Source organism: Cryptomeria japonica, chromosome 5 (genome assembly GCF_030272615.1).
Source record: "Cryptomeria japonica chromosome 5, Sugi_1.0, whole genome shotgun sequence".
In the NCBI taxonomy this organism is placed as follows: domain Eukaryota; kingdom Viridiplantae; phylum Streptophyta; class Pinopsida; order Cupressales; family Cupressaceae; genus Cryptomeria; species Cryptomeria japonica.
Window position 1 is genome coordinate 156,704,946 of NC_081409.1, and position 72,089 is coordinate 156,777,034.

At 34.1% G+C, this 72,089-nt stretch overlaps 2 protein-coding genes across 2 annotated transcripts; both read left to right on the forward strand.

The window, feature by feature from the left end:
* The first annotated feature begins 36,695 nt into the window (after positions 1-36,695).
* LOC131067596 (protein BPS1, chloroplastic) lies at positions 36,696-38,120 on the forward strand. Its single transcript, XM_058002668.2, has one exon. The coding sequence runs from the start codon at positions 36,964-36,966 to the stop codon at positions 37,954-37,956; it is 993 nt and encodes a 330-aa protein (XP_057858651.2). The 5' UTR covers positions 36,696-36,963; the 3' UTR covers positions 37,957-38,120.
* A 9,058-nt stretch (positions 38,121-47,178) lies between these two features.
* On the forward strand, positions 47,179-48,321 carry LOC131067597 (uncharacterized). Its single transcript, XM_058002669.2, has one exon. The coding sequence runs from the start codon at positions 47,220-47,222 to the stop codon at positions 48,213-48,215; it is 996 nt and encodes a 331-aa protein (XP_057858652.2). The 5' UTR covers positions 47,179-47,219; the 3' UTR covers positions 48,216-48,321.
* The last annotated feature ends 23,768 nt before the right edge of the window (positions 48,322-72,089 follow it).

The window sequence follows — 72,089 nt, forward strand, 5'->3', positions numbered from 1 at the left end:
CATAGGCTCATTAATATTAGAAATAAAAAAAAAAAAACACACAAGTTGAATCAAACAAAAGATAACCAAACCATTTAGTGAATAACCAAATATTTTTAGTTGTCACCTATCATGTATAGTTCTTGTCCATTATCAAGCTTAAGATTTATCATCTTCTTTGGAATGCTTAAAGCTTCTAGAGACATCCTCATCATCAGGGCCAATAGGAGTGTGTAGTTCATATTTTATCAAAATAGGTGGAACTTGAACTACCTCATCATTTTTCTCCTCTTTCTTTGGATGCAATAATACATTGGAAAGTTTCACGGTTTTTTAAAAGTATGCTTCTATTATAGGGAACCTTTTGGGCCACTAGATCCCAATGCCTGCACCCTTTCACACTGACACCATAGCCAATGAAGACACACCCAACAACCTTTTTTTCCAACTTAGACCTCTTCTCACTTAGTACATGTGTATATGCCTTATGACCAAATACTATGAGATGCCTCATTGAAGCATTTTTACCAAACCTTACCTTCATGGATGTCTTATCAACAAGAAATGATGTAGGAGATCTTTTGATAACATAAAATGAGATGGCTATAGCTTTAGTACATAAATTATGTTCAAGGATAGGACCACTCAACATACTCCTAGGCCTCTCCATCAACATCTTATTCATTCTCTCCAAAACTCCATTTTGCAGAGGGGGTGTATAAAGCTATCTTGTGTCTTTAAATCTCATCCTCTTTATACAACTTTATATATTCTTGTTTAGCAACATTTTAATGTAATAAGTGATAAGTGTCAAATTACTACTTATGGAATATGAGTCAGTCATTTTGATTCAAAAACTAAGTAGTTGAATCCTAATAAAATATCATTGATCAAAACACTACAATAAATACACCCTTTTGTTGATTGATGAGCCAAATTATATCTATAGTGAATATTTAGAAGGTACAAAACTTACTAAATATTTTTTAAATTTAGAAGCTATTGAGGAAGGGTACCTAAAATATTACTAGTTCAAATATCGTAATATGATTAAGTCATGTAATTGGGCATTTGGTTTCGTTGTAGTTTTGATATGTTCAGTGTTGGAAGAAAGTGTTATCGATAGAACTTAAGTTTTTAGTAGCCGAAGTCACTTTTCTATCCAGTGAAATGTTTCCGATAAGACTGTTCGGTATTGAAAAAAGTGTTTTCAGTAAAACTTGAGTTTTCAAAAAAGTTAATTTAATGCTGAATTCCGATTCTATGCCAATAAGCGATAGTCTTGGTGGTGACCACAACTGACTCATGTTGTCATGCTAAGTTGGAAGCCGATGATTCGCTTGAATGGGAACAGTTCCTCAAGGCCTTTGAGATTCAGTAGGGACCACGTGTGACTCAGTTTGACCTAATGGGTTGGATGCTAATAATTGATCTAAGCTGGAGTCTATGGAGTGTGGTTGGAATTCAGTGTAGATTACACACCATGTTTCCAACAATTGAAGAGTTCAACGGTTGGAGTCATAAGGAAACTGAACCGAACCATTTTCTTAGTAGGGATACAAAACGTCTGAAGAAATGGTTGCAGAGAGGTTGGAAGTGGATCAATGAGTTGCAAAAGTTGTCTGTTGGTTGTTTGATGGTTCTGTTGATTTTCGAATTGCAGAATGTTGTGCCTATATTCTGTGTGGATCTATTTCGATCTGGAATGTGTATGCTGCTAGAACAAAGATTGATTCAGAATGATTAATCTATAACTTGTATGTAAATTTGATTTACTGTAATACAAGTGATTATTGCTTTGGTGTGTCAATATCTTGGTCTTTCAGCCTGAAGTATTAATATGATTCATTCTAAAAATTGCTCATACATATTTCAAATGGAGACATATTTTCAATGAAATAACATTGAAAATCTGTTATTTGATGTGCAAATTTAAAGAGATTCTATTTAAAAAAATTGTATTGAATTTAATCTCTCTGAATAAGAAAAAGAAACATATTAGTTCCTGTCTATATAACTAATTAAATAAACAGCTCAGACATATTTGAAGAGGAGACAAATTAGAAAATATAGCACATGGAAAGCATAGAGAACCATGGCAGACAAGCAGAAAGAAGGAAACATGAGATATTTATATGATGCACATTTTGAAAAATTTAATACTTCTGCTCGAGATTCTCTGTATCTGCCTGCCATGCCCAGTCATGACAAGTTGTACAGATCATTTTTAATAGACATACAGACAGACAAAGTAATAAAAAAATGCATGGCACTACACGAGTTGGAGACACAAATTAACCAACTATTTTAAGTTTCTCATCTTTGCCAGAGTTGCGCTCTTGAACACCCTGACTAGACAGTTTAGTCCTAAAGAATTCTTCATCGGGCTGAGCACGATTGTAAAAATATGTCAATGAGTTTTACCCCTAAACTACATAATTTGTCAAGCACTTCCCGTGCATCTTATAAAGCACTTCCCATGCATTATTTGTCAATGAGTTTTACCCCTAAACTACGTAATTAAATCCTTATAAAATATGACATGATTTATGTGTTGAAGAAACCACATGGTCTACCTAAAAATGAATGACCTTAGGAGATCTATAATGAATGACTCGTAAACCACAAAACATGCTATTTTTTTTTGTAATTAGAGAAACAAAAAGGAAACTATGTGACTAACTACAATTTCCTACACTGATATGCAAAGAAAATTGAATCCCTTTATGATTCACAAATTCAGATGCACATCTAATTAAAACATACATAGATATTCAAAATAGAGTAAATTGATAACACAACATATATGCTAGAAAATTCTACTGGGTAAAAATCCACACTCCAAACACTCAACTCAATTGTATTAACTAGCAACTATGAAAGTTATTATATAATCCAAGAGCTATGCCCTTCTAGAGTCTTCACATTGTTAAAGGATTTTGGAATAATTCAAGCTACATAATGGTGTAAATGAAAATATTCAACCTATCATACCAAATGAGCTAATATAAAACATATTTATAGAGCTCAATGTGAAGAGGTAGGCATCCATGGTTTCCAAAACCAACTTCAATGCCTAAGAGGTAACTTGTGTCCAAAAAAAAAGAAATTGTCATTCCCATGACATGTTGCACATTGAAACTTTCAAAAGAACAACACCTAACTCATCTATAATGATCATCTTCTCAAATACAATGTAACTTCAACATAAAAGTTTCTATAATAAATAATACACACTTTCCTTATGCAACACCACTTGTCAAGAGTGTGCTCCACCATGGATGCCAATTGTTAAACTACAACCCTAATGCATAATAGAAATTGCAAACCAAGATTCTTTAGATATTATAGGAAATTTTAAAATCAATTTCCACTCCATAATAGAAATATGTGATAAAATATTCCCAAAATATAGCATCTTCCAAGTGGGCACCAACTTCCTAAAAAATGGATAATGCCATCTTGATCACTTCCCATGTAGGATACCACCTCACCAAGAGGTCCCACAAAGATGAATGACAACTTGGGGAGTTGATATCTTAGGATAATTCAATTATGCAACAACATTTAATTAATTAAAATTAAAAAAAAAATTAGAACTCCAGGGTTGAGACATCTTAATCCCAACATTCTCCCACTTGTAAAAGACCTATCAAGAGTCTACAACATCAATTATTGAAGGCCCCAAGGCCCATGGAACTAGCACACCATTTGAACTTCCCAATATTCATTTATTTTGTCAATGCTTTTAAAATATTTGCTAAATTATCAACCTTTTCCAACTTTACCTTTCCATCTTCTACCATTTCATGAGAAAGATGAAAGTGAAAACCAATATGTTTTGTTTTAGCATGGAAAGGTTGATTTTTAGCTAAAGTAATGACACTATGACTATCACAATAGATCATAATTTTTCCTAAATCAAGACCAACATCATACACAATCTCTTAATCCAAATAACTTCAGGTTACAAGTGGGTGATCCCATAATATTGGGTTACACTTTTTGGAAAAACTTGACACTAAAATCAATATTTTTCATCGGATTTTTACTTTCTGATAATTATAGCAGCTAAACCATTAAGAATTTTAAGATGAAGTAAACTATTGACTTGTAAGATTTTTCATATAGATTATAAATATAATTTTCTTAATAATTAGAAATGAATTATCCATATTGTTATATAACTTTTAATAACTTAACATTTACAACAATCAGTATTTTCAAAAGTGACATTTATTTTGTAATGTATAACATTTTTTATAACAAGAAGGAAATTATAATTTTTGAAATATAAATTTGTCACACTAATATCTAGTGGATGGATATTTTTTCATATTTTTTTGCTATAAAGTCAATGTAATTTTAATTTGGACAAAGGTGTATTCCATGATGCATAAATCCTTTGTATGCATTTGAATTAACTTCTTCCTTTTGTGTTGAAATGGGAATATCAATACCCAATGAAAATATATTTTTTTCACAATTTTTTTCTCTATTTTTCAATTTTTCCACATATGTGAAACACAATCCTTATTGTTCAATGAAAAACTTACATTCATGAGAAATAAAACATAAATATATTAATGAAATTAAAAACTATACTATTTGGAAAGCTTATAATAAGGACTACATAATTTAAAAACAAAAAATTTAAATGAATTCATTTGACCCCCAAAAAGATAATGTAAAAGTGGATTTTTCATCAATATTTTGATAGGTGAAAAGGAGACTCCATTGCAAGTATGATTTAAGAGTAGAGAGGTTCTATCCAAGAGATTTTGATCTAATCTTGTTCAATTAATTAGTTCAAATAGGATATTTGAAGGCTTAAATCATCATATTTACTAGGATATGTATTATTTCAACAAAAATCAAGATGTACCAAAAAGTGTAACCCAGTATTCTGGGATCACCCAAGAATGAGTAGTTACTATATGCTCTACTTTTATGGCAGAAAAAATGACTAAAGCCCAACATTTATTCATCTAATTGATAACACCACAAAACACCATGAAAAAATATCCATTGGTGGATCTTCTAGTGTTAAAGTCACCTACCTTATCTCAATCCACAAACCTGTGAATACAATTTGAATGTTGAGGTCCACTAAGATGACCATGAAAACATAGGGAGTAGTCAGAAGTACCATACAAATATCTAAGTACTATCTTAACAGCTTCACAATGTACCCATCTAAGATTAGCCATAAATCAACTATAGAATCCCACTTCGTGGGCAATGTTTGGTCTAGTATAGACCATGGCTGCATACATCAAACTTCCTACAATACTCATGTACAATACTCTAGTCATGTCTCGTATCTCAATAGGATATTTTGGAAATTCCTCAACTAGTAACTTCATTCCTTGCAAAATAGGAACTACCAAGGATTTGGTAGCCAACATGTTAAATCTCTCCAACATCAAGTTTTTATACATGCTAGCTTGCCCAAATATTTTTGATAGCTCTTATCTCTTTTGATCTCCATCCCAAGCATATACCATGCTGCTCCTAAATATTCCATATCAAACTGTGTTGATAATTGGAACTTCAAATTTGAAATCACATTACATTTCCCAAAAAATATCATATCATCTACATACAATACAATTATGAGAATGTAACCATTTTTAGTTTTGAAATACATGCAATGGATAGAATTATATCTCTTAAATCCCATACTAAACACAAAGGTGTCAAATTTTTATTAGCACATCCTAGGACATTTCTTGAAACCAAATGAGCATTTCCTCGACCTACATACTAAATTTTCTATATAGTTTCAACCACAAAATACTCTTGTTGTGACATGTAAACATATTCATCCAAGTCACCATGAAGGAAAATTATCTGCACATCCACTTGTTCAATTTCTAAATCATATGTTCTTGCAAGTGGTAACATAAAATGACTGATTGTTAGCTTCACCACAAGAGACAACCTCACCAAACTCAATTCCATCATTATATGACTGCCCTCTCATAACCAATTGTGACTTATTCTTTTAAAAATTGCCATCATGACCAAATTGCCTCTTGAACACTCATATACAACCAATGAGTTTGTATCCATTGAGAAAAGGTACTAGATCCCAAGTATTATTTTTATTTAATGCATTCATCTCTCATCCATGAATTTCTTCCAAGAATTTGCACCATGCATACCCATGGCCTCTCTAAAAATCATAGGCTCATTAATATTAGCAATAAAAAAAAACACAAGTTCAATCAAACAACAAATAACCAAACCATTCTAGTGAATAACCAAATATTTTTAGTTGTCACCTATCATGTATATTTATCGTCAATTATCAAGGTTAAGATTCATCATCTTCTTTAGAATGCTTAAAGCTTCTAGAGTTCTCCTCATCATCAGGTCCAACAGGAGTGTGCAGTTCATCTTTTGTCAAAATAGGTGGAAATTGAACTACCTCTTCATTTTTCTCCTCTTTCTTTGGGTGCAATAAGACATTGGAAAGCAGAGATTACTTTAGTGGTGAATATTCGCCAATGGCAAATTTTTCACGTCGGCCATGTCAGAAATGGCGAATATTTTGTACCAACTGGGGGTGGCCATGTCACCAAAACATTATCAATTTACGTCAAAGTCACGGCCCGATCGCCATATGTTTTATGCAATTAAATGTTTCTATGATGATTTCGCCAACACAATATATGGTGGACACACTGTAAATTTAATTTTTTTCGCCTACACTCTCCAAGGTTGCCTTAATAGATGACCTTAATTCGCCTATAGGCATGTGAAGATTTGTTAGCAAGGGGGACCCAATTCACCCGACATCTTGCTGACACCTGTTTCCATTCACCCCAAATTTCGCCAACTATATTGTATTCGCCAATTATTTGGATGACCTATAATCGCCTCAAAATTTACATAATTCATATTTGGACGACCTATTATCGCCTCAAAAATTACATAAGTCGTGTTATAGTTACATGGGATTCGCTAAATATTTGTATACCATATAAAATTCCCATGGAATTTGCCATATAAGGATTGGTATAAATACATGCAAAGATTAGATCTATCTCAACACAATCTGGTGGGTTCTAGGCTCTGAATTCTAATCAATAGCGAAGTTTCAGACCAAGGAAAATCATTGTTGTTGATTGCATTGGCGACTGCTAGTGACCTAAAGGTGAGTGATAATATTTTTGAAGTGGTATATTATACATTATAGTCTATTATTGCTAATTTGCTTCTTCAAAAAATTGAAATTTTTTTGGAAGCCTTTCTTTCATTGGAGATGTTGAACAGGAAGAGGGGTAGGAAACCTGAATGCGGGGAAGGCTAGGAGAGGCCAACAAAAAGCAGAACATTGTCTTCGTACTTTGGCATTGGAAAAGTTTGTGGTGAAAATCAGGAAGGTACATCATCGCAAGTACAAGTACAAGTACAAAATTTGCCACCTACATCGCATGTTGAAGATGGTGGCGAACTTGATATCTCAGATTAGGATGATCTTGAAGAAGATTATCTAGTAGATACCCAATTTAGCCAGAATGATATAATCGACTTGGGTGGTAATGCCATTGATGATAATGCACAGACAGGGAAAAGAAAAGCCATATCAAAAAAGGGTGAACCATAATCAAAAAAGGTTTGGGAGTGGGATATGTTAGTGAGGAATTTTTAAATTAATTGGGCATCAAAGTATCCATTAATTAAACCAGTGGAGAATCCAATTGAAGGCGAGCCTCCAATAGAATGTAGGTACAAGATTTGCACTTGGAAACATAACAAAGAAATTAGGTTGTAGCTAAAACTTGACACCATAGAAAAGCATATGGGTAAAGTTTATGAAAAACAAATGATAGACGGGGTTGAAAAATCAGTGATAAGATAGAAAACAAAGGAGAAATGTAAGCATGTGAGGAATGCCAAAGAGTATTATTTTCATGAGAAAATACAGATGAAGCCTGCTGAAGTTAAAGGTTCTATTGAAGCTATTTTTGGAAAAGCAATGCAAATAGAACAACTAGGAAAAGTTGTTCAGTTAAGCGTTGTTTTTTAAATTTTGAGTAGAGGGCGTGATATGACAAATTTCCCATCAATTAGTGGTTTATTACACTTTTTGAAAGTTCCTAACTATCCTAATAGAGACTGGTTAGTAAACAGTGGATGGGAATGGGCAAGTTGTCTTGCTGAGGTTGAAAAAGAAGATGTAAAGGAAAAAATAAGAGAGTCAAACTTTATTGCATTTTCTTTAGATGAAGTTACGATAGTAGACAATACTTTATGGGTATGCATGCATGTTTATACTGTAGAGAATCATACCCACCAACCTCATCTACTATTTGTTGCTAATATGAAGGAGAGTGCGACAACGGACAATTTATTTCAACTAGTAAAGAGAAGTTTAATTGAATATGGAGGTATGGATGACATGATGGTAGCCAAAAAATTGGTTTGTGTTGGAGCAGATGGAGCTTCAGTAATGCAAGGTCACAAGAACGGTCTTTGTACAAAGATTGAAACTTCATTTGCACCGTACATTACTGCAATTCATTGCATGGCTCACAGAATGAATATAGCTTTTGGAATTGTGAGCAAGTTTGCTTCGATTAAAAAAATTAAAATTTTAATCAGAGAGCTCTACTAACACTTTTGTCGAAGTCCCAAGTGATTTATGGAATTTCAACAATTTACTGATGGAATAATTGATGGGAACAAGCTTCTCAAGGATAATGATACCAAACGGATCTCTTTGGATGGTCCAGTGCATTGAGTGTTTTTCGAATATCCATCCTTGATTGGATTATTTCACATAACTCGCAATGAATTAGATCAATTGAAATTTCCTAAACTTCTTTGTAGGTTAAGTAATTTAGAGACACTCTTAACTTTAACAGCTCTTCTACCCATGCTAAAGGAAATGAGGAATATCATTAAGGCTGCCCAAAAAAGAGCTCTGTATATTGCGGAATATGCTATGCTATGTAAGATGACATGCATGACCCTTGACAATCTCTATCGAAATCAACCAACACTATCTGATTAAAAATTTGTTAAGTGGCGAACACTCAGAGATTTGAACAATTCTGATAACTTTTTACAAATCGGTGTAGACGGCGAGGTATGTGCCAATGTATAGGGAGTTGAGAAACCAATGCACTTCTATGCCACGGTCGACCCCAAGGAACCAGGAAAGCGCCCCAAGAAGCAACTAGCAAGAGTTAAAAGGGAAGATTTCGACAAGATTGTTGAGACTGTAACTACTTTTGTGAAGAAAATTGCATATGATCTTTCCTCACAAATTAGAAGCAGATTCCCTCCTGACAACCTACTCGAAGCCATGTCTATTGTGTTTCCTCAATATTGGAGCCTCAATAGTGCAGCTGATTTTCGAAGTAAGCTACTGACTTTGATAAAACAATTTTGCATATCCAGAGAATTGAATGGAGTAATTATAAATGGAATATTAGACGAAACTCATCTTCGAGAGAAATCATCTCGTTTTGCATACACTATGAAAGAACAATATGGAAAAATGGAGAACCCCCGTGAAGAGGGATTAGTAACAAGGCTTTGGAAAACTATAGCTGAGAACTCAACGTTGTGTAATTAAATGCTAGAATATGTGAAGCTTGCTGATTTATGTCTTACCATAATATTGGGTTCGGTGGAAGATGAGAGAGTTTTCAGTTCTTTGGGGTTCCTAAAATCAAAGCTAAGAAACAAACTAGACAAAAATTTGGAAAATTTCTTGAGGCTCTATACATCTAGGTATGATGTCAACATTTTTCTTTACGATAGGGCACTGCAAATCTGGATGTCCAAATGTGAAAGAAGATGTTTGGGCAACACTTCAAACAAAAGTGCCAGTGGGACTATTGACTCATTTACTGGACCTACTGGTAGCATTGAGATGCAGTTCAGCAAAGGTATGCAGACTCGGAGTGAAGAAACTCAAACCATAGACAAGAATCAAGAAAGCTCTGAATTTGATGAGGATGAATGGCAACTGGAAGAGATTGGTATTTATTAATCTTATTACTGTATCTCATCATTCATATTACAAATGCATATTACTTTTTGCAATTAGAATTTAATGTTGATTTTTAATTGTGTTTTTCAACTTTCTATTTCCAGATTTAAAATAGCATAATAAAAAAAAAACCATAATGTTTTTATTGATACAGAGATGTTTATTGTTTATTTATACATGTTTGAGTCTCAAATTTGTGTGATACATTTCAGAACCATATGATACAATTCATTCAATAGTAATATACTAATGCACATGTTGAGAACTTAGATTTTCATTAATTCTTTCAAAATATAGCCATATGATACAATTCATTTAATAGTAATACACCAATCTGTGTGATTCTCCATGCAAATTGCAAAAGTGAATACAAAGTTTCAGAACCCTTTGCAAATGACCCTGAATTTGCTTTTATAGAAACAAAAGAGCAACAACAGCTCCTGTGTGATTCTCCAATGTCCATGCAAAAGTGAATACAAAGTTTCAGAACCCTTTGCAAATGACCTTGAATTCCCTTTTATAGAAACAAGGGAGAAAGAACAGCTTCAGGTCGAATTGCAAGTTTGCAACATGTGAAGACTGAACATTAAAATCACAAACTCAACACAGATTTATATGGCCATCATAGGCCGTATTAGCAATTTAACATCTGCTACATGTTTGATGTCTCCTGTTCAACAAACAAAGTTCAAAATTAAATATTAATTCATGCCAAGACAAATTAAACATAGATAATAGAAGTTCCTAAAACCTACTAATCAGAAATAGAGAAATGCATAAATGTTAAAGCAAGAGAGAATTTGAGAATACAAATTTACTGGCTGAAGTTTTGCACTGTGCATCATAGATTCATAGGTTGGATTAGCAAAATAACAATAGCGAGTGCTGGTTTTTTCCTATTCATAAAATAAACTCATAGGCTGGATTAGAAAAATAGCAATAATGAGTGCATCATAGATTCATAGGCTGGATTAGCAAAATAGCAAACAAAAAAAACATAAAACCTTGAATTTAAGAGTAAAAGAAGAAAATTGTGCAATACATACTATGATTCTTAAGATTTCTGTGCCAGTTTTTGTAGGGTGCTCCACTCTTCGTCTGATGGAAGGTCAATATTCTATAAACTATGGAAAGTCAACTCCAATTTCGTCAACATTCCATATTTAGAAGATTTACTTGACATCACTGTTTCATCCAATACTGAATTTAGAGTTGTAAATGGTTGGATGAATTCCAGAAAGCTTTGGGGAGTTGTGTCCTTTGGAAGCAAGTCTAAATCATACTTCATTTTAATATCCATGCTTTTTTTGTAAGCTTCTTCTCCAATGAATTTATTTGATGGGTCAAAGGTCTTAGGGAAACCAAGTTTAATCAAATTATTTTTCTTTTCTTCCAGCTTCAAGATCTTTTTTCCACAATTTTCCATAACTTCTGATGTTTCCCTTAGCTTCTGGCATTTTTGAATGATAGATGATGTCTTAACTATGGCATCAATGCGACTCTTAATTCTCTTGGATGTCAAGTAGCTATCACTGGAACTGTAGACTACTTTCAGAATCGTTTTTGCCATATCCTATTTTGAATAAACATGTGTGCTCTTCTCATAGTGCCCTTTGATTTTCATACAGATTAGTCTTAGACTTTCAGTCAATTGAAACCATTCACACAATTTATCACTCCTCTGCATTATTTTCTACCAAATTTTTTTATTGTATATACTTCGTTGTATTTTTCATATTATCTTTCAATCTATCCTCCAAAGTTTTTATTTTATCATTTGCATTGTGCAGGTCTTCTTTCATTTGTGCACATTTTTTTCTTTCTTCCTCTACTTCCTCTTGCAAATGTTTTTCTTTTTCCTTACCATGATCCAATAGGTCCTATAATTTTCTCATTTCTGCAGCAGCTGACTCATAACTTTTGTATAATTTTTGAAAAATGGCTCTTTCCTCATCAAATATTTTACTGCTTTTAGCCAGTTTTTCTGTCAAGTCCTTCAATTCTACACCCATCTTGTCCTGCTCTGCAATTTCTTCTACAGAGCCCGAATTTTTTATCCTTTTATGTAAATCATTGCACTTGCTATTTGCTGCTTTCCTTCTTGATTTTTTCGTTTTCCAGGTCTACCTGTAACTTTTCTATTTGTTTCTCCAGATTATTTTTTTCTCTCTCCACCTTTAGTAGTGAAGTGTAGACCACTTCCTTACTCCTTTTTGACACACTAATTTTGTCCACATTATGTACTTAAGAAAAATCCATTTGGAGGGTGCTAACTTGAAATTCAGAGGGATCTATCTGACTGTGTGGTGGATTTTTATCTTTAGTTGGGGCAGGGGGCATAACGACCATGAACTCCATCATATCTTTCTGTGGGTCATATGTTGGAAATACTCTGTTCCTTGCAGGCTATTCATTTAGAACTTCAATCAGGGAAACCCTATGAAATTCTTTCTTTTTTTCTTTATTTGCTTTTGTTGTGTGTTCATATTTTTCATAGTAGTCACGAAATTGAAAATTTGGGCTTGCTGAAGCAAATGAGTGTTTGAAAGGTGACATAGGAATACCATAGGATCCATTTCCACTTATTCCTGTGGTTTTAACTAATTCTTGACTAGGATTACCAACAACAGTTCCTGATCCTGTCCCACTCCCATTGACACTTTCATGTGTAGTTTTCATTATCTTTTGAGGTGTGTGATCTGGAGCTACAAATGATTGATTTGTAGTGTCAGTGGCACTTGATATAGGATTCTCAATAGTATGAGATTGAGTATCTACCACTAGTGGCCTCTTGCAAGAGATTTTTTGTTGTTGCCCTTGTCCAACACCAAGACAACTAGTATCAATAGTAGTACCCATCCCAACCCCACCAATCACAATGACACTTGACTGAACAATAATAGGAATACTATCCCCAGATTCCTCACCAGTGGCAGTGGTACTTGATTCACCACCAATGGGAATACCAGGATGTGGTGGTCGTTTTGGATTTGAACCTGAAATAAATTTAGGTGGACCCTGAGGGTAATCAGTAGTACCTATCCATGATGAATCTGAAGAATCAAGTCCAATGATTGGTTTAATAGGACCTTTTGATTTTGACCCAGATGGAAGTTATACCTAAAGTGGATACCAAATGCCCTCTCATCTGGGACCTAGACCACCACCTTCAAAACCCATTTTTTCCACAATTGCCCCTTTGCTATATTTGTCTTTCATTGCCTCATGGAATGCACCTAATATTTTAAGGACTGTAGTAGTTATTTGAGTGGGCTCAAGCTCATACTGATCATCATCTTCACTCCTGTCATGTGCTATTGTGGGATGCTCCATATTCCACAATTTGCTAAACTCTCCATCCTTATTGATGGTTCACCAAGATTCCTCCTCATAGTCCAAAAATCATTTATTTTGGTTTGAGTCCAATAATTCTCTTTACATTCGTGCATAATTAATTTGGTAACAGATTTCTTAGATGGATTACCAGATTTTAGGTAGAAATTGTAGGACCTCCTATTTTGGATGCCCTAGCCCTCCTCTATTGTCCTCTGTGTGTGCAATACCATAATTTGTAATGAAATTTCTTCCGTTGAAATGTTATTGTCAACTACAATTTTCTCCATCTCTTTTTTAACCTCATCTTAGGAGTCCATGTTTCTAAGCTTTTCTAGCAATATTTTACTTTCATGTTGACATAAAGCTGAAGAGTTCCCATTTTTCTTAAGTCTTTCTTGAACTACACCGATTGGATCATACTGCTAGAGACCCTCATCACCAAAGTTAAAAACTATCAAAAAATCATGTGCCACATTGGATGCTTTTCTCTCAAATAAGAACCCTCCACATGAGAAAGGAAAGGAAGGAAATATGCTCTTCTTTTGCTGACCATGAAAGTGCTTCTCTGTGCTCTCCAATTGCCATACATACTCTAATGCAAATACCCTCTCTATCACATGTATTGGAAGTCTGTATGGTTTTACTGCCGATCCGTAAAACCTTAACACAGTGAATTCTTCCATGAAGAACTAGTCAACCAATTCTATTTGACTTCCGAGTTGAATGCAATCTCTACAAGACACAGGCAACCTAGGCATTGGAGTGCTTGTAATTTCATTATACGTTGGTGCCAAAAAGAAGTCTACAAAATGGTTGTAGTTCTTTCTGTTATCATGCATCCTTATCTTTGGTGTCTAATCATATATTGGACACTCTGTTCTCTTCCCAGTCTTCCCATCAATCTTATAGCTCACAATTTGAAGCTTGTTGGTCTCAAATATTGCATGATACTTGGATAGAAGGAGATAGCACAAGTAGGATGAGAACCTAAATGTCTTACAAGAACCTTTTTTGATCATTAGTAATTGATTTTGCATGGATTTTACAATGTGCTCAATAAAATTATATCTTACTGGCTGACCTACACAATGGATATTATTAATCATTTCAAGAAGGCTTGCACCCACTTCCCTATCATTTTCCAATCCTAGGCAAAACGAAAGAAAGGAAATAGTATCCCCAACCCATGGAACAAAAATGTTAGAATCATAAGGAGGCTTATGATTCTGATCCAACACAATACCAGTACCACTCTTTATTAGACCTTTGATAAATGAATCTCTATGACTTGGATCGAGACTCTCATAATTCCCTGCCAGCTTTTCATGGTCAATTTGGGTGTTTGAGTTTTGGGCTTCAAATCCTAGGTTCAACAAACGAGCAAATTCTTCCTCGTTTATGGATATAATTTCCTCTTTTGTATTTTTATTAACAATTGCCTTTTTATCTTCATCATAATTTTTGGCATAGACCATGATAAAATCAGGGCAAGGGAATACTTTAGGTAACACCATGCTTCCCAATCCAACATCCCACGATGCGATTTTATATTATTTTTGTTGTAACATTGGGTTGAAAACAATAAATTTTGCCCTGCATGCATCTGTCGCCTTACTAGACAATGCATATCTCTATGATACACTTTTCACCATGGATAGCAGGGTCATAAATATCATGGTATTCATCAGTGAAACCTGGTATTTTAACTAGTTCAGTTAGGTACATTTTTTTTCTCTTGGCTTCTTGTTGAACTACTGCTTCTTGTTTTCCCCGTGACCATTTTTGTTAATAATTCAAAATAATGCTAGATAAAAACCTGAAAATGCTAACCCTCAAATTGGACCAAGAGATTACCAAAAGCAAAAAAGGTGGGATGTAGGTGTTCTAGATTTTACCCAGAATTTCTATTTCACTAGATTGGCACAGACAATCTCTGTTGCAACTTGCATTCCTGAATCTAGTAGTTGTTTCTAAATCTCCCTCAATTTACAGGTTTGCCCATGAAATGAAATACAATTATGATTTACGAGTCTCTTATTTTGAAAACTTTGAAAAGTAGAAAAGTAATACCTAAAGGGCAAAATATCTAGAATCATGTTGTAATTTTATTAATTATTATTAATAACTATTCCATGCCGAAGGACAAAACATTCATTAGAATAATTACTTCAGTATAAATTTTGAGGACATGAGACTTAATTATATTTAATTAAATTTAAAACGTTTCAATTTCGGGCGAAGTTCTCACAAATGTGTTCACTTCCCACATTTGGGCCGAAATCCACCCTAAGTCGTTGATCTTTGCTCATCCAATGGATAATTGTACCTGTTGCCAGATGTCATGGGTCCCCTGACTTCAGCCATTTTTCTGGCACGTCACCATACTTGTGTCACTTTTTGGGTCTATTTTTAAAGTCTATTTAATCATTTTAAAATTCCACCCGAAATAGAGCTTTATAGACTTAATTATATTTAATTACATTTGAAATGTTAAATTCTAGGTGAAGTTCTCACAAATGTGTTCACTTCCCACATTTGGGTCGAAATCCACCCTAAGTCGTTGATCTTTGATCATCCAACGGACGATGGTACCTGTTGTCAGATGTTGTGGGTCCCATGACTTCTGCCATTTTTCTGGCACATCACCATACTTGTGTCACTTTTTGGGTCTATTTTTTAAGTCTATTTAATCATTTTAAAATTCTGCCCGAAAAAGAGCTTTATAGACTTAATTATATTTAATTAAATTTAAAACATTAAATTCGAGGCGAAGTTCTCACAAATGTGTTCACTTCCCACATTTGGGTTGAAATCCACCCTAAACCATTGATCTTTGATCATCCAACGAACGATGGTACTTGTTGAGTGTTGTCAGATGTCGTCGGTCCCATAATAAGAGACATTTAAATTTTAAAGATGTGCAATAGTTTGAGATAACTATTAAATCTAATGTTAATATTATTTGTAAAAATATGAAATTGAAAAATAGTATAAAACATGAAACTTAGTTTCTAGAATAAAACAAATAAGTTAATAACTAAATAAAAATATAAATTTTGAATTTTTGATATACAATTTTAAAGGTAAAAGTTAAATATCAAAAAGAAAACATTCAATATTAAATCTAAAATATTAATTTAAAGTTTAACAAAATTCTTTAAAAATATGTTTATGATATATAATTTTAAAAAATAGTCTAAAAATATATATAAATGTTCAACATAAATTTAGTGTAATATAAATTTAATTTAATAAATAAATAAAGACTAAAAATATATATAAAAGTTCATTGTTCAACATAAATTTAGTTTAATATAGATTTTAATTTAATATAATTAAAATAAGTAAGTTTAATATAATTAAATTAAGTAAATTTAATATAATTAGGTTTAGTTTAATATAAGTAAGTTGGAGTTTTAGTTCAAATCTTAACTATATATTTATAAAATTATAATCAACCATAATCAATGTACAAATAATTGACGGAACGAACTAATTTTTTTTTTATATATTAAATATAGAGGAAGAAACATTACATTAAAAAGATCACAGTATTAAATTTATTTTCATTGTTTAATAAATAATTGAAATAATGTAGCTCATATACAAAAAGAATTTGAAAAACTTTAATTAATAAAAATGAAATAGAATCATAGAAAGCATTTTCAATATTTATATCCATAAGACTCTAAGAGGCAAATTGAAACAAATTGGAATTTGAAAAATTATCATTAATATTTATACTTTGGAAATTTACAATTTTACGTCTGAGACTTGAGTCCCTCAAAAAATTAAAAGCCAAAATGAGTGAGCCATTGGCACTAAGCCTATTAGGGTTCGAGGACATAGGAATACAAAAACTACTAGGGGCCTAGGGGGTAGGGCTAGGGCACAGGTAGTGGAATTGATTAAAATTTTTCCCTAAGAGTCTGGCCCTCCTTCCATGTAGAATTCTTCAGACAACATAAGCTGAGAGAATTCTTCAAACCACATGTAGTTTGGAAATTCATCCAGGAGCAACCATTTCCGGAGGAAGTCCCTGCCTATCCGTGCCCATTTCCTGTGACATGTCAACTACTCCGCATTCAGGTTCAGGAGAAATGGTTGCCTAGCCACTGGCACTATTTGGTTAGGGAGGAGAAGCTTGGATAATTCAATCACCCAAGGGATCCCCACCCCTACTTCTGCAAGGATGATAAGAGTAATATTGTCTCCAAGGAAGTCTTCCTTATAAACCTTCCTCAATAGCATCAGCATATCCACCTTGTCTCCTCTGAGATCCAGAAGAGATGCTAAGAAGCAGGATGTAATATCCGTGTTAACACGGTACCTATTTTCATTTCGTAGAAACTCTCTTCCTAGCACCATCCGCATAGCCTCATTAGTGAACGACCCAACCTCCTTGTAGACTGATTGGAGGGTTGGGTCTCTAGCGGAGCCTAGAAAGGCCCTCTGGTCCTCTGCAGAAATGATTCTCAAGCGGATGGGAGTGTCCATCTTGAGAAAACAGATTAACAAACTAAACAACTTGAGCCTATAAACCTAAACTAGAGGAAGAATTTAAATATAGATCCAATGATTTATCTACCAAATGGCAAAGGGTAATTGAAGATGAAAGAAGCAGAGATCGTATATAAATAGTTGAATCTTTTGATTGTAATAATTACTTCTATAACTATATTAATTGCTTCAAATTTTTTTCAATCTTTCATATCTTTGCAAATCTTTCCCATAAATGCACCATTGTGCGAAAATGGAAATAGCTATAAACCAGTACCAAGTTGGCAAGTATCACATTGGAATTCATGGGGACAAAGTGGATTGCAATTACTGAAAAGATATTTTATTAAATGAACAAAATTATTGATCGTGCTTCGTGACATTTGATACATGTCTATTCAATCCAATTCCATTCCGGGCACTTTCTGGTGAGCTATGTTCTCTTCAGAAAATTGGGCTGAAATAAAACTTCAGCCATTGATCTACGATCATCGAACGGTGTAAAATCATTGATAGATTTTAGGTATGTGTCACCCTTCACGTGTCAAAGAGGTCGTGGTTATTTATACATCGTGCAAAGTCTGGACTCAATGTATTATGAATTTATTTGATGTGATGTACTGATCTGATGTGATGTGCCTTGTCTATTAATGTCAATGAATTGATGAAATTGTCAATAAATTATATATTTTTCCATAAATAACAAAATATTCGCCAAAACAAATTTAATAATTTTCAAGCGGTGGATAAAAATCGCCAATACATTTAAATAATTTTCAAGTGGTGGATAAAAATCGCCAATACATTTAAATAATTTTTCCTTTGGAGTAAAAATTTCTGCTCATACAATTATATATTTGTTCCTTTTAACAAAAAATATTTGCCTCCCACATTAAATATTTTCCCCATAGAACAAGGTATTATTTGCCAGAAATTTATGGAATTTTCGTACCCTAGAAAAAAATCGCCAATACGAAATAATTATTTTTCCTATTTGAAAAAAGAAATTCGCCATCAATATGAAAATTCCTCCCTGAAAAATAATGTCCGATTCACCAGGATTTTACACAGTTGCCCAAGGCTGGTTTCTTAAAGTTATCCCTATTGGAAAGTTTCATAGTATTTTAAATTATGCTTCTATTATAGGGAACCTTTTGGGCCACTAGATTCCAAAGCTTTCACCCTTTCACACCAACACCATAGCCAATGAAGACACATCCAACAACCTTTTTTCTCCAACTTAGACCTCTTCTCACTTACTACATGTGTATATTCCTTACAACCAAATACTATGAGATGCCTCATTGAAGCATTTCTACCAATCCTTTCCTTCATGGGTGTCTTATCAACAAGAACTAATGTAGGAGATCTTTTGATAACATAAAATGCAATGGCTATAGCTTTAGCACATAAATTATGTTCAAGGATAGGACCACTCAACATACTCCTAGGCCTCTCCATCAACATTTTATTCATTTTCTCTGCAAATCCATTTTGCAGAGGGGTGTATAAATCTCTCTTATGTCTTTAAATTTTGTTCTCTTTATACAACTTTATATATTATTTTTTAGCAACATTTAATGTAATAAGTGGTAAGTGTCAAATTACTACTTATGAAATATGAGTCAATCATTTTGATTCAAAAACTAAGTAGTTGAATCCTAATAAAATATCATTGATCAAAACACTACAATAAATACACCCTTTTGTTGATTGATGAGCCAAATTTGATTTACTATAATACAAGTGATTATTGCTTTCGTGTGTGGTTTTTTCACCTATAAGGGTTTTCCAACGTGAAAATCTAGTGTTAACTTTGTATTTGTGAATGTTGTGCTCTGTTAGTCTAGAAATATGCATCTTAATGGCAATAATCTAAAATTAAAAGTCACCCCTGCTTTTCTCCTATTTGAATTTAACATTATGGAAGACATTTTCGTGTTGTGCTTTCCTTATAGAAGCACGAGCAGTGGTCTAAACCTTCGTGAAGATTTGATTGTTAAGTGGGCTTAAGGCAAAATAGTATCATAATGGGTGATCTCTCAATAAGTTGTGATGCCTCTTCTATGCAAACATTACCTAGAACCAATGAGTGAAGTGGATCATACATTATCATGAGAGATAGGTTCTTGTAAGCCAACACTTATTCAATATGATATAATAATTTTGAATATAAAATATTATTGTTGAATACTATTAAAATAGCATATAATTGACCACAAAAAAACTTGTGGTAGGTTTTACAAGTGTAATAGGTGAACTTAGATTGACCTTGGGGAAATATCCATTCTTAAATTTGATTTATTCTAAGTAATATTGAGATAGATGATTTCTCATGAAGTCCTAATTCTTTCCCCTTGTGACTTATCACATAGATACAATTAATCCTAATCAGATCACTTATAGTAATGAGACACAAGTTCTTATAATTCACTACCCATTATTTGTCACTAAGTTTGACCCAAAAACTACATAATTGAATACTTGTAAAATATCAAATCAATAATGTGTTGGAGAAACCACACGATCTACTTAATGTGCATGAGCTTAAGAGATCTATAATGTATTATTCACAAATTTCTACACTCGCTAAAGTATTTTGTAAATGGCATAACAAGATAAGAAGGATTCATATTGGCAAAAAATATATAGATAATCATGCTTGTAGGATGGAGAATCTCCTAGGAAGTCTTGATGCTTCATCCCTATACACATCCCCTATATTCATAATTATTTTGATACCTTCACATACAAAGTGTGATAATTGTAATTTTCATTCTTGGTGTGGCTCAGGTCTTCTGAAATTTATGTAATAAGGTTCTGGTTCATAAACAATTTGAAGAACCAGAACCTTATTAAACAGTTAGAGAAGAAACTATGAACAGAGTTGAAATATTCATAATAATTTTAAGGACTTCCCTGAATAACCAAAATAGATGTACTTGCACTACAGCCTGAGATTGAACACAAATTTTACTGTATATATAATCAATTTAAAAAAAAATAGCTCATACTTTTCTTTTGAAGAGCACACGTTTTTAGAATGAAAGGATAGACAGAACCTGGCATTTCATCTGCAAATTTCAGGAGACTCGATAAAAAAATAAATTAAATTTTGTCTTGGTAACATAAACTGGTCGGCCACATGGTTTCTTACCTGCTTTGTTTCTACTGGTGGAAACCATGGGAAACATATCTATTACACTAGAAGCTATTGCAGATGGAAGGCATGGAGCACCAAGGCAGACAAGCAAAGGTAGGGGAGAAGAGATGTTTACTGTTTCTGGCTGAGATTCTCTGTGTCTGCTGCAGCTCTCAGTCATGGTAAGTTGTATAGATAATGTTAATAGGCAGGCAAGGAGACCAAGCAATTAAAAGTACAACATGGCACTGTAGGACTTGAAGACACAAAATCAACAAGCTGTTGTCAATGCCCAAACAGTTTAGACCCAATGAATTCTTCAATGGGTTGAGCACGGTTGCAAAAATTGAGTGGTGCAGCAATGTAACATACGTTTATGTATAAGGATCACGTGATTTTTTAGTTTCAAATGCTTTATGTGGTGAAATTCAATGGTCATAAATATCATTGAATTGTCCAATTATTTGTGAGTTGATGGTAGGACATCTTTTGTTTGTAGGTGGCACACATTGTGCTATTTTGAAGATTTTTAGGGTCACATGATCTCTTCATTTAAAATGCATGTCCATCATAATTATGCTATGCGTTTTCTTCTAAGGGAAAATTTTAGTCTGATGCTTAGGAAAAGCTTCAGTTGACTAGATATATGAATATTATGTTTTTTAAGATGTTTTGATTGGATGCCTCTTCAAATCTATACATCAAATCTATACATTAGTACATCTAGGCCTACTCTTACATGTGAAATATTTTTCTCTTTTTAGTTTAGTTACTCAATGTAAGCAAAATTTATTATAAAAAATTATTTTATTATATCATTATTTATAATTTTTATTATAAATCAAACAAATAGATTAGATAAGAAACATTGAAGAAGAAATTGAAAATCATTCAAATTAATTTGGAGGGACTCTTTGAATAAGAAAAGTCAATATCTTGTCTTTCAGCCTGAAGTATCAATATGGTTAATTTTAAAAACTGCTCATACATATTTGAAATGGAGACATCTTTTCAATTAAAGAACATTGGAAACATGTTATTTGATGTGCACATTTATAGAGTTTCTATTTAGAAAAATATATTAAATTTAATCTCTCTGAATAAGAAAAGAAATATATTAGTCCCTGTCTATATAATTAATTCAATAAACAGCTCACACATATTTGAAGAGGAGACAAATTTTCAGTGAAAGGACACAGGAAACCTGGCATTTGATCTGCAAATCTAAAAAGATTCCATTCTTTTTCTTTTGGATTAAATTTAATATTTGAAACGCTAATCTGTAAGGCCACGTAGTTACTTAGCTGCATTGTTTTTAGGGATCGAAACCATGGATGCATATCTATTAGACTAGAAAATATAGCACATTGAAATCGTGGAGAACCATGGCAGACAAGCAGAAAGAAGGAAACGTGAGATATTTATATGATACACTTTTTGAAAAATTTAATGCTTCTGCTCGAGATTCTCTGTATCTGCCTGCCATGCCCAGTCATGGCAAATTATACAGATCATTTTAATAAACATACAGACAGACAAAGCAATAAAAAAATACAACATGGCACTCCACAAGTTGGAGACACAACTCAACCAACTATTTTAAGTTTCTCATCTTTGCCAGAGTTTAAATCCCAACAAAAAACATTGTCAAAATTGAGTAATACTGCAATATGACATATATCTATGTATCAACACTATTTCCAGGATCAATTTACATTGATCTTCAATAAAAGAACACAGAAAACTTATCATCATTTTTATCGATTCTATCTTTAATAATTTGTCCACTGATTGTTTACATATATATGTATCCATTTCGTTCCCTGAATGCTAATCAAGAGCTCTTATAGAAGGATATTTTAATAGATCTTTTATTATACGTTAATACTAGATTAAACAGTTAGAGAAGAAACTGTGAACAGATTTAAAATATTCATTATAATTTGAAGCATTTCTCTGAATAAGCCAAATAAATGTACTTGTCCTACAGCCTGAGATTGAAAACAATTTTTTCTAGTCAATTTTAAAAATTTCTCAAACGTTTTTTTTTAAGAGCGCACGTTTTTAGAATGAAAGGATAGACAAGACCAGGCATTTCATCTGCCAATTCGAGGAGATTCCATAAAATTAAATTTATTCTTGGTAACGTAAATTGGTCGGCCACATGGCTCCTTAGCTGCATTGTTTCTACTAGTAGAAACCATGGGATACATATCTATTACGCAAGCAGCTATGACACATTGAAGCCATGGAGCGCCAAGGCAGACAAGCAGAAGGCAGGGGAGGAGAAATTTATTGTTTCTGCCTGAGATTCTCTGTGTCTACTGCAACTCCCAGTCATGGGAAGTTGTAGAGATAATGTTAATAGGTAGGCAAGGAGACCAAGCAATTAAAAGTACAACATGGCACTGTAGGACTTGAAGACACAAAATCAACAAGCTGTTATCACTGACCAAACAGTTTAGTCACGATGAATTCTTCAATGGGTTGAACACGATTGCAAAAATTGAGAGGTGCTGCAATGTAACATAAGGATCATGTGATTTTTTAATTTGAAATGCTTTATGTGGTGACATTCCATGGTCATAAATAGCATTGAACTGTTCAATTATTTGTGAGTTGATGGTATGACGTCTACTGTTTGTAGGCGGCATAAATTGTGCTATTTTGAAGATTTTTAGGGTGACATGATCTTTTCATTTAAAATGCATGTCATAATGATGTCATGATCATGGATGTTATGTGTTTTTGGTAAGGGAAAATTTTAGTTGACTGATATCTAGAAGAAGTGTATCAGTAATTGTTATAGCTAATTTTGTGCACTCACATATTGTAAATGATACATTAGATTTTGACAATTTTTTAGTTGTCTCTCCATGCAGCTTAATTGCTTATAGTTATTGTTTTGGCTTCTAGGTAGTAATTATGCATGATGTGGGATCCGTTATGCAGGCAAGGCTCAAAATGTACACATTTCAAAGTGTCACCCAATACCTACTTAAGGATGCCCCAATAACCATGCACTTAAAATTGTCAATACTTATGCACAAATGTCCCAATAGTCATGTGCTATGGGTACCAATAATGGTGCACAAATGGGTCAATTATGATCCAAAAATGCTAAAAAAATGAGCAGCTATTGGTACATGTGAATTTATTAATGAACTTTTAGTTATTTATTTTTAGATTTGTTTAAAGTTAACAATTAGAAGGTTGGGTGTGCAAGGAGTGAATAGTTATTGGAACATGAAGTGAAACATAACTGGTGCTCTTCCCCTAATTCCATATCTTTTTGTTATCTATTTTTACTTAAAATACTCTCCTCAAAAAGTATTAATGAAATTCCATAGAATATAAGAGGTGACTGGTAAAACCACTCTTTGTGGCATATGATTATGTAGGAAAGAATAAATTAATAGGTAAATTAGACATAAGGTTAATGGAAATTATACATGATATTAATCTATAATTGAATTATGAATAATAAACTATTGGTATACATATATAAATGCTAATTTATATAATAGTGGTATTTAAAAATTTAAAATTTATTAACATTTTTATTTTTTATAATTTGATTTAATCATATTTTTAAGCAATTTAAATTTTGATAAATAATATAAATTAAAAATCATATTTATTGAAATAAATTATATCTTATTTATTTTAAAAACATGTTTTAAGGTCTTTCACTCTATAATGAGTTTGCTTGGTGGTGGGAGGTGTTAAATAAATAATGCCTTTGGTATGTGTATATTTATTGAGTTTATGCTCTTGTTTCTTTGTTCAATGGTTTTGATAGAGGGGTTGTAGGCTAGTACTAGAAGGAAGAGTGAGAATTATAAAGTAAAAGGGAAAACTGAAGTAAATCTCATAAAGTAGTAGAAACTTAATATTATAAGAGAAGAAATGGTAGACTTTATTGTATTTATCAAAAAGGAAGTCAAAGACAAAGACATAGATCTCTAGATATGGATAATATGGATGGGTCTATGAGCATCTCTTTCATGGAAAATATTTTAGTTGATGAAGGGCACATGAGAGGAAGATAGAGGGCTTTTGATGCTGCTCGGTCATTGTAATGTGCTTCTCTAACATTGAATGTGGTTTTCTCTGGCTACTTCATGATGATATAGTGAATGTTTTTCAACAAGTGGAGATAATTTATTGTTGTGATATTGCTATCAGGATTCAATTGTGTAGTTTTTTAGTCAAACTCATTGACCCATGATTCATGAGCAGTGGTTGACAAGAATCCATTTCTCATGAGAATGAATGGAACACTTAGCACTTATTGCATCTAGGTGATGCTCACGGATGTGAAGCATTGGGCCTTCCTGGGAGGTCACCTACCCCAATACTACTCCAGGTCAAGCACACTTAACTATGGAGTTTCCTCCAAGTTTAAGCCCACTTAGCTTGCAAGCCCATTTGCAAAACCTTTAGCAAGTATTGTGCCTTATGAATCATTTAGTATAAAACCCCTTTATCTCATCAATTGATAAGTAGGAGAAAATATTTGGTACTTATCATTTTTTTGTTGTTTTCTTGAGCACTTGCATGCTTTCAATAAGTAGGAACAATGCCTACAACAGGTGGTGGATGAATTAGTCAAAGGCTTGAAGTTGATACTTTTGGATAAGGCTATCCTATTCTTTTCAAAATACAACAACAATCAAGATTCAACAAAAAGTTGTGGTGCTCACTCCAAAAAGTAAGAATATGAAGTGTGAGACATGCAGTTTCTATTCTTGTAGTGTATTATGGATTATGCAATTTACTTATATCCCTTTTCTAACTTGTCATAGTTTTGTACTCTTTGTGTAATCTACATAACAAGGTATAGATTTGTTTTTGGTTTCTTAGATTGTTTTGAAGCTTCATGTAATAGATTTCATTTCATACATATGCAATCCAATTAATACATATAAATATTATGAATTTTAGATGTGATTAGTTTAATTTCTGAATGCTAAGACAATTTTTTTATAAAAAATATCTTATTATATCTTTATCTATAATGTTTATTCTGAATCAAACAACTAGACAAGAAACACATAAATTAAATATCATTCACACTAATATGAAGGGCCTCTTTGAATAAGAAAAATAAATATCTTGGTCTTTCAGCCTGAAGTATCAAAACCATTCATTCAAAAAACTGCTCATACATATTTGAAATGGAGACATATTTTCAGTGAAAGAACATTGAAAACCTGTTATTTGATGTCCAAATTTAAAGAGATTCTATTTGAAAAAATTTATTAAATTTAATCTTTCTGAATAAGAAAAGAAATATATTAGTCCCTGTCTATATAATTAATTTAATTCACAGCTCAGACATATTTGAAGAGATAAATTTTTAGTGAAAGGACATAGAAAACCTAGCATTTGATCTTCAAATCTAAGAAGAATCCATTCTTTCTTTTTTATTAAATTTAATATTTGAAATGTTAATCTGTAAAGCCACGTAGTTACTTAGCTACATTGTTTTTAGGGTCGAAACCATGGATGCATATCTATTAGATTAGAAAATATAGAACATTGAAAGCATGGAGAACCATGGGAGACAACACAAAGAAGGAAAAATTTAATGCTTCTGCTCAAGATTCTCTGTGTCTGCCTGCCATGCCCAGTCATGCAAAGTCGTACAGATCATACTAAGAAAGAGAGTGGCAGACATGTTGGGATGTGAAGCCCAACAGTCACATGACTGTCTACCTTCCCCAAACTCTTCATTTTATATCTGAATATGATTATATAATGGCTGTGTGCAGTCCATGTAAATTGAGTTGATTAATGAAGTGATTCCCTACTTTGAGTGTGGTTGTAGGCAAATTTGCCAAACCATGATAAATCATGTGTTGTCTTTTCTTATTGCTTATTCTATTTATGTTATCATATTTTTCTCTGCTCATTATAATCTTTACAATTGGTATCAGAGCCATGTTGGCTTGAGCAGAGATGGAGGAAGAAGGAGAAGGTAAAACTTATAACTTCTATGGCAGTTTTATGTTTCATGTAAAACTATGCTTTAAGCGCCGCGTACATTGGTGGGATGGATGGAAGAAAGAGGGGGACTCAGTTGAAGAGGAGAATCCAACGAAAGGAAAAGATGTTGGGATTCTTATTTTCTCTCCCCTTGAGCTAGCCTTGGCACTTATTGGCCAAACTGTTAATGGCCGGGAATTTATTGGCATTCGTGTGGTGAAGGTTGAACACCATGATAGTCCCTGTATAGACATTGGAATTTCTGAGCAGAAAGATGTTGGAAAAGAGGTTGTTGTTGAAGAGGATGAACTCAAGAGTTTGCCGGAGGAAGAGTGTATGCCATTGGAGACCCAAGTTGAATCTACTATTGACTCTCAAGATGAGGAGGGTGCAGATTGGAGTGAGGTTGCAGAGCAGAGCTCTACAGATGACATGGCCTTGGCAAAAAAAAAGAGGCACTCCCATGATGATGACAACCTTTGCACAAATAATTTCATAGAAGACTACGAACCTATGGACTTAGATGAAGAAGTGCAAAGATGATTTTTTGGGTTGAAGTGAAAGCAACCATTGATAGGAGCAGAGGACAATGGGCATCGCTCCAAGCGGTTTCAGGCATCGCAGGGAGAGAAGGAAGATGTTTTCTCCCGACCAGAATCTATTAAGACTCACCAACCCGATTGGATGGATGTGGATGATAGTATCATCGTAGATAATGAGCAGCCTCGTGTGAAGGAGGTAAACAAATTGTTGCAGATGGAGGAGAACACACTGAATTTGTGGAATAATATTTTGAAGAATAATATTCCTATGAAGTTTTTTTATGTGAATAGGGAGGAGGCAATAGTGACGACTATCGTCAAGGAAGAGGTAGAGTATCCTTGCCTCAGTAAGGAGGAAATTGTTTTTCAAATAGAAGAAGTTCAACTTTTAAATTTTATTAAGTCTGATAGAATTTGGAGAACGTTCATTCGAAGTTTTCTTGAACAAATTTTGGCGATGTTAAAATCTTCGCTGGGTCTGGTTCGAATGTAAGATCAAACATGGAAGCAGGGATGACAGTGCATGGCTATACCAGTTGGCCTTCACGGGGGAGATTGTTGGGATGTGAAGCCCAACAGTCACATGACTGTCTACCTTCCCCAGACTCTTCATTTCATATCTGAATATGATTATATAATGACTGTGTGTAGTCCATGTAAATTGAGTTGATTAATGAAGTGATTCCCTACTTTGAGTGTGGATGTAGGCAAATTTGCCGAACCACGATAAATCATGTGTTGTCTTTTCTTATTGCTTTATTCTATTTATGTTATCGTATTTTTCCCTGCTCATTCTAATCTTTACAAGACAAAGCAATAAAAAATACAACATGGCACTGCACAAGTTGGAGACACAAATCAACCAACTATTTAGGCTTCTTATCTTTGCTAGAGTTGTGTTATTGAACATCCTGACTAGACTGTTTATTCCCAAAGAATTCTTCAATGGGCTGAACATTATTGTAAAAATTTAGCGATACTGCAATATGACATGCATGTATGTATCGACACTATTGCCAGGATCAATTTACATTGTTCTTCAATAAAAGAATACAAAAAACTCATCATCAGTTTTATCCCTTGTGTCTTTAATCATTGTACTTGGTTGTTTACATATATATCCATTTACTACTATATTACTTTTAAAATATATGTAATCTTTCACTGTTGTATATGATGTGCTTCTAAGGAAATAGTTCAGCTGTGAAATAATCTTCTCTTGGTTATCTTCTCTTTTGAACTGCTACTATTGCCTTTCATAAATTTATTTTATTTACAAGCTTGCATTCCTGTCAAGTGAGTATCCTCAAAACAAAGATATTTTCTTATATGCAAAAATAGAAGGTATTTATGAATGCTATAAGTTTTATATTATTGTAGAAGAACAATTAGATGAATAGATAATTATAATTAATTAAGTATAACGATAAGATAACAATTATTTGTATAGGAAAATGTATGCATATGTATAGGTAAAGGGGATAAAATTCAATTTTATATATTATTTTGAGTAACGCTTAAATATAATACGTGATAACTGTCAAATTGCTACTCATGGAATATGGGTCAATGATTTTTATTCAAAAAATAAGTAGTTCAATCCTAGTAAAATATCATTATCAAAACATTACAATAAATACATCCTACATGTTAAACGATGAGCTAAAGGATATTTATAGTGAATGTTTCATAAGGTAGAAGTCTAATTAAATTTTTTAAACATGGAAGGAGGCTAAGTAGTTCTAACCTTCATGAAGATTTGACTATTTAGTGGGCTTAAGTCAAAATAGTACCACTATGGGTGATCTCTCAACAAGTTGTGATGCCTTTATAGCAACCATTACCTAGATCCAATGAGTGCTAAGTGGGTCATACATTATCATGCAAGATAGGTTATTGTAAGACGAGACTTACTCAATATGATTTAATAATTTTGAATATAAAATATTGTAGTTGAATGCTAGGCTAGCTAAATTTGATGGTAAGATTGAGGATCAATATAAGGATTCTACCTTTAATGAGGGTGGATCCAATAGTGGCAAAGAAGCACATGAAGAACCCCTTAATTGGGTTCTTACAGATTTCCTCTCTCACTCCCCTCTGGCTGAGACTCAATTTAATGAATAACTTGAAGGGATAAACATCTTGAAGGATTATGGGGATGATGATGTTGAGGACTAGAATATTGGTGGTGGTATCAGTGAGTCTCATGATTTGAAGGCATTGGATGTGGAATTAGAGGACCTATATGTTAGGGATGAAATTCTAGAAACATCATAGAACTAGCTTGGATGCAAGAGAAATAAAGAATGTATTGAATGCCTAGAAGGGGGTATTGAGAACCTAAACTTAGAATTAAAAAAAAATCTAATGTAGAAAAATGTGATGCAGGTGGTGACAATGGGAAAGAAGATTGAGAGAAAGAAGAAGAAGAAGAAAGCTCCTACAAAAATAGAGGATGGATGAGTTAAAGTAAACAAGACTAGTGTGTTATCCCGATGGGTGGAAGAGTTGGAGGAGATGCTGGATGGATGGCGCTACATTTGTTAGTGACCCTTTGATGTTACTTTTTTCTTGTGTCCCCTATTAGGAGTTTCTAGATTTTTGTTTCTATACTTTTAAAGATTTTTTTTATTATACGAACAATTTATACTCTTTGATGCTTTGGATGGTGGGATTGATCTCCAAGCCTTAGTTTTATTTTTTGATTAGTGGTTTTTGATATGGATGTATAATGGGTTGGGGACCTTCCTCACTTAATCTAATAAAAAACATCACATAATTGACATGCTATAAAAATTACCACCTACTTTATTGAGAATGAGAAGGAGATCGCTAATGATGGTGTATTTGGAACAAAACTTGTGGAAGGTTTTACAAAAGATATAACAAGTAAAGGTAGCTTCACCTTTGGAAAATATTCATTCTTAACTATGATTTATTCTAACTAATATTGAGATAGATGGTCTCTCATGAAGTCTAAATGATTATCCCTTGTGATTATAACATGGATACAATTACTGATAATTATACAATTACTGATAGATGGTCTCTCATGAATTCTAACTACTACCCATGAATTATTTGTCAATGAGTTTGACCCAAAAACTACATTATTGAATATTTATTAAATATCATATGATTAACTCATTGGAGAAACCACATGATCTAATTGATAATGAATGAGCTTAGGAGATCTATAATGAATTATTCATAAATTGCAAAACTTCCAAAAGTTTTTACCAAATAGAGTAACAAGATAAGAGGGATTCGTACTGGTAAAAAATATATAGATAATCATGCTTGTATGATAGGTAATTCCCTGGGAAATCTTGATGCTTCACCCCTATGCACACCCCCTATATACAATGACTATTAAGCAAATAATTCATGATGATAAGAGATGGGTTCTTGTCAAATAAACTATAGTTAGAATACTAATGGGATGAGAAACATCCTAAGAGGTTTGTATAATTCAACCTTTTGAGCATCACCTAGATGAAACAAGTGAAGTAACAATTCAAGATTAGGAAATATGGACCCTTGTGAGTGGCTACTCATAAAATATTGGTCATTAATTTTGACCCAAAAGCTATTCAATCAAACATTTATATATACACTTTATAATTGATATATTAGAGATAAAATATCACATATTTTTAATATATATTTATATATTATATGATCACGTATGTGATAATTTATCTATTCATAATTACTATGTAGACTCTATCAAGATGTTCACAATGTTAATTACACTTTTATTTGTAATGAACTAGTTAATCAACTAGTTTGTAATTTAATTTTCTCCAACTAATGATAAATTTACTTGTTTAATCATATATGTTGTATTAATACTTTGTAATGTTATCAACATTTTGAAGTTTTTGATATATTATGTTTTGAAGGGCCCCAACCTATTATATATCCAAATAAAAAACCATAAAAAAAGTACTCCCACAGGGCTTGGAGGACAAGCCCACAAAATAACAACAAAGGAATAGTTTATAAATAGTAGTATAAAAGTTCTAATATAACAAAAAAAGTTGATATAGATGTGAAATATCTCTTAATTTGGAATGCCTAATATGATGACTTAAAAAAAAAAGTGCATTAAGGAACCTAATATTAAATTGAATAATATTTATTCTTATATTTTGATAAAGTAATAATTTTTTACCATTTTTTTGATGAATAGGTGCATCCAAAATTATTAAATAGTAATAAAAGTATACATATTCACAAACAATGTTTGGGTGGAAAAAAGATTACATCTACATAGTTAGATGAGAAGAGCTTGGAAAGCCTATAACGATGTCAAAATAAAGTTGCTTAAGTGGTGAGAGCAACTCCAGTTAATAGAGGAATAGGATAGTACTCATCCAATTTACCCCATACATTTTGGGGTTTGGGATAATGCCAAGAAGTGAACACCCCTCATATACTTTGTCTTTATCTTTTTCTTCAGTGTAGGTAGGAGAAATTGTTAGAGATAATGCAGGGAACCACTTTAAAGTATAAAGGGCTAGCTAGCCAAAACTACCATCATTTCATGACCCTACACTCCTTGAAGGGTACCATGAAATGCCACCACCAAGGGGGGGAGATAGACTATCACCAAACAACCTAAGACAATCCATTATGACTACCATACTAATAGAGAGGAGTTTGGGACCAGGAGTGACAAGCTAAAAAAATCTAACCTCTAAATTGGACATAAGAAGTAGAATGGTCATAGGAGGTGGAAGGGTCTAGTCGCACCTTGGTAATAGTCCATGGGGAATTGCCCCAATGATCAAGTAGCTCCTAAAGGTGAGCAACCACTAGGGCCACCTTACTAGCCTCTATTTTAATCTATAACAAAACATTTAAGCAAATGGTACCTTTAGCATAAAGTGAAACATTAGTATCAATAGAGTAATGAGATAAAAGTAAGAACAAAAATATATTTCCATAAAGTGAAAGGGATCTTCACATTGGAAGAATGCCATATTTGTGTATACTTTAAGGTAATCAAGGCCAATCCACCAAATGAGTCATATGCTAAGAGAAAGGATCTAAGTGGAAGTGACATAAAAATTGTGAATCTAACCTAAAGTTGTTGGGCTTTGTGGTAGAGCTAAAAAAGGTTTTTAAACAACTTTTGTTGCCCATAGGATGTGAACAAGGATCCTAAATGGCCATATGCTTGATACAAGACCCCATAAGTAACCTTTGGAAAAGAATACACCAAGAAAATTGGGCAAGTTTGAATAATGACTAACCAAATAGTGCAAAATCTATGGTGAAAGCTAGCAATACCTTATATATATGGCTTGTAATTATTAAAAGTGGTATGAGTAGTCAAACACAAATATTTCCACCAAGTCTTGGAAGAATGGACACTAATATCGTGATGAATTTTGATTGGAAGAGTTGTCTTGACACTGTCATATGTCTCTCGATCTAGCTATGAGAGATGAAATTGAGCAGTCAAGTCATACCATGGAAGAAGACTCATGGCAGTTATAGAAAATACATCTCAAGGAGTGTGAATGTCTTTCTTGTGAAAATGCAATTCTTTGACTTAAGATATCCTTTCCAGAGGGAGCCTTCAATAAAAAATGATTGGAGACCACCAAAGGTTATGGTGATCGAAGGACACCCTCTTTGAAACTAGACCCAACCCAATAAAGACAAGGCTTAACATCTTCCCTAGCACACCAAATTCTTTGGCCATAAATGTCATCTTGATATGCACAAGAATTTTAATTTGAAGAAGGTTTTGAGAACCAATCCCCTTTGAGGTAGGTTAATTTATTCGAAAGTGAAAATAAATATAATTTTGGAGAAGAATCTTCCAGGAATCATTGTAAAATATCATAGATGAAGCAGTCACCGATGAGGAGGAACCTCAAGGAGATCAGTCCAGATCGGTCAGCAAGAGTAAACACAACAGAAACACACAGATTTGATGGAAGCAATGCAAAACAGATAGTTTTTATTGCATCAAACTTGATTACATCTAACCGGTAACAATCGGGTTACAACATACCGACACACAGGCCTGGTAGAATAGGTCACAACTGGGACTTGGAATCGAAAGATCTATCTTCTAGGCACAGTCTATCTATCTGATACTCTAATTGATTCTAATTGATTACATTCTAAAGCATGATTAAAAATATATATATCGATCCAAAGGATCTAGTTGCCCCAAAAATGATCAAAACCTGAAGAACAAAACCTAATGTGCAAAATGAAAAAGGTCGGCCTATGCCAAGAGATTCCTCTAGAAAATCCAAAGGAAGAAACAGAGAAGGTCGACCACATGCCAAGAAACATTGAGATCAACACTCAAGGCTACGTAAGCTTCGGAATGGGTTCTGGTAGATCACCAAAATAGGTCTCAGGCAATTGGTAACAAAGGAAGAACAGGTAATAAGAAACTGTCATGGAAACCGGTAGCGATATCTTGCCAAAAAGTGATCCAAATGAGATACGGTTTGAAACCAAGAAAGATGATCAAGTCTTCAAGTAGAATCCAACTCCACAGGATCCGGTGAGCCAAACCCAAGACACATAGAAAGGAAAACTGAAACTACAAATAGAAAACAAAACATAAAGGAAAATGGTTTTTTGTTTGTTTGGTTGATGCAAGATTGCTATGAATCGGGGATGCTCCTGCATCAATGGATTACCCATTTGACATAGAGAGCCATCTTGATTCAAGGTATAATTAATCCCAAGCCCACTAGAATCTCAAGAGAGGTAGACAAACTCCTAGGATACATGATGGAAACCATTGTGGTCATTGTAAGAAGCCTAGATAAAATAATGGAGAAGTTTCTCAAGCTTCAAATGAGAGGCCTTAGAAGGCACCAATTAAGAGAAGTAATAAAATGGGGTGGCTACAAGAATTTTGGAGAAAACCTAGAATTTTTTGGCAAGAGAGAGTAACATAGTAATCTAGTATGATAGTTTCTTCTCAAACTTGGAGAGAACTACTTTCTATAGGTTCATGAGAAAAAGCTTGGAAACAAAAGGAAATGTTAAGAAATTTAAAAATTTGCCCAAGTTCAATCCAATTATAGCCATAGTGGGGTGTAGGGAGAGTGGATTGACAATAACACTATGTCTTATGTCATTCTATATTTGAGCCAAAGGCTAGGTTAAAGGTGTGAAGACAATAGAGAGCCTCCTTGATATTTTTCTCCTCTTCAATGAAAGTGAGGAATGTATCATCTATAAAGTGATCATTTACTAATTGGCTTGATGACTTAGGTAGGTTAATTACCTTGTCCTACCCATAGGAGATAGAGTTTTCCAACAAGTAGCCAAATTCTTTAGCAATAAGAATGTACAAAGAGGGTGCAATAAGACACCCCTATTGGATGAAATGAAAAAGGCCAAAATCTTGAGACTATCTACCCATTGATGGTGATACACATAGAGGCACACACAAAGATCATATTGAACATTTGAATAAAAGTAGGTCCAAATCCCAAAGCCCAAAGCATGGAAATAATGAAGGTCCACTTAATGTGATCATAAAATTTACTTATATCCATACTCAAGAGCCCATTCCATGCCCTCCTAGAGAACAATAATGTTATTTAGGATGAATTTGGGTTTGATAAAGTTCATTTTCTTAGAAAAAGCTATTTGACAAAGCATATAGTGAATCTTAAGAGCTAAGGCCTTGGTGATGATTTTTTAAAAAGCAATGAGTAGTGTGATCGACTACAGTTGTAGATGTCTTCAAGGTCTTCAATCTTAGGTTAAATTTAATATTTCCTTTACTTATAAGCTTTCCTAAATATTTATTTATGAAAATTTTCAAGTTAAACATTATGAAGATTAGAGCCCACATAGGGCCATAAGGCTTTGCAAAATTCACAAGGGAAATCATTACATCCCTAAGCTTTATCATTTTCCATACAATTAACTTCTTCCTTGAGGACCTTGAGGGAAAGAAATTTATCACAAATATGGCATGGGATAACCTGAAATGTAGTCCTAAAGAGCATGCTCTCACTCAAAGGGAGGGCTCTTGAGCAATTTAGACATTCTCACAATGGTGAACAAAAGATTAGAGAATATTTGGTAAAGATCACTAGTTTGTTTCCTTAATCTTGTTGATGCCTTGGGAAGAATGATGACTCGTAGTGCAAGAATTTTTTTTTAGATGCATGGTCACCCACTTTTAACCAATGTAGTCTGGCTTCAATCTGAGAACCTCTTCCAAAAAATGATTATTTGCAATTTTCTTTTGTTGATGGAGTTATGCTACATAAACATGCGAGGTGGGAAAAAAAGGGTCCACAGCAATAGCTTAAGTGGCATGGTGAAGATCCGAGGTGGTGGCCTTGTATGACCACTGATGAAACATGGTCAATTGATGACCATAAATGCGAAAAAAGCACGAGGTGTACTAGATGGGCATGATTCCACCAAGCATCTCAAATCAAAGAATCTTTGATTATCAAATCAAATCTAAGAAACTCTTGAGAAACAAGCCCATGAAGATATTTATGATTAAGAATATTTTCGTGCAGTTTATTTTGTTGTGTACGTCATCTCCGATAGATTTTGGCAGTCAATATTCTTTGACTGTTCAGATTAGCTTGTTGAAAGCCATGACCATCATGTTGTTTAGGTGCGCAAAACTTATCCCAAATAGACAAATTCCATTTTTTGAGTGTCCAATTTCCTAGCCTAGAGAGATTTGCTAGAAAAAGAATCAAACTCCTCAAAATTCTTCGGGAAAGAGAGAAACGTAAACTTATAAATTAGAAGGGCCTTCAAAGCAGATTTCAAAAGAGTAATTATATACATCGTTAATTTCCTTAACACTTGTGCCTAATATTCCCGAGAAAACTTCAATAGACTACCCTATATGCAAACAACCTTTACAAAATAACTATTATAATGAGCGGGGTGTGTGCAAGGCAGGTGGTTGGGCTAACCAAGAAAGTTTGAACAGATAAAATTGACAACGATAATTTGAATTATCTCCCTGGTCCGCGTGGTCTAAATATTGGACAGAAATTTTATCACCCATACGATTAATCAACAAAACAGCTTATTCATATGTGGAAAGGACACATTTTCTCATGAATTGAATGGCAAAACCTATCAGATGATCTCCAAGTTGCAGAGATCTCCAATAAGATTAAACTTAATCTTTGTAAGCTACGTTGCAGACATGATGTTTGCCTGTGATACTATTCCGGGTTGAAACCATGAGACATGCACACTATATTAGTAGTGACAGCACGTGGGAAGCATGGGACACCAAAGCAAACAAGAAGGGGCAGGGGACAAGAGATGCTTTTTGCCAGGATTCCCTCTTTGTGTCTACCTGTGATCCCCAGTCATGGTGAGCTGTATAAATCATGTTAATAGGCAAGGAGAAAGCCAAGGCAGCAACATCATCACAATCAGATTCATTATCATCAGAGTAATCAATACACAACAGAATGAGTTTGAGCATTGCCATACCTTCTCTCTCTCGTCTCTCCTCTCTTGGGGTGGCCATGGCCCTGCACTCTCCTCGCAAGTATAAGCGTAATCAGTCAAAGAGTGTGCCCTCAAGCCCAAAAGGGCACCTAAGTCTCACAGACACACTTGTAGGTGAAGTGGAAAGATTGGAGGAGTCTTGTTCTTCTTCCTCATCTTTTGGAGCAGATTGGTTTGGCCAAGCATTGCAGATGGCGATCAATTGCTATTCCGATTTGTCAAACATGGAGATAGACATGGAAGGAGTTGGGAGCAAATGGATCAATGCACATCTGGATGACATACTCCACCTGCTTGAAGCTTGCAATTTGTTGACGGACAGCATTACAGAAATCAGAAAGCAGCACACTAATGTGCAGGTAGCCATTCGTGGCCTTGGCCGTGATCAGACTCCCTCTGCCCATGCCCTTGAAAGGGCACGCACCACACTCGCCATTTGGTTGAGTAAGAAGGACACACACACCCAGTTGGAGAAATGCATGTCCATTTTGAGGCGAATGGCAGAGAAACTCAACGTTGAGGATAAAGCAGGAGTAGCACAAGCTGCCATCAACATCAACCATGCAAAGGCCATCACCGTCATGGTTTTTTCTGCTCTTGTCACTGCTCTTTCCTTCAAGACATCCCACATAAGGATGCCATCTCTTTCTCTTCCTACCCATTTCACTTGTCTGCAACAGAAGGTAAAGCAGGCATTTGAGTTGAGGAAGAGGTCTTCATCAACATCAAGGTTCTTGCAGGAGTTAGAAGCAGCAGATATTGCACTGGGAGATCTCAACAATGTTCATAACCCCAAGTCCAAATTGCAGCTCCCATTTAATCTCTCTCCCTCCACCTTGGCACTCCATGACCTGGAGACTGCTCTTCCCCTCCTTGAACACAAAATCAACCAGTTATTCAAGTGTTTCATCTCTGCAAGAGTTGCACTCTTGAATACCCTTTCTTCCCTGTGAGCAGCCACTTACTGCCGAGGAATTTTCTTACAGGCTGCCAAATTTGCCTTTTAAAGAGCTTGGAGCCTCCAAAATACATGTAACATATATGTATATCAATACTACTACCATGATCAAGGTTGAATTGATCGTCTTCAATACAGAGAAATAAATATTCGTCAAAATTTTCCAGTGATTGTCTTTGATAATTATTACTTGGTTATTCATAGCTTCACCAATTTACTATTCCATTACATGTTTTCTAATATATACAATATTTTTAATTTCTGTATATGCTGTGTTTATGCTTTACAATGAATGCCAAGTAAGAAATATGAAATTCCAAAATTTTACGAGTAATAATTATGTTTATTAATATATACAATATTTTCAAAAAAATAAAAAATAAAATATTTTCCATCTGTATATGCCTTGTTTTCGCTTTCCAACGAATGCCAAGAGTATACTGTTTATGTGCACGTGTATCGATCTGCGAAATTTTTCTGAATATCAGTTATAAAGTTATTATTATTATAAATAATTAAAATGGTGGCTCAATATCCTTTAAAAATATACAATTTAATTAATGTTATAATTTTGAAGATAAGAGAATAAAATTATATTATGAAAATAAACTGCCTCTAATTACAAAAGCTTTTCAAATACTCATAGTCATATTTAACGAGTTTGAGCTGACTGGATTAAAGCATTGAGTTTTCATTGTAGAGATCCAAGTTTAAATTTCAAAGAGACATGTAATGTTGAATACTAAGTTGCGATTTTTGATCTTCCATAGATGGATTTTAGTGTGGAGGTGATTTCTAATAAGTAGATTTTTAAGTTGAGACTCTTGGTCTTCAATAGGTTTATTCTACTTTGATTGCTCAAAATGAGCTAACATTAGTATCATAATTGTGTTTGCAAGAGCTTGTATTGGTCTCATGTTGATGATTGTATGAGCAAAATATTTGGAAGTGATTAGCAATATAAAAAAATAGTCATATCCATCAAGATTGTAAAAATCGGAAACGTCCAAGGAAAATTCTAACAATACCGCTAACCCCTTAAATCATAAGGATTAAAGAACCAAATCAAACCAAACTCATATCTACCACATCATTTAAAAAGAAGAAATTAAGCACAATCATGATAAATTATTTGGTAGATATTTCTCAATTTTATAGGTACGAGCCTTGTTAAATCTATTGAAAGTTGTGCTTTTATGTAATATCACCTTTTTCTATGTCTTTCCCAAATATTGTTTTAGCATTCCCTTTATATGGCCTATTCTTGGCTTTTCTATGCAAACCTTGGGTGGGGACCTTATTAAGACGGAGCTACACATTTTTAACAAATTCAAACAAAATGGGGTTCTTTGGAATAAGATGGTGGAAGACAACTTAGCAACTTATGTTGAAGGAATGAAGGCTTACAACTCTACTTTGTTTGAGTAGTTTCCTAATCTTGGGATGAAGGTGAAGTTCAAGTGGGCAGTGTTAAGTTTACTGTGTCTATGGAAACCATTGCGGCTGCTATGGGTCTTGTGGTGGAAGGCACAACCTTCCCAAAGAAGCCATAGGGTAATTACAAGGAGGATTTCAAGTGTTTTATGAAGCCAATGGAGAATGTGGACCGGTTGCAAAGTGGTTTCAACCAGAATGACTTAACTAGAGTTTGGAAAGAAGCTACACTACTTTGCATGAAGTTCATCACCTTGGACAGGAGGTTTAAACATTTCCATTCATAGCTTTTCCCCATGCTCAACTATTTAAGGTACAAGTTGAAGATAATTTTCCCTATTGACTTTTTTCATCTATTTCTCAATCTGTTGTTGTGGCCAAATCCAAAAATGTTCTTCTCTTGAACTAGGGGCTTATCGTATAGATATACAATTTTCACTTGAATCTAACCTCCACTGGTGTATTGGATTGTATTCCCCCTAGCCACACTCTATGTGTTGAGCTTTCAGACATCTCGAATAGTAAAGACGCTAGTCCTAGTCCTAAAACCAAAGGGACCCCTACCTCGATTAACCCTAGCAAAATGGCTAAATCTGAGAACCCGGCCCCCACATTATTAAGTGCATTTTCGTAGGGCCAAAGGAAGATGATATTTACTCTGATGACTCTACTTTCTTATGGTGTATTGGGTTGGGGTGGACCCCAAAAAAAATTGTTAACAAAGTCGGTACCCCTTCTTTTCATTCCCCTCCCCCCTCACCTATGAAGTCACTCAGAAAGTGGGACTTCCTTACCTTTGCAGATAAATTTTATGAGCTCTGTGACATCTACAATAAGAAGGAAGCTATAATTTGTTGGCTTCTTGGTCAACTTAATGTGGCAAAAAATAAAATTAATAGATTGGAAGCCCTTGTCGAAGCAGATTCTAGAGCTTCTGGCTAGGCGATGGAAGATAAAGATTAGAGAGTTTGGGCTATGACCAATGATTTAGTTGATAAAAGCTTGATGAGTGAGAGGGAATGGAAGTGGAAATGAAGGGGCTTTGAGAGAAGATTGATCAGAAGGAGGATAGGAAGGAGATGGTGAAGGCTATTGAGGTTTTGTAGAATAGTTAGGTGTCACTTAAAACAAAAAATGGAGGAAGTAATGGCATAGAGCAATGAAATGTTCAAAAATAAGTTGACAACTCTATTGACCATTTAGGAAGAAATTGACAAGTGGTGGGCTTGAAAGAAGTCGCATCTAAATTCTTCACTTGCTTCTGGGTTAGAGATGTCAATGTCTAGAGTTAAAGTGACTCTGGAGTCCCCTTCTATTTCATTTCATAAAAGATCTAACAAGAGGCTCTCCTTCTCTAATAAGGTGAAAGCTATGAGCCAGGACTGGAAGATTGAGAAGACCCCCATTAGGGAGGCCATTAGTTCGTTCCTTTGATGGGGGTGGATCTATTTGTTTTTTTGCTTTTCTTGTCTATAGTCTAGTCTAGTATTTGGGTTTTTTTGTTCTTTTTTGACAGCTAGTACTCAGATTTTGGGCTCTCACTCCTCGTCAGTCCCATTTTCTTGTTTTTCTATATATGTAATGGTTTGGGCCTCTATTAGTTTATTCTAATTAGAATATTCAATTTTAGAAGGTAGAGAATACAAAGGTGAAGTAGAGAATCTATTATCCATTGTTTATTTTATTCTTAGGGAAACTAAGTGTTAAAAAACTTAGAGCTATTTGGAAATTAAAAGTTTTTATTACTATTTTGAATTTCATAGTTATAATTTATTTAATTAATTACTTTTTGTCAATTTGACATTATTTTTTAATAGAGTTCCCTAAGATATGATAAAATTAACATTCAAACTACTTTGAGTAATTATCAAAAATCATAAAAATTTTAATTTTTTTTTATTATGCTACACATTTCCTTATGACCATGTTAGATCACATTTCATTATTCATCATCAAAATAACATAGGTAGAACAATAAATTCATCTCTAATCATAGCTCATTAAAATTCTGAGTTAGATTATATAGATAGATTTTCCTATGAACATATTAAATCGCATTACATTATTGATCCCAGACTAAGAAAATTAGATTTGAGAAAATGAGTTATTACATTTATGAAAAAGATATGCAAATTTTGAATGGATCTATTTTATGAGCATGAAATCTCACTTAGCGAGGTGTGTTAAATGTTTCATGGTCAATGCCATATTAGTGCTTGATTTATATGTAGACTTATTTTGAATTATATTGAAACATTTGGTGAACATGTTGAAATGAAGAACCGAAAAAGATTTTGGAGGACAAGGATGATTAAGTCTACATGTTATTGAAGTTATATAGTTGTATTGTGTTACTCCTTTGGAGCTTTCAATGCTGTTTTCAGAAAGTTATATTTTCATAAGTTTATCATTTTCATAGATTCAAAAAAGATTCTATTGTAAAAACATTTTGTACAATTTAGATTCTTAAATTAATTTGTATTCTTACATATTGAGTATTTTATATTTTAAAAATTAATTTATTTATATTATAAATAATTATCACTAGTAAAGTCAATTTGTACATTTTGCGAGTCCATTTTATGATTCCATACCCTCCAAAACATTTTTAGAAATATAAAATGCTATCAACATAACCATTGCACCACCTTTTAATACAAGTGTTAATATATGTAATTATGATTTTTTATTGTTTTGGTTTCATATCAATTTGAAACTGAACCTTAGACTATAGAAGTTTTCCCTTTTAATTTTTGTTTGTGAATGCTAAACCAGATTTTCTGAATATTGAAGATTGAAGATTGAAGGATTATATAATTCAAAAAACAGCTCATACACATTTGAAGGGGAGACATTTTTTCAATCAAAGGAGAGACAAAACCTGGCATTTGATCTGGAAATTTAAGAAGATTCCATTAGAAAATATATAATAAATTTATTCTCTCAGAATAAGAAAAATAAATATAGTCGTCCTGCAGCCTAACTAAATAATTTTTTTCCTGTCTATATAATGAACTGAACAAATAGCTCATACTTATACTGGTTGGCCATATGGCTACTTAAAACCATGGGATGTATGTCTATAAGATTAGAGGTTTTCGCACTTGAAGGCATGGGACACCATGACAGACAATTAGAAAGCATGGGACACCATGATATTTACATTATGCACATTTTGAGAAATTTAATGCTTCTGCTCCAGATTCTCTCTGTCTACCTGCCATGACGAGTCATGGAAAGTTGTGTAAATCATGTTAATTGGCAGGCACAGAGACCAAGCACTAAATAATACAACATGGCGTTGCATGATACACAAATTTAATGTTTCTACCAGAGATTCTTTGTGTCTGCCTGCCGTGCCCAGGCATCGTAACTTATATAAGTCGTTTTAATAGGCACTGCCCAGTTATTTAAGTTTCCCTTCTCTCCAAGAGTTGCGCTCTTGAACATCCATTTCACTCACTGACCGGACACTTTAATCCCAAAATATTCTTGCCAAAATTGAGTGGTGCTGCAATGTAACATACATGTATGTATCGATAAGGTTAAATTGATCTTAAATAAAAGAATACAGAACACTAATAATCATTTTTATGTCATTTATCTTTAATAATCTTTACTTTCTTGTTTACAGATATATCGATTTATTGTTGCATTATTTCTGAAACATATATAATGATTTTTTTTTTGTTTTGATTGAGGTCCAGACCTGCGAGCATGACAGTCCAGCAAGGGCATGAAGCCAACAAGCTGCCAGCGCCCAGGGCATGATCCCGGCCTCATCTCTTATGATGTCCGAGCCTTGCACTCAGCAAGACTTGATGCCTCGTGGGCTCATTTGGAGCCATTCAGCTTTTCACTATTGCTAAGGAAATAATTTATCTGGGAAGACAACTTCTTTCCTTTCAATGGACTGTCCTAAAAACAGAGATATTTCCACGCTTGCAAAGCAGAAATTTTTTTAAAACGGTATAAATATATATATTATTCTAGAGGATAATTGTCTAAATGTTAAATTAGATTAATTAATGAAATGTAAGTAATTAAGTTCATACAAATGATGATAATAGTTTATAATCTGAGATTGATAATTAGATGATTCTTTTAAGAAAGTAAATATAAAGAAGATCGTGATGGTATCTTTAACATTTATATGATTTTTTTTTTCTTATTTTAAAAATTATATTTATTTATTACTAAAATAGTTTTAGGCATGCATTCTATAAGTGATCTTTTAGAGGTCAAGCCCGCAAATTTCTGTCAAATCTACAGTATTAAAACTGACCTTGTTCATTTATAAGTCTACTTTCTTCTTCTTTGCTGAATAATCCTTGTCTATCCAACTTCCTTCTTATATATGAAGGTTGACAATATTTACAAATATATCTTAGCCGAGCTCTTATTGTGTCAAAGAGAATGTTCTAAGATAACCTTATGGAATCTTACAAAACTTTGAACATTGAAGATAAGTGTGAAGGGTCCTAAAATTGATGTGTGCAGATTGTATACTATCAATTGCCCATTTAATGTTCTAAGAGAAAAGATGTTTGAGATATCTTTAGATAATTTCAATGAATGGTTGAATGTCTCAAATCAAAATTGGTGAAAAAATTTACAATTTGAAATAAAAGGGTTTGGTTAGCAAAATTTTAAACTTAAATTTAATAGCAAAAATAGTTAAAAAAAGTCAAAATAGTCAAAATTTCTTAACATTGATCCCAAGACCACATAAATAACTTCGGTTGAATAAACAATTAGATTTTGGTGGCTTATGGATATATGAAGATAGATGTATGGATAAATTTAATAAAACTGCATTAAAGGACAATGTTTAAGGGCCAAGGGAGATAGATAATGATTAAGGTAATAAGTGAAACTCCACATAAAATTACACAATCTAACAATGTACAACAAAATATTTTGTCAAAATAAATATAAAATGTTACTGAAAAAAACATTAAAAAAAATTAAATTTTGTCACAAAGTGGATTATACTTTGGTAGCATACATGCTCAAATTTGGTTTGTAGAAGGTTTTAATAAAGTGAATTTATCTTCAATAGCCAAAGAATCAAAGTAATTTTATTTAAGGACAACAATATATATGACATTTTAGATGAAATGTTGGATTTCGTTTATGTCATTAAAGTTATATCCCCTTTATTGGGGTATATTTTGTTAATGCTTTGAACAATTTGGGGTTGATTTATGAAAACAATTATGATCTACATACTCTCTCGATAGTGAGAATGTTTCAAGAGTGCCCCTATTGCCTAATGTGGCTGATTCGATAGTTGATAAGATAAAATGATATTCGTGAATAATCTAGCTATAAACCACTTTAATTTGATGCTTCAATTGTTATTCTTCAGCTACACATGATCCTTGTATTTGGCAAGTAGGCTCCTTGTACTTTTGATCTTGATCTTTCATTTTGTGTTAAATTTTGTATATTTTGTTGGTTTTCATTCCTAAATTTGCTATCTTTTGTTGTTGTTTCTCAACTATTTGTGAGGCTTCTATGATTGATTCAACATATGTGTAAGAGTTAGGTCATGTTCAAAAACCCATCCTTAATAATAAATAAATGCAAATATACAAAATTTACAATTACAATTACTTATAAGTATTAAAAAAGGTTGAGTTGTCAATGGGCCCTTGGTCTACTGGTGAAGTTGAATGGCTCCAAATGAGCCCACTAGGGATCAATTCTTGTTGAGTGCAAGGGTCCAACATCATAAGGGATGAGGCCGGGATCATGCCCCGGGCGAATTTGGCAGAATGGATGCCCCTCAGTCCTTGGCTCTTAGCTGAAGAGGTTCAACCTATTGGCTCGTCCTCCCATATCGGGTGACAAAAACTACTTTGTGAAGGCCCTCGATGGGTTGGCAACTCACAGGCTTCATGCCCTTGTTGGGTTGTCATGCTTGCAGGTCTGGACCTCCATAAAAAAAAAGACGAGTTAATTAATTATAGTTTTTATAACTCTCCTTAACTATTGATTTTACTTTATATTTTATTTAAAACAAAAATCATAATATATTTTGATGGAAATGAAGAACTTTTTCTTTTCTATTTTCTAAAATTATATTATTTTTTTTATATCATTGATTAATTTTTCAATTAGATAAATTAAATCCAAACTTGAAATATCCCCTAAAATAGTTTTTATAATCTCGTTAGGAGTGTCATGTCAAGGATGAGGTGAAGGCAGCTGATTAGGGATGTCACTCCCAAGTTAACACTTGTAATAGATACCATAGAAATATTGGTAAATGTATCAATACTATGTATACATCTTATGGTATAATTTTAAAGATGGATTGAATATTAAGTGGGTTTGATTTTGAAGAAAATTCCATGGTCAAGCACATTTGAGGGAGAACAATACTAGGATGGTTGTCCTTTTAAGAAGTATGAAAGCTTTACCCATATGAGAATCACCTAGATGTAATGAGTGCCAAGTGCACCATCAATACTCATTAGACATAGCTTCTTGTGAACCACTGAACATGAAATATGAGAATGAACTTGACACAAAAATTATTATTGAATCTTTGATAAAGAATCATATAATTGATACAACATAGAAAAATACCACCTATATGATCATGTATGGTCTAAAGAACTCAATAACAAATATTTTGCATGGCATGACACTTCTTGAATGTTTTATAAATGGGTTAGAAAGCTAAGTGGGCTTCATATTGTGGGAAACTAGATGGTTAACTACATTTGAGTCAAATAAGTATGTTTTATAAATGGGTTAGAAAGCTAAGTGGGCTTCATATTGGGGGAACTAGATGGTTAACTACATTTGAGTCAAATAAGTAATAAGATGGGTGACCTGCTAAGAAGTCTTGGCATTGTTCCGTTTTGAACATCACTTAAATATAGTGAGTGGTAAGAGAACCATTAATGCTCATGAGAGATGGGTTCCTGTGAATTACTATTCATGGAATATGGGTCAATAATTTGATGCAAATACAAAGTAATTAAATACTAATAAAACATATAAACGGACACATTGCAAAACACGTATACTACTTTTTGCTGGATAACCTAAACGAGGCTTATAATTAATTTTTTATAAGACACGGTTGTTAGAAATATTTTTAAATGTAGAAGCAAGCTAGATGGTCTTGATCTTCATGAATATTTCTTGTGTGCTTTGTCAAAATAGTATCACAGTGGATGATCCCTTAATAAGTTATGATGCTTTGCCTATACGAACATCCCTAAAAAACAAATGAATGATAAACTCATGTTCATGACTGAAGAATTTTTGTTAAAAATCATTTATGAAATTTAATTTAAAAATTAATTAAATCTCACATAATTGAATCCTAATAAAAACTCACAGAATTGACACGCCATTAAAAAAACCGCCACTTAATCGTGAATGAGCTAAGCAGATCTATAATTTAGGAAACAGCTTTATGTATATTTAGAGAGGACACATTTTTCATGAACGGAATGGTAAAATCTGTCATATCATCTCCAAATATCAGGGATTCGAAAAACAAATTTTGATTAAACTTAATCTTTGTAACCCACGATGCGGACATGATGTGTGCTTGTGATACTTTTCCGGGTTCAAACCATTAGACAGGCACACTAGGTTAGAAGCTGCAGCACATGGAAAGCAAGGAACACCAAAGCGAACAAGAAGGGGCGGGGGACAAGAGATGCTTTTGGCCAGGATTCTCTCTTTGTGTCTACATACGGTGAGTTGTATAAATCATGTTAATACGCAACCAAAAGCCAAACCAGGAACATCAGCACATTCAGAATCAGATCATCAGAGTAAGCAATACACAACAGGATGAGCATGAGCATTGCTTTACCTTCTTTCTCTCGTTTGTCCTCTCTTGGGTCAGCCATGGGGCTGCACTCTCCTCTCAAGTACAAGCATAGTCGGTCAAACAGTATGCCCTCAAGGCTGCAGGGACACCCAATTCTCGCAGACGCACTTGTAAGTGAGGTGGAAAGACTGGAGGAGTCTTGTTCTTCTTCCTTATCGTTTGGATCAGATTGGTTTGGAAAAGCATTGCAGATGGTGGTGAATTGCTATTCCAATTTGTCAAACGTACAGATAGACATGGAAGGTGTGGTGAGCAAATGGATGAATGCACATCTGGATGACATACTTCACCTCCTTGAGGCGTGCAATTTGTTGAGGGACATCATTACAGAAATCAGGAAGCAGCACACTAGTGTGCAGGCAGCCATTCGTGGCCTTGGCCCTGCTCTCACTCGCTCTGCGCATGCCGATGAAAGGGTACGCGCCTCCCTTGCCATTTGGCTCAGTAAGAAGAAGGACACACACACCCAGCTAGAGAAATGCATGTCCATTTTGAGGCGAATGGCAGAGAAGCTCAACGTTGAGGATAAAGCGGGATTAGCACAAGCTGCCATCGACATCAACCATGCCAAGGCCATCACCGTCATGATCTTCTCTGCCCTTGTCAATGCTCTTTCTTTCAAGACATCCCACATGAGGATACCATCTCTTCCTCTTCCTGCCCATTTCACTTCTCTGCAACACAAGCTCAAGGAGGCATTTGAGATGAGAAAGAGGTCATCATCATTATTATCAACGTCAGTGCACGAGTTAGAGGCAGCAGATATTGCACTGGGAAATCTCAACAATCTTCTTAACTCCAAGTCCAAATTGCAGCTTCAGCTTCATCTCTCTCCTTCCACGTTGGCACTCAATGACTTGGAGACTGCTCTTCCCCTCCTTGAAAACAAAATCAACCAGCTATTCAAGTTTCTCATCTCTGCCAGAGTTGCACTCTTGAACATCCTTTCTTCTTAGTGACCGGCCACTTACTCCCAGCGAATTCTTTCTGAGGTTGTCAAATTGGCCTCTTAAACAGTTTGGAGCCTCCAAAATACATGTACAATATATGTATATCAATAGTACTACCACGATCGAGGATGAACTGATTTTCCTCAATACAGAAAAATGATTTCTTTCACAATTTTCCTGTGTTTGTCTTTGAAATTCATTACATGGTATTTGATAGCTTCATCAATTTACTGTTCCATTGCTTCTTTAATTTCATGTCTTAATAAGATGCGTTTCTGCTTTACAATGAATGCCAACCAGAACACTTTAAATACCCAAATCCCACAAATAATACTGTTTACGTGTATGTATCCGCTTAGTTTCATCAAATGGACAAACTATGTGTATGCGTATCTATATGTGAAAATTTTCTGAATTTCACTCTAAAATTATCATCTATGTATATGGGGAATTTTTAAATAATAGAAGTGTGGGATTCAATATGTTTGAGCTTTAATATTAATGAAAATGGTATAGTTGAGCTAATGTGACTAGCAATTGTATCTTGGTGTACAATTGGTACGCAAAATAGGTCCAAAAGGTCAATTAAAGAAAAAATTGGTCTATTTTTGCATACATTTGTACAAATATATGATGTCAATGATTTGACATGATGTTGCTTTTGCAACAAAAGTATCAATAGGGAAGTATCGATAGGGAAGTGATAGCTTCAAATCAATTGGAATCCAGACATAATTGAAACAAAACTCCTTTGTTGATAGACTCATGTCATATTTACACTAGGGAAGAAGAGATAGAGATAGAAAAAGGAAGAGATAACGGATGGAATAGAGAAATGGATAGAAAGGAGAGGGAAATGGAGAGGGGCGGGAGAGATAATGAGAGAGAGGAGAGAGGGGTAGATAGATATGAAAGAGATACATATATAAAGAGGACAAGAATGGGAAAAGGAGAGATACAAGATAAAGATAGATGTAGGAAGTTATATAGAGAGAAGAAGAGAGACATAGAGAGATAGGGTAGAGAGAGATAAGGGGGATATGGAAGAAGAAATATGAAGATACAATGATAGAGAGACAAGTTGATAGATGTATAGGATAGGGAGATAAAGAGAGAGAGAGCTATAGATGGTGAGATGGAATAATAGAGAGATAAAGATATAAGGAGATGTAGAGAGAGAGTGAGAGGGAGAGATAAAGAGAAAGGCAAACAAAAAGAAGTACAAATAGAAAAATAGAGATGGGGAGAGAGAGAGAAAAATAGGGGGAGATAGATAGAATGAGAGAAAGAGGGAGAGATGGAGATATATGAGAAGAGAAAGAGAGATAGATAGATATATATCGTAGAAGAAAGGGAGAGTCAAATAGAGAGAGAGGGGTACACAAAAGAAGTGTGGAAGGTAAATAAGGGAAAACATTGGTCTATTTATTGAATACATTTGGGCATTACATGATGCCAATTAGCAGGCCATTTAGCGAGTGATGTACATTTATTTAGTATAGGAGGTCAATTGCTAGGCCATTTAGCAAGTGATGTTATTTGTGCAACAAAAGTCTAAATGGAAAAGTGATGACTTCAAATCAACTATGCATTCACTTATAAGGGTCCAAGCATGGTTGAAACAAAACCTCTAAATTAGGAAGATAATAAGAGTCCATTAATAATAGGCTCGTGTTATCTTATTTTATGTTTTCTTTTCTATTCTTTTGTCTCTTTACATCTTATTTCCCTCTCCTTTCTCTATTCTTCTATCATTTATTTCTATATCTATCTCTTTATATATTAAAAGGAATATTAATATTAATTAAAAAATAAACTCAATGTTAAAAATATATATATATTATAAATAAGAAATTAAATATATTAAAATTATTTAGGTAAAAAAATTCTTCTATATTAAAAGTTACAAGTAAAATCAAATTTACTTCGTTAAGAAAAAAATGAAACCTTTTAAAAAGGTAAAATATTTTTTTATGAAACATTTATTTTTAAATTTGATTTTAATATATATTACTATGTGTGAAATTTTTTTATAAAAAGAAAAATTTAATAAATAACATATAAATTAAAAATACATATATTTAGTTATTATTTTAATCAAAACCAAACTGTAAAATCCATTATAAATTGAAACAAAAAATAAAATTAATTTTTTTCAATTATATAAATTATTTTTATATAAATTGAAATTTTACTTTAAATTTTATTTTAAAATATTTTTTATATGTTTAAAATATGAAATAGAATAACAAACAAATTATAAAAGAAATATACTGACACATATGACATAATAATATATAAAAATAATTAATTGAAACAAAAAATAAAATTAATTTTTTTGAATTATATAAATTGAGCTTTTACTTTAAATTTTATTTTAAAATATTTTTTATATGTTTAAAATATAAAATAGAATAACAAACAAAATATAAAAGATATATAGTGACACATATGACATAATTATTTATAAAAATAAATACACTTGCATGCGGTTTTTTTTCGATATTTCACCCTAGAGCTAAGAACTAGTCAAGTAGACTCAAACCCAAGACCTTCCGTGTAGGAGGCTTGCAGCTAACCGCTACATTGTGGGGTCATCCCAATTTATTCTTTGCATGTTGTTGAGTGGGAGTTAGCTAGTTTTAGGGGAGTTTTTAATTGGTGTTTTAATAATTAAATATTATTGTTTAAATATTTTACAAGGATTTTTAATAGGAAATTAATATAATATTATTGATTTAATGTTTTTAGGAGATATTTTTCATGATTTTCAAATTAGGGTTTTGCTTCTTCTTTTTTGTGCATGTTTTCATGAAACTTAATTTATATTGTAGTTGAGTTTTGCATATATTCTCTGTAATGCCCCACCAGGAAACCCATAAGGGTTTAAGTTAAAAACACTCAAATAGAGTGTAAATATATATATTTTTTATAATAATAATTATGAACATTAATAATAAGTTACAACATTAAGATAATTAGGAGTCATCTAAAACTCAGATACCACAGCGGAAGGCTAAACGAACCTAAGGAGTTTCCCAATGTGATTACATAACCTTACACCTAACTCAACTTGCGTCAATTGATCCAATAAACTGGATGACTTAGTTATGAGATAATGCATTCGACATGGTCATATGAATGTTCAATGAATTGACATCTTAGAATTTTAGGAAGCGTTCATTTACTTTGGGTGGTTAGGAGGCCATCGTGAGGTTATTTACTCAATGCACTTTATTTCCTAATTTCATTAAGAGGCCTCCCAAAAGGTTCAATGTGATAAATATAACGAAGTTCATTCATTGGTTTTAAGATAACCACCCACATTTGATATCTTTCTTAAATATTAAAAGTATGGCTAATAAGATGAGATTCGTTCATTAGGGATTAAACTTCCATTAATAGAGTGGGGTTCCATCATTTGAATTCAAGCATAACCAACTAATGAGTCATAGTTCTTTTATGGAGGATAAGATGCAAGAAGCCATAGAGTTCATTCATTGAAGCTTTAATAGTGCTATTAGATGGACTCAATTCATTAAGGTGGATATGTATTAGGACACATGAGTTCATCCTTTAAATTAAAATATAGTTAGCAAGATGAAATTCATCATTACAGGATTAAAATGAAAGTTCATAGTGACGTTCTTCCATTAGGATTAAAATATAATTATCTTATTGCATGTCACTCTTTTTAGTAAATGAAGTTAATATGAAAGGATACATTTACCAAGATTAAGATATAAACAACTATACGAATACTTCCCTTTTCAGTTCAATTTTAGCAAACATACAGAGAATTCTTTTATAAGGGTTATAATTATGGATAAATAGTTGAGTTCACCCAATTATCAAGTTAATTTGGTAGGGATTATTTGTTAAGATTAAAACATAAATAACTAAACAAATTCATCCAATATAGTGAAGTATGATTAACCTGGTGATACTCATTTAAGAAGATAAAGAGGAAAATACCTAAATGAAGTTCATCCTTTAGATTTCAATGTAGAAATTACAACATTAATTCTAACTTTGTTACCCATTCACATTCATTCGATTTACCAACTTATATCAAGCTAAAACAATAATGGTCACCTAGAGAGATTCTTTCCACTATTACTACTTTTACTTAACATAAAGAAAATATTTTTTTTTTCCATAATCATAATTTACAATGTTTTATGAACCTGATTACTACATTTATCAAGATGTCTACTTTTGTGCACTTTGATCTAGTTTCATTAAATTCCCATCATACACTTATACAAGATAACAACCATACATGATAACTTCAAGTATGAAGTAAAAGAGACAAGGCATCGCATTAAACGGGTATGATCTCGGAGTTCACCCCTAAAGGGCTACATCTTCGGGTCTGCTCAACTGCAAGACCCTTCTGCCAATAGAATTTGTTTAGGGTTACATAAGTTACATGACATATACATTCCAGCCTTTTAGGTGAACACAACCATAATACAAACGACCACTTCGGTCAGTAAATACATCTCTACAAGTTTTCCAACCAAGTTTACATAAATGAGCATCACTCGTCTAGATATATTACTTAATCCTTAGATAAACATCATTGACATATTGGTCTAGAACTAAACACTAGTACCCCTCTCTAGCAACACAACTATACCCTATTCAAAAGAGACTATACTTTGAAAGGAGACTTTGAAATGAAAGAAAACGCTCCCGAATGATTTATAAATCTCTTGCATATATATATATGAAGCAAGTATACGTGAATCTTAATATATATCTAACCGAATAAAATTAACGTTTGAGCACTAAGGGTTAATTCACTGACATAATTTGTTACAAAGGGACCAAGAAGCCACATATAATTAATATTATATATTGATATAAGGATTACATAAAATAACATTTATGAAACACCCACATTTAACCATAGTTTATAATTAATAATTATTAATACCATTTATATAAATCAGAGTGTAGCAAAAGCATATACTACTATATGGGTTATCTAAATATCAATATTTTGAATTCCAAATATTATTTAATACTCAACTTAAATAATATTAAATAAATAAATAAGCAAAAGACTAAAATTAAATAATTAAAAACTCCATTTAAAATCATTATTTTTTTTTTCATTTACTAACATATCATTAATTTATTGTTTTTGCCCCCTTTTTTTTGAAAAAAAAAAAAACAATAAAAAAAAACTAATAAAAATAAAAAATAAAAAAAAATATTAAATTGGGGTTACCCACGTGGGCCCCCACGTGGGGCCCCCTTGGTAGCCCACACTACCATTGGTAGCGCTGCTACCAAATGGTAGCAGGCCGCTACCTCTGGTAGAGCTGGTAGCGCTGCTACCAACTGGTAGCAGTGCTACCTGTGGCAGCCCATTTCCTCCCAGCCATACGGGGGTTGAAATAAAACTTATTATTTTTATTTTTTTCTTTTTATTTTTTTTAAAAATAACAATAAGAGACCAAGAACAATCTACCAGAGTGTGCAGTCAAAATTTAACTTATTGAATATATATATTTTTTTCCTAAAAAAAATAGTATATGTAAGTATAACAAAAAAAATGAATAACTCACCAAAACACACAGTCTGAAAACATAGACTTAAAACATTTTCCAGCAAACCCCATTTTTTGAAAACAATCACAATCACAGCCATTTCTCTCCCTTTTTTTTTTGAATGACAAGGGTTTCAAAACAATAGTAGAAATTGTTGAATAACCCTCCCATTAAGCAAATCTTTGGCACAAGGAAGCTCTCTTCTCACACAAAGATCCAACAAAACTAATCTTTAACCATTTTCTACAATGAAACTTACTCATGGGCAAACAATGGAAAATCAGAAAAACCAAAGTTGCAAGGACAACATACAAGCCCCTTTTTTTTTTTTTTTTGGTTAAAAGAGATTCCTACCTCAACAAGCTTTCCTGGAAGGATTTTGATGATGAGCCCCCAAATCTGCTGCTCTAAAACTCCATCTTTGTCCAAAACCTCCAATCTCCCTTCCAAAACCATTTTTTTTCCCAAAAAAATGACCCAAGCAAAGAACCCCCAAAAACATTTCAAAAACTAGGTTAAAATGAGAAACCCCATTTTTTGACCTAATTTTCAATTTCGAATTTAGGCATTTATTTTTAAAATAAAAGAAAATGAAAAATGGAAATCATTCCTTTCCATTATTCAATACATCTTATTCACTTTTCTTATTTAAAATTAAAATGCTTCTATTTCTTATTTAATTCTAATTTTAATTTCTCCATATTACTTTAGCCAACATTTATATTTTGAACTATTTACAAGGGTAAGGTATTTAAATTCATTTAAATTTCCAAAAATCAATCCTGTATACTATATCAACTTAACAAGTAAAAAGAAAATAATTTCTTTTAAATAATAAAATTTACCCTTTCCCTTCCAAAATGCGAAAATGATTAATTTATTTCTATTTCCCAAATGACTTTAAATCTTTCCTTTCTAAAACGCATAACTCATTAAATTCATTATTTTAAAATTAGCTATTAAATTAACTCGCTTTAACATAATAAAGCGACCTTTTTAATAAATGACTAATCTCATGAAAGAAATCTATTTACTCTAATTTTCTCAACTACTAATGCATAAATGAACACATTAATTCAAGTTAACTACTTTAAGCTTGCTACAATTATAATTAAAGCGATCTCTTTAAATTAACGATTATTCATATAAAAGAAACTACCTATTTTAAATTTCTAAATTACTAATGCGTACATCTCCTCATTAAATTGAATTAAATACTTAGGATAACAAATTCCACTTACCTTGCACAAGGCATGCAAATCGAGGAGGTCCACCAAATCACACGACGCGCAACCCAATGAAAAGAAAGCCCCATCAACCACACACACAATGCTCACCTGACCATGGCAAGGCAAGACAAGAGTTTTATGACCCCCAAATCCGAATTCTGAGGATGGAGGAGGTTTACTCAAACCTGCGAATCCCGAAGGAGATGAACCTCGCCCTAGGCGGTGTTGTCCCTGCAATCTCCTGCACCCATGAATCACGCAAGAATACATATACATATACATATTCAATGAAGGCGTTAGCTCGAGATTTATCACACGAGTTAGGAAACAATTACATATACACAAGAATCGATGCAAAAGCACAATAATAGGTATGCACGATTATTTATATTATCTAAACTACATATTGCACCACGGTTAACCTACCATTCAAGAATGCCACATAGGAAGTCAACCAAGGTCAAATAGGTTTTACAAGTCCGACTAGGGTAGGGGCATTACATTCTCTTTGTGAGATTTTTATTTTACATTTTTCTTTTCACGAAGCTTTGGGAGAAAAATTATGATTATGAATTGTGGGGAATTTTGAAGGAGAATTTTTGGATTGTGAATTTTGGATAAGAGTTTGTAGTTTTTCTATAATGATTGGAGGATTGTTTTATGAGCTTTCTTGGAGCTTGGATTGGATTTCTTTGGGCTTGTTTGCTAGAATTTTGTTGCTGATTTGAAGAGGATTCATGTTAAGAGTTTTGTCTGCAAATTCTCTCTTTTTCTCCTATGTTTCTTCAAAGGTTTTCAAGTAGGTTTCTATCTCTCGGTTTTGAATTTATTTTTATTTGTAATTTTGTTTAAAATTGATTATAATGGGGATTTGGGAATGTTGTTTTGATTATGCTTATTTCTAAAATCAGTTCTTTATTCATGTTTGAGAGTGGTTCTAATATGCTTAAATCAAGCATGGAAATTGATTGTTTTATTGATTAGTTTCTCTTTATGCTTGATTGAAAAGCCTATGTGATTTCCTATGTTTGGGTTTTCTATGTTTCTGGGATGTTATGAGGCCTTTTCCAAAAGGGTATTTGTCAGAATTCAGTTCAAAGTTTTATGCTATGTTTTATTTATTTTTTATGTATTTTTTAGCAACTGCATAGCTGCAGAGCTTAATTGTAGTTGCTAATTCAATACAATCAACTAGTATATAAAAACCAATTTAGTTAAATAAAGTCCAATCAAATACAAAAAACCAAAATCGATAGGATGCATAGACACCCTAAGCCTCTTGAATTGATCGAGACTCCAAATTGACCAAAATTTAAAACCAAATCAAAATAGAAGCCCAAATACATAGGTTTAGTAACCAATTGCACAATTTTTCTAGGTTTTGATTTGGTTTTAAATTTTGATCAATTTGGAGTCTTGGTCAATTCGGGAGGCTTAGGGTGTCTATGCGTCCTATCAATTTTGGATTTTTGTGTTTGATTGGACTTGATTTAGCTAAATTGGTTTTATATGCCCTTTCCTAATTTTTCTTGCGAAAAGGAACAATGATTTAGAGGTTATGATTAAAATTCAAGACTTGACCTTGTGATTGGTCTTTGCTTGGAAGTCCTATTTGCGGATTGTGCAATCTATTCATGTAAATGGATTCTTGATGTTCCTATTTGTATATCATATATTTTAGGATGCTTATTTTGAGCCATAGAGGATAGGTTTTCTAGGTGCATTAAGGGGGAGTGGCTCTGTATGGGTTTCGGGGCCCAAAGTAGTAGCTAGGATAACCTATAGGAGTGTTGTTTATTAAGTGATAACATTAATAAAATTTTGGGTTGGGTTTACACACTAATAAGGCAATGTTTTGTGCCCCACTCATGGTCTTGTGTCCCTATATAGATAGAGGATGAGATTGGGAAGACTTGTCTGCCTAGAGAGAGGCTTGGAATTGGCAAGGTCATGCAATACCTTGTCATTAGGAAATGGTGAAGTATGGTACCACATGAGTTCTCCATGGGGGTTGGGGTTTGGATTTAGGAGAGGGTTGTACTATCAGTATAACCCATGTTGAGGCTATGCGATGATACTCTCTCCTTATGTATCCTAGCTTTCTATTGTGCTAGATTTTATGTGGAAGCCTCTAGAAGTTTGATGCTCTTTTAGAGTGCCTTTGAAGTCTTTTGGAATTTTTTTGGTCATTTTCTTACTTTGGAAGTTTTTGGTCGATATTCTTAATTTGGAAGTCTTTTGGTTTTCTTTGGAAGTTCTTTGGATGTTCTTTGGAAGTCCTTTGGTTGATGACCTTACTTTATTTTCTTGTGTAGTGGTGTCTTTTGTATCTTGGTAGTCATGTGTGTTTAATTACTTTATCCCTAGCGTTCTTGCTTGTTGTTCGGGGTCTTTTGTCCATCTCTAGCATGAGGGTTGGACCTCTAGGTTCCACATGGCTGGGTGGTAGTGCTTACAATCCAATAGGTTTTTTTTGGAGTTCTTGTTCATGAGCAACTGCATGGATCTTATCTTGTATTCCACTATTTTCACATTCAAATGCAGATTGTTCTACCATCGTAATTGTATTTGATATGCATCTTCCAAAAGTGATGTAAAAGGATATGTAGTTGTATGTATATACTCTTAATTGAAAGACATTTGTAATTGGATACTCCTAGTGGAAAGAATTGTAATAGTGTATTATTATGTTAGATGCACTTGTATTAATGGATAAATTGTAAGTGAATGTAGTCATGTGGATTATATGTATGTTCTTATTCTTGATGAAGGTTATCATAAGAATCTTCCATATGGTTCTTTCAAATGAACTTAACATAGGCCTTTATATGATGAGTAATATGAATAATGATTAGGAAGATTTAGTTAAGTCAATATATCCTATTAGGAATGCATATGTGATTTGGAATAATGTAATGATATAAATTTATATTGATGTGATTAACTTAGTGGTGTTTAATGCATGTTAGTAAGTGTTTCTTAGAAGTGATGTTAGGGAACATTAGTGAACTACTATGAGTTGTAGTTAATTCTTCTGCTAGACATTGTTATGGTTCACCTATGTTATGTAATAAATTTACTTAATGATGTATTGAGTTAAAAGATGGTTAAAATGTTATGATTCCTCTTTAAAAAAAATTATTTGTTTTGTTTTATTTTATTAGTTGTTATTTCTTTGGGGTTCCTTAATGGGGTGTTGCATTCGGTATCAAAGCCCATGTTGCGCCACTAGGATCTCTAGTTATGTTGTTACCTTAGAAGATGATGTTGTTGGCACATAGTTGTGTAGGTGTCTACTTTTGAGTTAGTTTTTAGCTTGGATACCTTGAGTGGCAAGTTTGAGAGTTTAGGATGAACCAACCTAGGTAGCATGTGGAGTAGGGGTAGTACCTCCTGGCTCTTTTATCACCTATCAAGGATGGATGGACACCCCTATGAGAGAGTCTCTTGAGCGGACTAGGGATCAGTTGTTTGGTGTGTTTATCCATGTGAGTAAGCTCTTGTTTAGCCCTTGGGTGGTCAATGTATTTGGATGTTATTGGTGACATTAGATGGGTTTCCTTGTTTGGTTTAGCTTGATATTTGATGAGTGTTTGTTGCTTTGGGATTTGATATGACCCTCTTTTCTACCGAGGAGCTCCCTAGTGTGATGGTACCCTTGATGATTGATTTTTTCTTTTATGGATGTTAGGTACTCTTAAATGATCTTGAATTTCTATAACCCTAGAATGATGGCATGATTTTTTCTTGATTAACTTTGAATATAATGTTTATGTTGACTCCTGATTGAGAATTGTGCTCCTCATTGTATAATATTGCATTTAGATGTGATAGGGATAGAAGTGATTTATACACTTATGTGTTAGGAATTATTGTGCTTTCTTTGTGTAAATTTTCTCTCATGATTCATAATGACTCACTATGGTACATGTGAAAGGAATTGTTTTGATTAAATAAAGTGATGTATTTATATTGTGTGACTACATTAGTGTGCATGGTGTACCATCATTAGTTTTAATGCATCATTGCATAAATGAAACAAATTATCATAAGTGAAAAATATATGGACCATCATAATAGATCAATTGGGTTGAGGATCTATATCCCCAATTTGCATTATTTATCATATTTGTATTAGAATTATGTTGTTCCATAGCCTTGTGGCCCTAAGAAGAACATTGATTCATTTACTTTATGCACATATTGCATTATGACCCTAGTATCGTATTCTGTTTAATTACTTCTATTTGATTGTACTATAGGGTGTTTAGAATAACAACCGACATGTTAGCTCTATCCTTTTTAGGATCTTAATTGCTTATGTGACCAACTCATTTTGTCATTGTAAAGTTCTTTGCTATGCTTAGTGTTAATTGGGAAATGTGCTCTTGTTAAATTGTATTTATGAGTATGTGAATCTAAGTGTACCCTTACATGTGATAGTGATTTGTGTTGTGAGTATATGCATACCATTATGAGGGAAATCCTCATGTCGATAATCACTAGTCACCCCTGTATACATGAGGTGCAAAGTAATCTTGTTTTATGTGATCGTGCATAGCCTCGTCAAGCCTCAAGGTGATGATAATATGTTAATTGTGACCCTCCTAGTGTATGTGAGAAAAATACCCTTGTCTTGTAACCATAACATTCTTTGGTGTGACCTTTTAATGTGATGCAGGAGCACCTAATGCAAAATTGGGTCAATAATGCAAATAGGGATCTAATAGTATGTTTTTAGTTTATTTCATGTAATAAGGTCATATTATGACCATTTTTAGTGAGTTTGTGTCATGTAGAGTCATTTTTAATTTGGTAAAATGTTGTAGAAGTTGCTTAACCAACTTTACAACTTTTGGAAGTTGAAGAGTCATGAGTTGTAAACAGGTAGTTGGAGAAGTTAGAAAGGGTGTAGGTAGTTATAATTAGGCCCTTGTAAATAATTTTTATGTGGTTAAGTTTGGAGGAATGTGTGAGGATAATTTTGAAGATCGAATGAATAAGAAACCTCATTTTTCTCTATTTTTTTCCAGAAATTTGCTGCTCTTTTGTTTGGTATTGCCTGTACGGATGTGATGAGTGGTTTAGCCTTATAGCATTGGAAATATAATTGAATTAAAAAAAAAAATCATTCTTACCAGGTCAAAATCAAATGTCGTTTACGATATCTAATGGTCGAATCTTTCCAGTCACCCTATTCAGAAACTAGGTTTTTCTAGTGTAACAGTCTTGTTTTGAGACACATTTTCCATAAAAAACCATATATTTTTTTCACCTATGTTGTATAATGTCCAAATGGGTATCTAAAAATGGTTTTATAGTTTTTATATGGAGCCTATAGTGAAAGTTATACCTTAAAAAACCTGGTTTGTTGTTGTAATTAGGCCTAAAGGGCAAATTACCAGTCCATTTTTTATTGATGTGTTTCAAAACAATCATAGTCAAGTTTTTGATTAATTTTGTAATCCATAAAAGGGTATCTAAATATGTAAACAACTTGTTAATATCTTATCGACATCAAATGTTATGCCCTGTTTTGTCATTTGTGAGGGCTACTAGTATTAGGATAGTTTATGTAATAACAATACAAGTTGGAGTGACCAAAAATATTGGAGGGGTTTTTTAGTCCATTCATGTTGTTTTAATTGGTCTAAGATATCTCCCTGGTCTATCCAAGCATATGAAGCCCTGCAGCAAAAATTGATGTTTGTAGCTGTAGACACCTAAAATTGTCATGTCTAATTAAATAAATATTTTATTTATTTAATTACTTTAGCCTAATTCTTCTATTAATTAAATAAATATTTATTTATTTAATTAATTCATTTATCCTCTTCTAGCCTTATTTCTCATTTAAATAAATACATTTATTTATTTAAATTATCCCTTTTCCTAAATTAAATAAATATCTTTTTTATTTAATTGATCCCACTTCCTCTATTAATTAAATGAATCTTTATTTATTTAATTAAGTCATTAGCCTTTTCTACCCATGACACATGTCATTCATCTCTTAATTCATACACTACCTACCCCTTTCATTATTTTATTATTTTCTTTACCTACCCTCTAATCATAGCCGACCTCTTTTACAGCTCTCAATCTTATCCCTCCATTTCATATTGTGTTTTCTATATAAGGAGATGCTTCCTTCATTATTAAACCCTAACTACCTGACTACTTGACTAGACTACACTTTTCATATGCGATCCTACTTGCAACCACATTCTGTTCTTTGTTGAGCTCTTGTGCACACATAAAATCTGAGAGCAATTATATCAAGCAAGATCAATGGAGATAGGAAGAATGGAGATTCAAACCCTATTGGACATGTGATGGTATAATCTTTGTGATTTCATTTGATTTGCATTGTCTTAGGTAATCTTCATATGTTATGGTGGATCTTTGTTGTTGTTAGGTTAGGGTTTTGTGGTTGAATCCATTTAGTCTTTCAATAATATTGTATCCATTTTCACCATATACATTTTGACACGTCCGGTGGGACTTTTGTCCCTTTTGCATTTAACATCCTTGTTGCAGATATTGTATTTTGAAGTTGCAGATTTGACATTTTCGACGGCATTTTGGTATTTTCGCGTCTGCATACTTTCGGATCGTGTTTTTGGTTTTCCGCCACGTTTGCGACATCTTAGATCATGTCTTCATCCTCGACAGTATTTTATTTTTGCAGATTCCGAAAACCGCATCTATGTTCCTTAGTCGCATCTATGGTGTTTTTAGACACGTCTGTATCCAGAAGCCGCGTCTGCATTTTTAAACCGCATCTGTGTTTCACAGAAGCGCGTTTGCGTCAGAGAGTTGCATCTGTGTGCATTGATTTCATTTTTGAGTTTTATTGATTCGGTTTTTAGTCATTCGGTTTTTTTTTTTATCTAGATTATTTTGAGCTAACATTTGCAAATCTAGCTAACAAAATTGGTGTAGCTTGTCTTGAAAGCAAAAATCATTTTGTTGAAGGCACCTATTTTCACAAAGTCTTTTGGATCTAAAATTTACCTAACTTGTGTGCTTGTAGGAAGGGGTGATCATTTGAAAGAATCCAAACTACTAATAAATCTTGTTGCAGGTCCTTGGCAAGGGTTTTTGGATTCTTATTGTGTGTGTTGTTTTCATAGACTAGCAAACACTTCAATTGGTGCACTAAAATTGAATCATTGTCTTTTGTGTCTTGAGCAATAGGCTCTTTTTGTTTAATCTTTAGAGGGCCTATCTTCCTATGTGGTCATTAGGACTACTAGTGAGAAGAGAACGACCCAAGTGGTAGAGAGGAAAACCCACCTCTTTCGAACCACTATAAACAACTGTATTCATGGTGAAAACTATGGATAATGTGTGCTGATTAGTTCATACCGACACTATGTCTCCCCATAAACCCATTTGATCAAATTTATTTGATCAGTTGTAGGGCGTAACCCCTACTGGCTAGGAGCCTTCTGTATTTACAGAGCTGAAAGTGCCGCATGTATGGCTACATGAGCGGATGCCCTTACTAGCACCTTTTTTTTTAGAAGCCCAAATCCTTCTAGTTGTTGGGGCAGGAGGTCGGACCTCTGGTAGCAGCCCACACACATATGGTTCTTAGTAGAGATACAAAGTTCGCCACGGTGAGTTTTCATGGGGACTGATGCTTGGCTGACCCGAGAAGTGAGTGTCGAGGGTGGAGCCAGTGAGGTCAAGCATCTAATTATCCACTCTGAATAGTGTAGCCTTGGGCGTAAAACCCCATGTGGGATCAACAACTATTGTCTTGGCCAGCCATAAGAATTGTGCTTGACTTATTTTAAACATTCAAACATTCAAGACCAAATAGCAAAACCTTGTGTCTTTTGTGTCTTCAAGTGTATGCAAAACAATTTTACATCAAATGACACACTTTTCTTTGAGTCATTTTGTCTAGACACTTGCAAACATTAAGTCCTTATCAACATTGTGTCCTCTTGTCACGAAAAATAGTCAAATAGTCAGATTTGGTCACAACAAAACAACTTCATAGATTGGAAAAAATTGCACAAATTTTGCAAAAATGCATCTGTGTCTGACATAATAGCATCTATGTCGTATAATCGCGTCTGTTAAGGGCAGAAACACGTCTGTGTTCTCAGAATCAACATTGCATTTTACAAAAATCTCAGAAATGCGTATGTGTTATACAGAACCATGTCTGTGTCAGGAAATCGCATCTGTGCAGTATACAGGCACGTTTGTGTTCAGTATTGAAAAACTTTTATAGTCCAGCAAACAAACACAGTTAGTTTTGGAATTATTGAGATTCCTAGGTTATTTCTCCAGGGTTTCATCTAGCATTCAACCTATCTTTGGGTCTCACACAGTCCATCATTGCTTTACACCTTACATTACATTCACATTTGTCTAAACTTGAGTCGAAAGGTCACTTGCTTGTCCTCATCATACTTTGTCAACATACTACATACAACAACATTTTGCTAAGTGGTCCCTCATCAAGGTCTATCACCTTTGGGTCTCATTTGGTCTTACTTAGAGTCAAGGTCAACTTACCTCATCAAGAGAAACTATCCTCTCTTTGGAATTCACACCTACTCTACTACATACATACTTGGTCTTACACTTTGGACATTGCAAGTAGACTTTAGATTCATTTACATTCCATCCAACTCTTGGTCTTCCATACTCTTTTCATTTTCATCTAGTCTCACACATCTTGGTCAAGACCTAGTTCATGGTTGAAACTCATTCCCAAAAATCCAGGAGAGAAACTAAAGAGGCTCAAGAGTCCACAAACATGAGTTCCTATGAGTATGACAATGATATCTTTTTCAATTTTGATCATACTACATTACCTAACATGGATGCATTTAGAAACATTCCAAATGTTGAGAACATGGACACTACAAACAACAATGATACACACAATGACAATATGGACAAATTTTTGGTACATTCAACAGAAGTGGAAGAAACCATTATGAATCCCCATTTCAATCGATTGGTTGAGGAAATAATGAAGAGAGATAGACAATATTTTCTACAAGTGATGGCACAAAGTGGAGCAAAGATCCCTCATGATTTTGACATGTCTCAAATAATGGAAAATCGACCTTTGCAACAAACTCACTCCATCATGGATCAAAGGAGGCCTAATAGTGGAGGCAATAGAGGACCACATATGGTGCTTGAATCATCATCATCTTTGTTTCAAAAACCAGAGGTCCCATACACACATGGTCAAGCATATGATACTCATCTCCGCAGACCATTATGGAAGTCTTATGCAGAAAAATATGCTCAATCACATACCAATGCTAAGGAACCACCAAAGCAATTGGATATTCAAAGGCATGCTCAAAATTTTGACACAAGGAAACCCCATGTCAAATTTGGGGGCAACACATTAGAACATGACATGCCTGTAGAGTATGGTATACATGGACAAAGCAGATATTTCATTCCTCAACATGAATCTATACCAAGTGGTCCATATACGCAGCATCATTATAGACCTCCTCCATATGAACATGTGTATGATCAATATCATCCATATATGCAACATGCTCCTCCTCCAATTGGTGCCTCAAGCATTAGGTATGGTCCAAGGAGTCGATCTCCACCTAAGAGCAATTTGGAGCAACAAATCAGGGACTTACAAAAGAAAATGGAGGACATAAATACACCAAATCCAATTTACACAATGAGAGACATATGTCCTTATCCATTTGACAATAGCATTCCAATGCCTCCATTTCCTACACACTTTGTGATGCCTAAGTTTGATAAGTATAGAGGAAAAGGGGATCCTAAGGCACACATAAGATAGTAGCAGAAGAGACATATTTGATGAGATTATTCCCACAAAGCTTAGGTGATCAAGCTATGGAATGGTTCTCCCAACTTCCACCTGGAATTAAGTCATGGAGTGACTTAGCAGAGGCATTTATTCAACATTTCTCCTACAACATAGAGACAGACATATCAGTCACTACTTTGTGCAACACCAAGCAAAAAGATGGAGAGTCTTTTTCATCATTTTTACAAAGATGGAGGAATCTAGCCAGCAGATGCTCTTGTGAAATCCCACAAAAACAAGTGGTAGAGATGTTCATCCAAAATGTTAACAAGGACATTGGCTATGATCTAAGGAAAGCTTGTTTGTCCACCTTCAAGGACGTCATTGAAAAAGGATTAGCAATAGAGAAAGTCCTAATTGAACAAGGAGTCATTAAGATATTCAAGGAAAACAAAGATGACTTTAAAGGAAAAGATAAGCCAAGATTTTGGAATAAAAACAAGAACACAGTCAATGATGGTGTTGTGGATGCCAATACAGTGCAACCCAAAATCATTTTTTCAGGATCAAGCTCTACAAACAATCAAGTGAATACTCAAACAACTTCTAGATCATGAAGGAAGTACACTCCACTGGGAGAGCCACTTGAGTCAGTCTTCAAGAAGCTAGTGGCAAACAAAGTAATCACAATTCCAGATTTTCTGCCATATGAGCCAAAGGTCAGACCAAATTGGTGGAATGATGATGAATATTGTGAATTTCATAAGAGCAAAGTTCATAAGACAAGAAATTGTCATTGAATAAAGAACATCATACAAGATCTCATTGATAGAGGTGACATTGAGATTGAAGGACACTCATCCAATCAAGAACATGAAATGTTTAAGGAACCATTCCCAAAACATGACAAGGGAAAATATGTAGCCATAGATGACCAGACCAACTATACCAGAGCATCTTATAACTATGATTCAACTATCAATCACATTTCGATGGACAATTATGTCTCTACTATTATCATCAAGGACAAAAACCTTGAGAATTCTACCCAAAGACCCAAGATTGTCCTAAAAGGAATTGGATCTTCTTCCGAACCTACCTCTGAATGTCATGTTACAACCCATCAAGGTAAATTCACTTTGCAAGGTGCTCTAGCTAAAAATACCACTTCTTCATCAACCAAGCCTGAGTATGACCTTGTAGAACAGTTAGGAAAAACACCCGCGCTTATTTCCATCCTTGAGCTTTTACGCATATCCCCTGCACATAAAGCTATTCTTGACAAAATCTTGAGAGACATTGCCATTCCTACTGATCTGAACATGGACCAGTTTCAAGCCATGGTGGGATACCTTTCCATTCCACACTCCCTTACATTTACAGAAGCCGATGACGCCTCCATAAGTCAGCCACATAATGCACCACTACACATTGAAGCCTTCATACACAAACATAGAATCAAATGAGTCCTGATAGATGGAGGAGTAGGTCTAAACATTTATACATTGAGCACTATTAAACAATTGGGATATTTTGATAAAGCTATGAATTCTACAAACAAAATCACCATCAAGGCATATGATGATGAAGAGAGTTCATCCAAAGGCACAATCACCTTACCTCTTAGAGTTGGGCCAGTTACAAAGGATGTGGTCAAGTTCTAGACCTGGAGCTCACATACAACATATTGCTAGGACATCCTTGGATTCACGAAATGAGGGTAGTCCCATCTACATATCACCAATGCATTAAGTTTCCCCATAATGGAGTTGAAATAATAGTTAATGGTGATCCTAATCCATTCATATATTGCAATAACTTGAGATCGAAAACTGAGACCATCATTCCCAGTAATCGCGAAGCTGTTCCTTCTTCTGTGTACATTGATCTTGAGTCACTAAAACCTTCAACATCAAAACAAGGTGAACCTAAGGGCAAATTCCAGGACAAAGGCATGGGTGAATACACTTTGAATCAAACCATGTACTTACAACAAGTCATGAATTCACCAAAAGAATATGGACGACCACATCCTACTAAGCGGGTATCTATCATTACACTTGAATGGGATCCTACAATCTTCCAAAAATGGGGTGAACTGGAAGATGAAGACTTATACAAATGCTTTACAAAGACCTTGCAAATGATACACAAGATCATATCAGTTTACCATGTGAGAAGTATGGCAAAGGGTTCAAGATTCTACAAAAATTTGGGTATGATGGCAAAAGTCCTCCTGGTTAAGAAAGGAAGGCATCATTGAACCTTTACAACCTGAGTTGACATTCAAAAAGGAACGCTCCAAAGGACTTGGTTTCATGACTTCCAAGGTTCATACTCAAAAGATAGAAGAAGCATTACAAATCAAAGTTGCCAAAATTCAACAAGAAAATCACTATTCCACATACTCCAATGAATGGGAATGGGGTTCAGACAAATCCTCTAGTGACTCTGAGCTCACTGAGACATTCAAAGAACCAAGTGAGCCAACAGAAGAAGAGGAATTTAATAGGAAATTCAAAGTTGGTCAAGAAACAACCCTAGAGGATTCCACACAGTCCTTGTCTCTAGGTCCTAGGTTGAAATCACATAGAATGAGAACACCTGTTCTAGAATGCGCTAATAGTGATGATAATTTGGATTCGCTCATGATTGAGACTAATGAGGAGAGTGCCAATGATGACCTCGATAATTACCTTGACATACTGCAATATAACTGCATCTTCACTCTTAGCCCCGCTAACTTCGAAGACATCAAAGTCCTTCCCCTTGTCCACCACCAACTAATTGACTGGGATCATGAAGGACCTGCACAGTTTGACACATTCCAAAATGATGAAGCTTTTACTGACTATCTTGGCATACGAGATGATCTTCCCCTTGGGGACCATAAAGCGCGATACACTATAGAACTCAATAGTGTGGCATATTTTGGTGAGGGTGTCAGACCTTCTAGTTGCAAAAATATAAAAATAAAAACAAACCAAGGGTCTTATGGTGAAAACCACACTGTGGCGCTGTCTAACTCCAAAAAAGTAAAAAGAAAGGACGTATCTGAGGGCGAAAACCTCTCTGAGGCACCTGAAGATGGAAGGCTCGACATTCTCCCAACATCATATGAGGAAAAGTCATCCATGTTGGTAGTGGAGACTATCAAAACAAACATTGTTACAGAAGAAGTTCCACACAACATATTCTTGGCTCAATCTTTGCAAGAGTCAGAAAGGTCAAAATTCATAAGTTTCTTCATAGAACGACAAATCAACTTTGCATGGTCATACACTGATATGCCTGGATTCGATCCAAATTTGGTAATGCACCATTTGACAGTTATACTGAGGGCAAAACCAGTGAAACAGAAATTAAGAAAGATGCATCCACAAGTGGCATTACTAGTCAAAGCAAAACTTGAGAAATTATTGGATGTCGGATTCATACACCTAATTGATTATCCTGAATGGATCTCCAACTTAGTACCTGTCAGTAAACTAGACCATAGTATCAGAATATGTATAGATTTCAAAGACATCAACAAAGCTTGTCCTAAGGATGATTTTCCGTTACCAAATATTGACTTGATTGTCAATCTCATAGCAGGTCATGCGATGTTATCCTTGATGGATGGATTCTCTAGTTGCAATCAAATAAAAATTGCATCCGAAGACCAGCACAAAACAACATTCACTTGGGGAACTTTTTGTTGGAATGTCATGCCCTTTGGGCTAAAAAATGCAGGCGCTACATATCAAAGAGCCATGACTACTATCTTTCATGATCTCATGCACGTAACTGTGGAAGATTATGTCGACGACCTCTTGGGTAAATCACTCGATAGAGAATCACATCTGGACATACTTTCAGTTGTCTTTGATCGGTTGGGAAAATATAAAGTAAGATTAAACCCCAAGAAATGTGTCTTTGGAGTAACGTCCGGGAAGCTCCTGGGATTCATTGTATCAAAAAGAGGAATTGAAACCAATCCAGCAAAAGTTAAGGCTATCCTAGAGATGCAGCCGCCAAGAAATATTAGTCAACTTCGATCTTTGCAAGGGAGACTCCAGTCCATACGAAGATTCATAGCACAACTTGCAAATAAGTGTAATCCTTTTCAGTACCTACTACATAAAAACATCAAATTCAAATGGGATGATAACTGTCAACAGGTTTTCCAGATACTCAAAAATTATCTTCTGAATCTGCCAGTTTTGATGCCACCAATTCCAGATCAGCCTCTACTACTATACATATTAGCTACTTCAACAACACTGGGGGCACTCTTAGCACAACAAGATGCTGAAGGCAAAGAAAAGGCAATATACTATATCAGTCACACATTGGTGGGATATGAGCTAAACTACACACCAATTGAGCGTGCATGTCTCGCCATGGTCTTTGCTTCGCAGAAATTATGACATTACATGCTAACTCATAAGACTAAGTTGGTTGCAAGGATCGATCCATTGAAATATCTTCTCAATAAAGCAACGCTTACTGGGCGACTAGCCAAATGGGTGATGATCCTGAGTGAATTCGACATTGAGTATGTGGACAGAAAAGTAATAAAAGGACAAGCTATCACAGATCAATTAGCAGATGCTCCCATAATAGATGATGTTCCTCTAAATTTAGAATTTCCAGATGAATCCATTTTAACAGTGTCACATGTAAAGCCATGGCAACTATACTTTGATGGCTCATACACACAACATGGGGCAGGAGCTAGCATCCTCTTCATAACTCCTCAAGGGGATTCTATACCAAAATCATATCGATTATCATTTCCTTGCACTAATAATATAGCAGAATATGAGGCATTAACAACTGGATTATGGATTGCAGTTCAGTGGAAGATCCAGGAACTTCATGTTTTTGGGGACTCTCAACTAGTAATTCGTCAAGCAACTGATGATTACCAAACAAAGGATGAGAAATTAATGCCTTATAAAATAATGGTGGATGACCTGAAACGACATTTCACAAAGATAGACTTTGAGCAGATACCAAGAGAGCAGAATCAAGCCGCAAATGCCATGGCTACAATTGCTTCGCTAATCAATCTACCTCCGAATGAGACCCGCTATGAGTTCTTGGTGGATAACCTTTTGGTTCCTTCATATGAAATCACTGCTACTAAGATAATGTGTCATCGTTCCTAAGTCCCAGTTATATGGTTCCATTTTCACATACCTTCATGACAATACCCTACCTCCTGATCTATCCAATAACCAACGTCGCACTTTCATTCACCAATCTTCTCGATATGTCATTTTAGCTGATATCCTATACCATCAAGGTCCATATGGCACTCTTCTTAGATTTTTAGAAAGCGATGAAGCTTAGATTGCGTTACGTGAAGTACATGAAGGGATATGTGGTCCACATTCTAGTGGTCCTACCTTAGCCAAGAAACTCATCAAGACTAGATATTACTAGCCCAATATGGAAAAAGATTCATATAAATTTGTCAAGAAATGTAAGCAGTGTCAACTTCATGGAGACCTCATCCATGCGCCAGCGCAAGAACTTCAACCAATTGCAACTCCTTGGCCCTTTTGTCAGTGGGGACTCGATCTTATAGGCAAGATTCACCCTCCATCCTCCAACGGTCATAAATTCATTATCACTACCATAGAGTATTTCACAAAAATGGATTGAAGCCGTGCCTCTCATGCAAGTCACTGGAAAACAGATTGCTACGTTCATTCTCAACTATATCATTTGTTGATATGGTATTCCTGTTTCCATTATCACCGACAATGGGCGTCCCTTAAAAAATCAGGATGTTTGTGAACTCTGTGATCGCTTCCATATTACCCATTGTTTCTCCACACCATATTACCCCCAAGGTAATGGTCAAGCTGAGGCATCTAATAAAACAATCCTTAAAATCTTGAAAAAGACAGTTGACGATGCTGGCCATAATTGGCATATCCAACTTAATCTTGGACTTTGGGCCTACCACACAAGTGTCCGCACACCTATAGGAGCTACACCCTATTCACTTGTCTATGGCACTGAAGCCATCTTGCCTATTGAGGTCGAGCTACCCTCTTTACAAGTCTCTTTGCAAAACATTATCAGTGATGAAGAATACAGGGTCTCTCGCTTAGAAGAACTTGAACTATTGGATGAATGAAGACAAATTGCTTTTAATCATCTCAAGGCTTATCAACAATGAATGAGTCGCAACTACAATCACAAAGTCAAGCCTCGCACATTTGAGGTAGGTGATTTGGTTCTCAAAGAAAATCCTAAAAATCAGCAAGACAGAGAGAAGAAGGGCAAATTCGAACCAAACTGGCTTGGTCCTTACATCGTTACAGCAACATATGGATCTGGTGCATATCAGCTCTCAACTACAGAGGGTGAACCTTTGGAGGATCCTATAAATAGCATGCACCTTGGCAAGTTTTACACATAGCTCTTCAGAGTATCCTAATATTCAAAAATACAAAAAAAAATTCAAAAATTTCAAAAATACAAAAAAATCATAAAAACATAAAAATCGTTACTTGGTGAAAACCTGGCAAACAAGCGCTTTGTGACAACAAAAAAAAATCAAAAAAGTAAGGAAAAACATTTTGTCTAATGGTGAAAACCACTTTGGTGGTGCCCTGGGCAAGTACCATGGTGAAAATTGGGTCACCAGTGCCATGTGTAGAGACATTGCTCCTCCCTCCTTCAGAATTCCATCTCATCCTTTCACTTTGCACACACTCACAGCCTATCCATCCATAATAAACTTACCCATTCCCATCATGGCTTGTTATTGATCTACCTAAGATTGGTTAGCCATTCATAATAAACATCCCTTTTCATCCCTTTCTATCCATAATAAATCAGCTCCTATTTGTGGCTAAGGAAAATCCTACATCTAGTGATGGGTCTGGAACTAAGAGCATCACATGTTTCGAGGAGTATAGTTTCTTCCACTTTTCTTCAGTCTATCCGCACATAATCCGCAATAAAGCAACATTTGCATCGCCAATCCGCAATGAAGTTCCATCTTCTCCTCAATAAGGTATCAGTTGCATGGATTCAGTCAGTTTCAGATGAGACATAGCAGCAACAATGGGCTTCAACAAATCAAATCTTTTAGTAGACTCAGACAACATATGGTTCAGTGCTATCTATCCTTTTCTGTGAAAGTAAACATTGTGATCACAATCAAATAAGACTTATACAAGTGACAAGAGACACTAAACTTGAGGACTACAGTGAATGTTGGTGTCGAGTCTTGGTTTTCTTTTGATTTTATCTTTTGGTGACATGTCTTTTAGCTTTTCTAGGATGTCTCTGACTAGAG

Excerpts from the sequence above, each read along its gene's own strand:
- LOC131067597 (XM_058002669.2), top strand. The coding sequence starts at position 47,220 with ATGAGCATGAGCATTGCTTTACCTTCTTTCTCTCGTTTGTCCTCTCTT.
- LOC131067596 (XM_058002668.2), top strand. The coding sequence starts at position 36,964 with ATGAGTTTGAGCATTGCCATACCTTCTCTCTCTCGTCTCTCCTCTCTT.